This window comes from Drosophila tropicalis, unplaced genomic scaffold (genome assembly GCF_018151085.1).
Source record: "Drosophila tropicalis isolate 14030-0801.00 unplaced genomic scaffold, ASM1815108v1 contig_1024, whole genome shotgun sequence".
Lineage (NCBI taxonomy): Eukaryota > Metazoa > Arthropoda > Insecta > Diptera > Drosophilidae > Drosophila > Drosophila tropicalis.
The window spans coordinates 1-72089 of NW_027172384.1; the positions used below are offsets into that span (position 1 = coordinate 1).

The following is a 72089-nucleotide window of genomic DNA, read 5'->3' on the forward strand; positions in this document are numbered from 1 at the left end:
GAATGGTTGAGATGAAAGTGTTTTTAGATCTACGTTCACAATAGTGTGGTTGTTGGTATCAGCCACCAACAACTGATTTCCATCCGCCAATAAACATATACTAGCGGGTTCTTTAAAAGAAATCGGATTTCCTTCACTATTTCTTATGGATAATGTAGAAATGGTGTTTGTATCAGGATCGATAACCTTAATTTTATGATTATAAGTATCAGCCACATAAACCTTATCATTGACATGATTATAAGCCACACCCAAAGGATGCTGGAGTTTTGCGTTGAACAATTTCTGAAACGAAAAAATATTTTTTATAACAATTTTTTTTTTATTTTATGTGCCCAAAATCAAAAGTAGATACAAAATACATGAGCCATCTATTTGAAATAATAAAAAAAAACTAGCTTCGGCTTGTAAATATACCATTGCAGTCCTATTTCATAATGTTATTGTATAAACTTCGTGTTCATCTGAACTGGCTTCACCAAATATACAAAGCGAAACACAAAAGTAAAACATAAATAAGTCATAAAGATTCATATATCAAGTATTGCTTAAAGACCAAACAGAACATGCATCCACACTCTGTGGAAAAGCACTTAAGATTATAACAACGGCGCAATATCAAGTCGCCAACGCTGAGCATGAAATATAAACATTAGAGTTTATGAGTTCATTTATATACACGACACTTTTGTAAATAAAATCAGTTCATATTTTGAGTTCAACGAATGAAGATCGTGTTTTTAGTTGTGGTACTAGATTCCCCTTCATTTCTGATCCTTCGAGCCGGATAGATCATTTTTGGTCCTTCAAGAAAAAAAAAACAACTGCAGTTTTCCCATACCAGAGGTAAGAGACAGAGTATAAAATAAAAGCAAAATATTATTGCTTAATAAATAAAAAGTGCGTGCGTCCGATTATAAAGGCAGTTTGGCTAGTGGAACAACTGTGGTATTTTTGGCGGAGGGAGTCGAGGGTCGAGCTAAAAAAGACAATCCATGTCCGACGAATGGCCCTGGACCATTGCACTCATGATATTGCGAGTACACCTGCACTAAGAGGACCGATACCGGCGCCCCAACAGACCCTGGACGCAGTGGGACCGGTAGCGCTACAAAGAGCGTCCAACATATAAATTAAAATTGTTCGCAAACAAAAAAAAATTTGTAATATTGTGAAATTAAGCGGAATCCTATCTGCCCGATAGCAGTATAGCATGTAAAGCTATGCAAAATATTAGGTAGAAAGATCACTGCAATGATCGAGTAGGGAAAGAAAAAAAATACTTATATCGATAACCTAATATACGCACAAGACAAAATGTTCACTAATAAGGCTTGAAAGTTTTTAGAGAAGCAGGTAGAGTTATATACCAGGTTAATGCAGTTTGAAGCACTAGATCCTAGAAACATAAACATTTATGTAGGATAGACAATAGAACAGGTAAAATGTAAATGCTTATACAGATGAACTTATTTGTAATGAAACGTTTAAAAAGATCATAAAAGAATTAGAGTTCGACCTTCAGAATAGCTGTGTGGCATTAGAAGAAAAAATAAACGATCAGAAAAATTTGAATGTTGCGATTGTTACCGTGAGAGGCGAACTACTGGTGTTGCCAAAAATACAGGTAGCCACATTTTCTAGAGAACCTCGAGACCTGGGACCTGTTTGTAGAATTATTTGCGGAACCGATTGTTCATTGTGTAGTAAGGGACACCATACCTTACTCCATTTTGAAGAAAACCCGGAGAGTTAATACTTGTGTAACGACACAATCAACACTGATGGCTACAGCTCATATACAAGTAAAAAATGTAAATGGGGATATAAGACTCTAAGAGCCCTTATTAATAGTGGTTCACAGAGCACCATTTTGTCTGAAGAGGCGGCTCAAATATTGAAATTACGAAAATTAAACAATATACAGATATAAGTGCCGTGTCCTCAATAAAGGCCAAAAATCAAAATATAAGGTAAAAATAGATGTGAACACGCGAAATCCATGGAAAGAACTTCTTAAGGTTGGGCAATTGTGTTGCCAAAGTTAATGAAAGCTCTTCCATTAAAAAGGGTAAGCGTGGATATGTAAAAATGGCGATCCTAAGTACTTGCTGATCATACCTTTAATAAACCTGGTATGGTTGATATAATAATGGGGGTAAACGTATATACCCAAATCATAAAAAAAGGAGCTACAAAGATTGATGTCCTACTAGGCAAAATACTCAATTTGGTTGGATCGTCTCGGAATGCAACAAATCAAAAAGTAATAAATCTGTAGTGTCAACAACAATATATGTCACAGGTTTTAAAAAGCGTTGGAAGAAGGAGAAAGGTAAAAGTGAAAATAAATACAATCAAAACAAACCTACCCACAAAACTCGAGAAATAAGTCAGCTTTTGACTCCTCCAGCAGGACCTCACCTTGGAGGTAAAGTAAAAACTGGGGAAGAAAATGTATATATCCCAGAGCCAGTACAAAATGAGAATATTCAGATGGCAATGGTTAAATTAAATAATGATTATCTAAAAAAAAAAGAGTCAATATACATTCCGGTAACAAATTGTCAGAGTCTGTACAAAAAGAGCAGATATTGTAAAATGTTCATAAAAGTGCAACAATTAAACAGAATAAACGCTCAAATTTCAGCTATCAGCGAAATGTCAAAACAGTGAAGCAAAAGTCACATTGGCTTAAGCCGAGAGGTAGAAGTAGTTGGTAATTAAAGTTTCCACCATATAAGAAGCTAGAAGTCAACACAGTAATACACATCAGGAGTGGGTAGATATCCCGAAACAAAAATTGTTAAGCATTGGGCGGTATTAGTAAACCAATTTGGTAAACAATACAACAGAACAGAAGCAACATAACATTTATTTGCTAGGGTTAACTTCTCACATGTAGCTGGTCATACTTCTTTAACAACAGTTATCTTACTAATGACAATATTAATATTAATTTGTATAAGACAACTAACTATAAAAATAAAAAACCAAAACGTCACATTTGGCGACATTTTCCAAACTCTTTTTCTGTAATTCAAATCATCAATGCACAGACAAAACCTTTTAAATATCATTTCCATTTCTTGTTCTTCTTCTTTCCCGCCTTTGTTACATGCATGCTGCAATTGGCATGCAGTTTATGTATCGTAGCTTTCCAAATTGAGACTTGAAGCTGATTTGCACCAACGAACATGTCAATAAAGACACCGATTTTTATGCAGATCAAGAATTTAGTAAGAAAAAAAATATGCTGATCAAGAATATATTAAAATATTCTCAATTATCCAAGTCGGTCTCGTTTTTTACGCTCTCGCTTAACTACTGTTTTTCGCTTTTTTGTGGTGTTATTCTTCAATATTAATAATAAATTAACAAACGCAAATACAGTGTTGGAAGAAATAATAGAAACGGCATAGAATTTATTTTCTTTTGTGTCTGTCTTTGGAAAATTTCTATATTTTTTAAACTGAATGGTTTATTATCAAAGCGCTAAACCAAAGAATAAAAAAAATATGTTTTGTATTTTTAAAAGTAAGTTAAATATAAAAACGAGGGCATTTATTTTCATTCCCTTGGAAGATAAAATAGAAAACGGTAATCGGTAAAAGAACGGTAAAATTTGTGGTTCAAGGCACATATTAATTTTTTTTCAATAAATATATATATATGTAAATATATGACTTAATTAGTCTTTAGTCGTTCCACCCTTATTATTTTTTAACACTTCGCGGCAATGACATCTCATGGAATCAACTAACTTGGTACAGATAGCTGGTTTTGTAGAATACCATTTAACCTAGATCTTTTCCTTATGGTTTTGGTTTAACCTAGATCTTTTCCTTATGGTTTTGGTTTATACCTAGCAGTTCTCTTTAATATTCCCTTAACCATGTGTTTGCCAGCTCGGACTAGTTTTCCTGCTGATAGGCAGTTCTTCTGAGGCATAAGGAAGCATGGTTTTGCTAAAGATATTTACTTTGTTGATGGCGCCCATTTTATCCTTTAGTCAACATAACGAACCGACACTTGAAGAAGAATATAAAAGCAAATATAATGTTTTCACCTTAGTGCCTAACGGTCTTTTATGTCTGTTTTGGATCATAAGCAGTATTTTGTTTGCCGTCTTACAAATACCTTGGCATCAGATCCAAAAAAAATTACCTTTGTTACATCCGAACACAGCATGTTTTTATAATAGGACCGCCGCAAATGTTGGGTAGCACCGTTTTCCTTAGGAAACCATGCTAAGGGTAAATTTTAAAATGACACTTAATTCTTAAACCAATTCAATTTACTCTTTCAGTGTGCTAAAGAATGAAGACTGGAAGACATCGACCGCATTCAAAAATGCCAGGGTACTGCCCTTTTTAAACTAAACGAAGAAGGAACTCACACTCTTCGCCCATCAATCACTTTTATTCCAACAATAACAATAGATGGTTCACGAGGTAGATTTAAATTAATTCTAAAAAATTTGCATTCCGACGTGTGTAAAGCAGGTGGTGGCACTGAGCTAGCTAATAAAATCTCCAAAAATATTGGACTGTAATCTACAAATTGTAAAACATTTTATTTTAAAACTGTAAAATAGATTAGAAAGTCAGTGAAACTATAAGCTTATTTTTGAACGATCAATATTTATATTTATATCGTGTCGAAATTGGGGAGTCTTCTCTGCGGTCTTGGTGCGTTCTTGATTAATAACAATGGAGAACCTTTTCATAAGGCAATACATTGTGTCACATAGATTCAACAGGAACTGAATGACAAATATTGGATTATTATTATCAATTAAAATGTTATCGACAAGCTCGACTTGCAGTTCAACATATCCTTTGTCCAAACATCCACTAGTAGAATTTACCTTGACACCTTTATTCAAGCTTGTTAGCAACCACTTCTGTGGAGACTCAGTTGCATACTTCAGATTTGATGATAACTTTATAATAAAGTTTATAGTACTTTTCTGATAAAACGGAAGGGTTTTGAGTAACATGGACTGATTTTTAATCTCAGTCTGGTTAGAGGTGGTAACTCGGCTAAAGTCCAGTAAGAATGGTTGAGATGAAAGTGTTTTTAGATCTACGTTCACAATAGTGTGGTTGTTGGTATCAGCCACCAACAACTGATTTCCATCCGCCGATAAACATATACTAGCGGGTTCTTTAAAAGAAATCGGATTTCCTTCACTATTTCTTATGGATAATGTAGAAATGGTGTTTGTATCAGGATCGATAACCTTAATTTTATGATTATAAGTATCAGCCACATAAACCTTATCATTGACATGATTATAAGCCACACCCAAAGGATGCTGGAGTTTTGCGTTGAACAATTTTCCGTCAAGATCACCGAATGCAAAAAGATTCTGAAATGACAAAATATTTTTTATAACAATTTTTTTTTTTATTTTATGTGCCCAAAATCAAAAGTACATACAAAATACATGAGCCATCTATGTGCAATAATAAAAAAAAAGCTAGCTTCGGCTTGTATATATACCCTTGCAGTCCTTGGGCATATTGTTATAGTATAAACTTCGTGTTCATCTGAACTGAACTAAACAAATCAGATGCAACAAAGAAATATACAAAACGAAACACAAAAGTAAAACAAATAATATCAAAGAAGTTAAACTTGGCTATGCCGAATTTTATATACCCTTGCAGTCCTTGACAATAATAATTTTACTTGGTCAAAATTTGTTTTCTGCAACTCAATTCATCTATATAAAAACAAAAGAATTTTACTCTTCATACTACAATTTGTTCTTCTTCTTCCCTTATTCCCTAAGCAAAGCAACGCACGCATACACATACAGTTTTTGTAGCGTTGCGTCTGTGGGTGTATGCATGTACTCTGTTGATGACGTAGTAGACAGCAAGCAGCGCTGCCGGCAGAGATGGGAGCAGAGCAGCGATTATTATATTGACTGTAACTTGTGTTATATTTATCCGATCCTAATAATTCTCATACTTGATCTGCTCCAGATATTAAAAAAGCACAGAAAAAACTTTCAGCACGATAGCTCTTAAGATGGCTGAGTTAAACGCATACGCACAGACGGACATGGCTATATCGACTTAGCTTCTCATGTTGACCAAGAATATATATACTTGAGGGTCGTAAATATATGTATAATATATATAATACCCTCTGCAAGGTTATAAAAAACCAAAACGTCACCTTTCGCGGCCCTTTGCAGAATGTTAAGAATAAACATCGTGTCTATTTGAACTGCCAAATTAAATGCACCAAAGAAATATACAGAACGAAACAAAAATGTAAAACAAAAATAAGTCATAAATATTCATATATCAAGTATTGCTTAAAGACCAAACAGATATGCTGATCAAGAATATATTAAAATATTCTCAATTATCCAAGTCGGTCTCGTTTTTTACGCTCTCGCTTAACTACTGTTTTTCGCTTTTTTGTGGTGTTATTCTTTAATATTAATAATAAATTAACAAACGCACATACAGTGTTGGAAGAAATAATAGAAACGGCATAGAATTAGTTTCTTTTTTGTCTGTCTTTGGAAAATTTCTATATTTTTTAAACTGAATGGTTTATTATCAAAACGCTAAACCAAAGAATAAAAATGAAGCAAGTAAGTCGACTTGTCGACTTGGGTATACCATACACCAGGTGAAACCAATATTTCTAATTTCGAAAATCAAATGTATGTCTATTAACTTGTTTTTACATGTCTTATACTATGGGCTATCTCGCTCACTCTACAAACACACGAGCACTCTAGCGCCGCCACTAGCCAACGTCCAATTCTGGCCTTGTGGACCGCGTAGTTATATACTTTCATACGCATATTTTGCATGTTTCTCGTCCGATTTCAATAAAATTTGGTAGTTTGGTAGAAATAGACAAGATTAATTAGTCTGAATTTAAATGCGATAGTCAAAAAACTACAGGAGAAAATCGGTTTTTTCTAAATTATGGAGGCGGAAGTGGGCGTGGCAAAATGTGAAAATATATAAATTCTCCGCGCATACTATGCCAGTATACATACTAAATTTGGTGACTTTAGCTTTGTTAGTTTTTGATAAAATCAGTTCTGTTTAATTTGGGGGGCGGAAGTGGGCGTGGCAAAATGTTTAAATAGCCAATATCTGCGCGTCTATTAAGATAGTCTACATACCAAATTTAATGTCGGTAGCTATCATAGTTTTTAAGGAAATCAGTTTTATGTAAATTCCGGGGGCGGAAGGGGGCGTGGCAAAAAGTTTAAACAATCAGTTTCTGCGCGCTAACTAAACGAGCATATAAACCAAATTTGATGTCTCTAGATATTTTACTTTTTAAGAAAAACTCTTTTGTGTGATTCCTGGGGGCGTAAGGGGGCGTGACAAAAAGTTTGAACAATTAATTTCTGCGCGCTAACTAATCGGGTATACAAACTAAATTTGATGTCTCTAGCTGTCATACTTTTTTAAGAAAAATAGTTTTATGTGATTCCTGGGGGCGTAGGGGGGCGTGGCCGAAATTCCAATTAACTCTGTACATTTGCATAATACACGAGTATACATACCAAATTTGGTGGCTCTAGCTCTTATACTCTCCGAGATCTGCGTGTTCATACGGACGGACGGACGGACAGACGGACAAGGCTAGTCGACTCGGCTGTTCATCCTGATCAAGAATATATATACTTTATAGGGTCGGAGAAGCTTCGTTCTGCCTGTTACATACATTTTAGCGACTTTAATATACCATTTCACCCTATGGGTGTATGGTATAAAAATATGTTTTGTATTTTTTAAAGTAAGTTAAATATAAAAACGAAGGCATTTATTTTCATTCCCTTGGAAGATAAAATAGAAACGGTAATCGATAAAAGAACGGTCAAATTTGTGGTTCAAGGCACATATTAATTTTTTTCAAAAAAACATATATATAAATATTTGACTTACTTAGTCTTTAGTCGTTCCAACCTTATTATTTTTTAACACTTCGCGGCAATGACATCCCATGGAATCAAATAACTTTCTTTAATATTCCCTAAACCAACCTAATATTTTTGCTCAAGCACGGTTCTTTTCGAGTACTATATGAATTTAACAGCTTTGTTATCAATCTTGCCCGGATAGTTATACTACTAATTGATGGATTCAACTTATTTTTTAGTTCCACCGATGAAAGGAATGCGTGTTTTTCGATCCCAGCATATTGATCTCGTCTTATTTTGACGTTGTGACGCGTTTCCGACCTTGATTTTCTTGCTTAAATTCACAATGAAAAGCGGAAAGCATATATACTTTTAAGCAATTCATTAATTTGGCGATCTGTGCAATTGAACTACCAGAGTTTCTTAGAGGGGTGCAAGACACGACCCATACTGAATATAATGTTATTAAATTTATTGGACCTTTAAGGGAGAATATTATATTAAAACCAACAATTGACATCTATGATACTTAAAATTCGTTTGACTGAAACGGTACGAAGCGATTCTATTTTTTTTTTCCAACCGAAAAACGTGATTGTTTTACTTTCAAGCATGTAGAAGAAAAAGTTTTTCGGAAATAGGTGTCGAAATGAATAAATAATATCAAAGAAGCTAACTTCGGCTGCCGAAGTTTTTATACCCTTGCAGTCTTTGGCCATAATAATTTTACTTGTTCCAAATTCTTTTTTGTGTCAATTTACAGATTTTAAAAATTAATTCCCTTTTTTTTCTCCATTCTGCATGCTGCAATTGTATCGTTGTGTCTGGGTGTGTATGCGTGTGTTCAGCTGCTCTGTGGATTTCAATCAATGACGTAGTATTCTGGCTGCAGCGCTGTCGATTTATATTGACTGTGACTTGTTTAATATCCAAGACTATCATATTAGTTAATTTTATAGAGATATTTCAACTTCTTCACCTATGTATGTTTCTATAACTATGTATATGATATAGTGGTCCAATACACTTGATTTTCATACTTTGTCCGGGCTATAAGTAGCTCAAATACCAAGTTTCATCCTAATAGCTTCCAACACGGCTGGGTAAAACGCATACGCGACGACAGACATGGCTATATCGACTCAGCTTCTCATGCTGATAAAGAATATATATACTTTATGGGGTCGGAAACGTCTTCTCTGCGTTACAAACATCTGAACAATTTTAGAGTACCCTCTGCAAAGGAATAAAAACGTCAAATATTCGTGGTCGCCATTGTAGTTACATGTAACAATATTAGACTTAAGTTAAACGAAATAGCAATGAATTAAATCAGATACAAACCTACAACCAACATAAACAGAAGCCCGCTATAATTTATTTTACCAATCAAAAATTGGTCACGTGTTTGTAAGGCAAAGTAGAAGACGTTTCCGACCGCATATTCTTAACCCTTTCGAACCCAGCGTTGCCTGTGAGCAACATCAGCTGTTTAAGAGCGTACCATTTGCTCTTCTTTTGTTTTTGTCTGCTCTTTCGCAGTGATAAAGGTACTTTTAAGTATGTACCCAAAATATGTGAAAAAAATACTTTAAGATCATTTGGCAAAGTTATTTTCAGTAAGATGCACGTGCATCGAAGAGAAATTTCATGTGAAAATTATTAGTTTTTTAAGTAACGGCTTTACATATTTAAAACATATATTATATACAAAGTATATATGCAATATATTTAGGTATAGACTTAAATTAGCGGATCTGAAGTTAGATTTGATAATCATAAATAAATAATTAGGTGAGTAATTTTTAAAGTTTAGTGTTGCTTGTGGGCAACGTTTGGCGCTGTGTTTGATCATATTTCTGCAGTGCTAGAGAAAAATTTGGGAGAAATAGTGGAAAGAGGGGAATCTGTAGACATTGACCTTCTGTTGTTGTGAATAATTGCTTTGAAAAAGTTGACCCTAAGACACTAAAGTGGAGAAACAATCCATTTTTACCTCCAGATATTAGTTGGAAAGACAGTGCTGAGAAAGTCTCCGATTTGATGACGCCAGAAGTATATTTCTCCACATTTTTTAATAGGAAAGTTAGCAATTTGATCGCAAATCAAAAAGATTTGTTTGCTATGTAAGAACACGGCTTAGAGCTTAGGCTTAATGAATTATGATAAACTGTATAAAATACGTCCTTTACTAAACGATCTCAAGGAAAATTTTGTTATGCTACCCCAGCAAGAACATCAAAGCAAATTACATTTTTTATTTCAGGTCGATCGGCATTCAAGCAATACAACCCAGCTGAGCCTCATAAAAAGCGTGCAAGGGGAGCTTTTATGTATGAAATGGTTTGACAACAAGCCACTTTTGCTTCTTACAATAAGGTATGAGAGGAGTAGATTTAGCCGATATGCTAATGGAGCTTTACAAGGTCAACCATCGTTCAAGGAAGTGGTACATAAGAATTTTTTATTCGTTTCTTGGAACATCTGTTACAAACGCGTGGCTATTGTACAGAAAGAATCTTAAATTGGCAAATCCGAGGCAACAGCATTATCCCCGAATTAAATTTTAATTAGAAATTGCTCATGAGATGCTTACAATTAATACTTCGTACGAAAAAAAGAGGGGTCGACCGTCGAGTGTTGACAGGGCTAGCTCTGAAGCAACCCTGAGCTCCACATCAAGTGGCGTGTCTTCCCAACTGTCTAAAAGGATCAAGTCCCAGCCGATCCTTCAATCTCCCAGCGTTATGAAAATGTAGAACATTAGGTAATATTTGGTGAAAAGGGACGTTGCAAATTGTGCAAGACAGCGACACCAATGTCAAAAAGCAGTAATTGTAAAGTCCACCTTTGTTGTAATAACAACTGTATCAACCCCGTATTCCAACTGCAATTAGAAATGTCAAGTTATTTCGATTTTAACAAATTAATTAATACTTTAATCGAGTGTTGTTTGATATGTTTTCTGCTGCGCTTGCCGCCAAGAATCAAAGTAAAAAGGAATAAAGAAACGATGCCAAAGCTTGTACGCGAAAGCTCATTCCGTGGCTTGTGCCGCGGAGCTTTCTGTATGCTAATCGACGGCCACCGAAAGCTCTCTTGGCACGGGTCTCCACATCCCTCCAATGTTTTTCAGCTTCAGCTTCAATCCCTCGTCCTGAGCGCAGGCTTCATTTTCCGGTGCTTGAGACGTTTGTCTAGATGTGCTGGTGCCCTGAACACTATCGGTTGTCGGTGCAGCTTCATGGGTACCTGTCACTGGATTTTTTTTTAAATGTCTCACATCTCTGGTTAGCGTTTCCCCTCCTCCTTGCAGTTGGTCTATATTCCCTTTCCTATTGACTACCACGTACTCGGTTGTATCAAACGTAGGTGTCAGCTTATGTGGACACAAGACATTCTTCAGCACAATTATGTCTTCGGGTTGGATATCCTATGCTTTGGCGCCTCTTCCCTTGTCTGCTTTCTCTTTTCCCTTCTGTTTGTTCCAGCAATCCAAGTCTCTTTCCGAGGATTCGCCGACATCACCCACAACGTCTCGAACATCCGGTATCTTGTCTCTAATGATTCGGTTAAACATCAATTCCGAAGGAACTGCTCCTGTGGTTCCATGTCATGTTAGGTTGTACATCATGACAAAGTTTTGGATCTCTCGTTTATAATCTTTCCCTTTCGACCTCGCAATTTTAAGGCGTTTCACCAAAAACTTGTTCATATTTTCAACTTCGCCATTCGCCTGTGGCCAATATGGTGGTGTCGTTATTTGGGTGTTACCGTTGGTCCGACAAAAATCTTGAATTCGTTACTTACGAATTGGCGACCATTATCGGTTCTCAGCGTTCGTGGTATTCCCAAACGAGAAAATATCTCATCCATTTGCTCGATTAGCACCTTCGACGAAATGGTTTTTATAAACTTCAATTCCATGTATCTGGAAAAATAGTCGATCAACACCAGTACATAGTCGTTGCTCGGTAAAGGTCCTAGTAAGTCAGATGCAACACATTGGTTTACTTGCTAGCGATACGGAGATGCAGTCTCTACAGGCCTTAACAAATCCTTCTACTTCCCGGTCGATCCTTGGCCACCACACCTTTGAACGTAATCTTCGTTTCATAGCCGATTCACCCGGATGGCCCTCGTGAGCCAGTTCGAGCACTTGCGATCGTAGTATTGTTGGTATAACTATTTTCGTTCCGCGTAAGAGTACAGTACGTAACTGTTGATAACTCCCATCGGAACGTATAATATGGACTGGATGAGTTCGCCTCCCATGAGTTGGTGCAAAGATAGGTCATTGGTTCAATTATTTCTTCGTCCTGCATATTTTTTTTCCATGATTTCCGATATGGTTGGAGACTTTGGTACTCCTTTGGCTACAATTTGAAAGATATTTTGCTCATCCTGCCATTCGAAAGCTACCGCTTCTGTAAGTTGACAAAGACGCGACACGGAATCTGCGATGTTTTCCTTTTCTGCTTTATAGATGACTCGGAATCGGTAGGACTGTAGGCGAAGTAACCAACGTTCGATACGTGCCGGTGGTTTCGAAGTTGGTTTGAAAATGGATTCCAATGGCTTATGATCCGTTATCCGATCGAATTCCAGTCCTGCTAGGTATTAGTAAAACTTCTCCACTGACCATACCAATGCCAAGCTTTCTTTTTCCGTTTGCGAATATCTCTTCTCAACATCAGTTAGGTTTTTTTTAGCGAACGATACGATATGATGGTCGTTGTACGGAGATTTTTATTGAAGTATGACAGCTTTGTCACCTCGACGACTTGTTTCTTTAACGTATCGAAGGCTTGCTGTTCTTTGTTGGTCCAATCGAATTTGGTATTCGCCTTTATTAATCTTCTGAGTGGCTCCGTCGTGTTGGCGAGATCGGGTATAAATTTCCCCCAGGCCCAGGAAACTCCTTGTCTCCTCCTTAGTTTTCGGAGCAGGAAAGTCTGTAATCACTTTAACTTTCTCCGGATCCGCTTCGATACCATGGTCCGATAGAATATGGCCAAGAAACTTGAGTTTCGTTGTTTTGTACATACATGTTTGCTTATTTAAAACAACGTTGTGGATATCAATAATTTTCAGAACCGCAGTTAGCGCATTGTCGTGTTCTTCTTCGTTTTTGCCGAAAGCGATGACATCGTCAATTTAGTTCAGGCCATTGGAGCAGCCTGCTAACAATTCCTCAAGCCGCATCTGGAAAATTTCTGGAGCCGAGTTAACTCCGAAAAACAGTCTTTGATATCGAAATAGTCCCTTGTGTGTAATAAATGTGGTAATCTGCCGACTTGACTCATAGAGCTCCAATTGGTGATAAGCATTTTTCAAATCCAGTCTGGAAAAACATCTCGCCTCCCGTAGTTTGGTCATGAACATGTCGAATGTTGGCAGTGGGTAGTTTTTCCTCGAGATAGCCAAATTCGCCCTTCGCATGTCCAGACATAGCCTTATCTCGCTGCTTCCTTTATACGCAATTACAACATGAACTCTGTCCATGGACTGGCTCTATAATGTCTTGCTGCACAGCCTGTCTTATCCTTTCTGCAATTTGGTCTTGTAACGCAGTCGGAAATCTCCGCATTGGCTGCTGCACTGGTCTCACATTGTGGTCTATGGCCAATCTCACAGGAGAAGCTTTCCATTTCGAAAAATGTGCGCACGAATCCACTCTATTTACGCCTAAACCAAATTCTAGGATGTTGAGTTGTACGGCTGTGTCCCGTCCTAGTAACGGTTGTCTACTATTTTCAATTACCTAAAATGTAGCAATCAACTCTGGTCTTTCCTGAATTCTTATCGGAGCTTTAAAACGTTAGTCACCCTCAGCACGTCACCCGAAGCATAGGCTTGAAGATGGGTAGACGAGTTGGTACGAACATTGAACACTGTCGCATGTACCCTATTCAGTTGCAGCCAAATGCCACGGCCTATCAGGTTGTACCGTGATCCGGAGTCAATTATCATTTGCAGCTGGGATCCCCCAACAAGACATGATACGGTTTCTTCTCCTTCTGGTTCACCAGTTATTTTAAAACAGTTCGACCAACTGTTGTCGTTGTGACACTTATCATATGGTGTTCCAAAACGTCTCTTCAATGTGGTCTTACACATCCGAGCATAATGTCTGAACCTGGAACATTTATTACATTTTGAGTTTCTTGCTGGGCTTGCCATACTGCGTTCATCATGGTCTGCTGCTCCACACCGGCCACACACATCATTCGTCCTGTCATTTCTTTTTGTTTGGACGCCAATTTTCTTCACAATTTCGGCATCCGACGGAATCACCATTGCCTCTGACTGCTGATTCACTTGCTCTTCAACTGTGCACGTATTTATTATCTCCTACAGCTTGAACTCCGCTTCTAATAGCTTCTTTTTCAACGCAGAAAAAAAGCGATGCAGATTTCCTCTATTTCGATCTTGGTGGCTCCAAAAAAAACATTTACTGGCTTGTTGTCTTAGCCGCAGGAAGAACTCGGCAAAACACTCACCTTGGCGGGGCACCATGCTGCGAAACATGTGCCTTTCGAATACGGCGTTACGTTGCGGTGAAAAATATTCATTTAATTTGTCCACCAGTGGAGTAAATACATCATTTTCCATTGTCGCATCGTATGGCACTAACGCGCCTGGAAGACTGTACACCACCTGTTGTAGCTGTGGTCCGCCGAGATGCAGTAATTTGTTCCGCTTTTTAATTACCGATGAAATTTCTTCTGTGTCCACATAGATATTGAATACCGAAGCCATTTCTCCCACTCGTTGCGCCACAACGATTTTTCTATGTTGGCGCACAGAAATGGTTTAATTTCAGCCATCCTGCTGATTTGTTTTAGCTTGCACTTTATTTCGTGGTCAGCCTCTGATTCTTTTCAGATGATTTCGCTTGGACAGCCATCCTGTGTACAACTTCTGTTATTTTCCAGATATTTTCAGCTTGCACGGGCGTTAGTTCTGCCTTGCTCAGCTGTTTGCTTTTTTTTTCTCTTGGCTTGTCTTAGAGTCGCCTTTGCACTCTCTCGACTCAGCCTCTGTCAAATGCAGATAATTTATTTATTTTTTGTTTCCCTTACTCTTGTATACTTACATGTACGTATTCATATATCTTTTTTTCTAATTTTTGCTTATGGCCGCGTCTGGCACAACGCGTTGCTTTCGTGTATAACCTCACTTCTCTTTTTTTTCTAGGCCGCGTTTTCCTTCTTCTCTGTGTTTCCTCCTTTTTACCTCGTCGCCAATGTATCAACCCCGTATTCCAGCAATTAGAAATGTCAAGTTATTTCGATTTTTACAAATTAATTAATACTTTATTCAAGTGTTGTTTGATATATTTTCTGCTGCGCTTGCCGCCAAGAATCAAAGTAAAAAGGAATAAAGAAACGATGCCAAAGCTTGTACGCGAAAGCTCATTCCGTGGCTTGTGCCGCGGAGCTTTCTGTATGCTGATCGCCAAACACCAAAGGCTCTCTTGGCACGGGTCTGTACAACAAAAAAAACTGTTTTTTGACTTTTCACACTTAATTATTTGAAATAAATAAAAATCATTTAAAGTTGTTGAAAGAAAAAATTTCTTTTTAAAGATAAGGGGATGAAACTTGGTTTTTAATTTATTGAAATAAATTATGATACTGGTCAGGACTATATCACTTAGTGTTATAACAAAAAAAAGATAAAGAAGTTCTCAATAAACATCATAATTGACCTTTTGTGGACAATATTTAAAACTTCTTTGCCTTAGTTCTGCTCGAAATTATCAGACATAAACTAAAAACATAAACAATATGTGTATGCGTGCTGAAATACACTTGGACCCCGATTATCCGGTCTCCCATTAAATGGACACACCCCTATTATCCGGGATGAATTTGAGTTTGTTACATTGTCACTATTAACCGTGATTACCTCTATTATCCGTGATTTCAAACGAAAACTTTTTCTAAAATAATAAAACGAATTCAGGGCTCCCCCCCGTTTTAGTTAGCAATCAAGACGAACACGCGTGTATGTATGTACATACATATGGCCATCAATAAACGTTTGTAGTACTAAGAAATATTTGTTTGTTGATTGATTTAAAGATACATATGTCGCATAATGGACGTATTTTGGACACTGTACGTGTCTGTCACATTATGAACATAGTTTGACCACTGTGTTGGCCAGACCAAGCTGTGCAATGAGTTTGGGATATTGTGAAATGATTAATAGAATTTGACTACAACGTACGAGTGAGGCGACGGCGTTGTCGCGCTGTCGCCGAGTGTAGTCCAGCTTGGCGTGTAAAAAGAGGGAGGTCGATGCGTGATCAGAGAATGCGAGGTAGTTGCGTTCAGACAATTGTATGCGCCGGTTGGAATTCACTTCACTCTAAAAGTGGCAGACCAGCAAGCAGAAATAAACGGCTCTGCGAAATCAGAAGTGGGATCTGCTTTGCCTACAAATATCACCGATGCATACTTCGCAGCTTTACAAGTGCAAAACAACAACCTTTTGGAGATCATTAAAAATATGCAGACACCAAGGGCTCCGCCAACTGATGAAAAGGAAAAACATAACTCTGCCAAAATTTAATCCTGAGGGAGCTGGAGCAGATGCCACAGCTTGGTGTACGACAGTGGATTTCATATTTGCTGATAAAATGCCCGATGGAAGCATCCTGGTGATAACTTTGAGTAAGGCGCTAGAGGGAAGCGCATCACAATGGCTGTCCCAAATATGCTTTCCTGGCATTACATGAGCACAATTCAAAGAACTCTTCGTGCAACGCTTTGTTGGCATAGAAACGTCTGCGGCTATACTGATACAAATTTTGAACGAGCGACCAAATATGTCCAAATATGTGCGTAGGTTTGTAAAAAAATGCATCACATGTAAAGTATCTAAGCCACTTATGGAAAAAGTGCAATTCGAACTGCATCCTATTCCTAAAGTAGAAATACCATGGCATACGATACATATTGACATTACAGGCAAAATGAGTGGTAAAAATGATTTGACGGAACATGTCATCGTTCTTATAGATGCTTTCACCAAGTTTGTTTATTTTTATCACACACTAAATATAGATTCTGAAAGCTGCATTAAGGCTGTAAAATCAGCCGTATCTTTATTTGGTTTACCCACTCGAATTATAGCAGATCAAGGACGCAGTTTCGCAAGTAAAAGTTTCCGCGAATTTTGCTCATCTCAAAAAATTAATATACATTTACATTTTTCTACTCTGCATTCATCGCAAACAGTCGAGCCTACAGCAAAACCGCAAGCGTAAAGCAAAAATCAAAATCTAAACGAAACTAAAATTAAATCTACTAACAACAAACTACAAACCGCCCGACCGAAACACAGCACCACTCCAAAACCTTTTTTACCGTTGACAAAACAAAACAATTAAAAAACATCTCAGCTGGACCTAAATTTCTCATAATAACAAGAAAAAATAGTAGCGATAGTTTTGCAAATGTTTCACCCTTCTTAATTAACAAATTCATTGACAATATTTGCAATTATGAGATTAGTGAGTGTAAAACCCTACGAAACGGCTCTATCCTTGTCAAAACTAAAATACTTTCACAAGCAATGAATTTGATAACGCTTGGCTCGCTTAATAATTTAATTGAAGTTGAAGTCTCTGAGCATGGAACACTGAACAACATAAAGTCAGCTCGTAATATTTACAACGAACGACATATCGCAAGCAACTCATCCTACGCAGCTATAACAAACAAAATGAAGCAAGTAAGTCGACTCGTCGACTTGGGTATACCAAACACCAGGTGAAACAAATATTTCAAATTTCGAAAACTAAATGTATGTCTATTAAATTGTTTTTACATGTTTCATAGTATGTGCTATCTCGCTCAATCTACGAACACACGGGCACTCTAGCGCCGCTACTAGCCAACGGCCAATTCTGGCCTTGTGGAGCGCTTAGTAAAATACGTTCATACGCATATTTTGCATGTTTCTAGTCCGATTTCAATAAAATTTGGCAGTTTTGTAGAAATAGATAAGATTAATTAGACTGCCGAATTTGATTGCGATAGTCAAAAAACTACAGGAGGAAATCGGTTTTTTCTAAATTATGGAGGCGGAAGTGGGCGTGGCAAAATATGAAAATATATATACTCTGCGCGCATACTAAGCCAGTATACATACTAAATTTGGTGACTTTGGCTTTGTTTGTTTTTGATAAAATCAGTTTTGTTTAATTTGCGGGGGCGGAAGTAGGCGTTGTAAAATTTTTAAATAGCCAGTTTCTGCGTCTATTAAACTAGTCTGCATACTAAATTTGATGTCTCTAGCTGTTATACTTTTTAAGAAAAACAGTTTTATGTGATTCCTGGGGGAGTAAGGGGGCGTGGCCGAAATTCCAATTAACTCTATATATGTACATAATACACGAGTATACATACCAAATTTGGTGGCTCTAGCTCTTATACTCTCCGAGATCTGCGTGTTCATACGGACGGACGGACGGACAGACGGACAAGGCTAGTCGACTCGGCTGTTCATCTTGATCAAGAATATATATACTTTATAGGGTCGCAGAAGCTTCCTTCTGCCTGTTACATACATTTTGGCGACTTTAATATACCATTTCACTCTATGGGTGTATGGTATAAAAACATAAATATTTTTTTCACTAAAAGACTCTTCAACTTGTACAACAATATCCTCATACAACACATACCCCAACAATTTAAAACCAGCAAGAAAATTCCCATTCTAAAACCACAAGGCAACAAGACCAGTCCATTAATTCATATCGACCGATTTCACTTAACCCATGTTTTCCAAAGTGTTAGACAAGATCGTTTCAAACCGGTTGTGGTGGCTTGCTAACAACAACAAGCTAATCGACAATCGCCAACTCGGCTTCCGAAAAGGCAAGTCAATATCTGACTGCCTAGCAGTGTTAGACTATCAAATTTCTTCTTAAAAAAAAAAATCATATGTATGTTAATCATAAGTCCGACTTTGAAAAAGCCTATGATAAAATAGGAATCCACACGGTGATAGATGAACTACACAAATGGAAGGTTGGCCCACAAATTCTGAACTATATAAAAAACTTTCTAACGAACTGGAAAATGAAAGTGCAAGTATACAATTCAACCTCAGAAAGTAAAACCTTACATAATGGAATCCCTCAAGGATCTCCCTTATCAGTCATCCTTTTCTTAATCGCATACAATAGACTTTGCCGTACGGTATCCATCCACAAGGAATTTACCCTTTTTTTTATGCAGACGACTTCACGATCGTAAAAAAGTTAAGAAAAAACTCGGCAACCCCAAACATTAACCCTTTATTCGTAGATATTGAAAAATGGTACAAGTACTCTGGGGCTAAGCTTTCAGTTCCGAAATGCAACCAGCTTCACGTATGCCGAAAAAGAAACTGCACCATCCATCCACATTAAAAACCTCACTACACAGTTGAATACAAGGCTCAACATTATCAAATGGTTATCAAACCAAAGATACAATTGTGACACCAAAACCTTAATTCTCACGATTAAAGCACTTCTTATGTCAAAGATAGATTATTTCCTACCCTTCTACGGAAACAGCCCTCCATCAATCCTAGTCAGACTCAAAACTTGTTACCACGCTGCACTAAGATTCGCCTTAGGAGCGTATCGAACTACTCCCATTAAAAATCTACTATACGAAGCAGAATTGTTGCCAATCGAAATAAGAACTCAATTTATGACAGCAAAAACATTCACTTTAATAGCAAAAGCGTCAAACTTACCAATTTACCCCATACTACAAAAAATCAAAATTTCAAAAACCAAGCCTAAAGTACCCTACTTACTACATAGGATTTTAAACATTTGTTCACTACATAGTATATGCAATTGTCCACCCGATCCCATCTAGGAAACTCAGATAAATACACATAAGTAGATTTAAACAAAAAAAATTAGTCCATTTGTTTGCTTAAGGCCTAGTAGCTATACATATATAGTAAGAAGATTGGCTTTAATTTACAATAAATCTACATTTAATTGCTACGGGTGGCAGTGGAGCAAACGGTCAGGTAGAACGGGTCATGAGTAGCCTGCTATGTTTGCTAAGTAAGACTGCTGTCGAAACTAGTCAGAGATCATGGCAGGATGCGTTGGTTGAAGTGCAGCTAGCAATGAATTGCACGATTAATAGTGTGGCTTAGTTTAGCCCTTTAGAATTATTTATTGAGAAGGAAGCTCGACCTTTTGGCTTGTTGCCAATAAACGAAGATAACAATGGTGAAGTAGACAAAGAAAATTTGAGATGGGAGGCTAAAAAAATATGGAAACTCAAGCAAAATACGACAAAAATAGTTTTGATAAAAATAAAGCAAAAATAGTAAATTTCGATGTGGGTGATCACGTAATGCTCAAAAACGAAGAACGTCATCAAACTGAACTTGGTCCTAAATTTATTGGTCCATTTGAGATAATTGAAGCATTGGATGGAGACAGATATTTACTAAAATCTTTAACATGTAATTGAAAGTATAAGTATTCTCATGAATGTTTAAAAGCAATACCAAATAATCAACTACTCGATGAGTTATGTAAAGACAGAGACAGCACAATGGAAGTTGCAAAAATCGAGTATGCTGTGAAATTTACATATGTGATAATATGAAAGTAAAATTGTTTTGTTTTTATATTGATGAATTGAGTTGCAGAAAACAAATTTTGAACATGTAAAATTATTATTACCAAGGACTGCAGGGGTATACAAACTTCGGCATAGCCGATGTTAGCTTCTTTGTTTTTTCTAGTTCTTTTAGAGCTATATGATATAGTGGTCCGATCCTTATGGTTTTCATACTTTATTTTTGCCGGGTAATAAAAACCCCCGAAAAAAAATTTCAGCCCGATAGCTCCTAAGACGGCTGAGTAAAACGCGTACGCACAGACGGACGGACATGGCTATATCAACTCAGCTTCTCAGGCTGATCAAGAATATATATACTTTATGGGGTCGGAAACATCTCCTTCTGTCCGTTACAAATATCTGATCAATTTTATAATACCCTCTGCAAGAGTATAAAAATGTAACTATGCTATGATAAGAATGAAGTTAAAACTGATTTGAATTATGTTACATAATGAATAAGAATATCAAATAAAAATGTATTGAAATATCCATAGAGCCTTTGAATCCTGAAGCGTTGTCACTTATGTGGTTGAGTTAAGACAACACACGACGACGTGTATTTTGTCAGGAAGGCATAAATTAAATTAAATTAAGAAGACATGGGCAAAAATTGATAGAGGTGCAGAAATTTCTTTGGAGATCCGAAAACTGATCGTTTAACTCTATTTGGAAAAAAATCTTATCGGGAATTGACAGTTTCAGCAAGATAATGACCAAAACATTCGTCTTATTTTGTGCAGGAGTGGCTCATATATCATTGCAAGCCGTTCAAAACACCTCCCCAATCACTGGATTTAAGTCCCATCTAACATGTGTGGCACTTATTGGAACGAAAAATCCGTTCTCCGTTCTCTCTCTCTGTGCACATACTTTTTTGACTCACTGTATGTGCGTACATTTATGGCCAAAGGCTGCAAGGGTAAAAGTTAGGGTGCACTTTTGTTCGCCTTATGTGCAATGGTATATAAGGTATACCCAACATTCCACTTACCAGAGGATTCCGATCTCCCCCAACCACAGGCATCACCTTTCCATCAAGCATTGATGCTTTCCGAATACTGGAACTCTCACTGTCCGCAATAAACAAGAAATCTTCAGCCATGGCAATGCCTGATGGTTGAGCAAATGCCGCGTTTTGTGGATACGAATTGTTGCGATTTTCCTCCAAGCCGTTTCCAATTAACGAAACGCAACATCGTGGCTCAAATTTGCGAAATTTCCACCATATAATTCCTTCGGGAAAATAACCCCAAATCTGGTGTGTACCAGCCATAGAAATTAGGATGATTGTTTTTTCCAACACGTTACGTTCATCGAGATGAAAAGACATATCCATGTCCCGCGTGCGGAAAATTGCGACATCCCAGGGAGACGAAATGGATTGTAGTGGCCCTGTACGTCCACCTGTGCGTTCGCTGCACTGGTGTCCTGTCCCAACTAGTGTTTCAACAAATCCAGCTCGTAAAGAAATTTGTCGCAATGCGTGATTTTTAGTATCGGCTACGATTAGCGTATCTTCATCGAGAAATGTAATTCCCTGAGGATTATTAAACCGCGATGTTGCAAAGTCGCCGTCAATAAAACCGCTCTCAAATCCTCCAATTTTATACTCAACAACACCATTATTTAAAACAACAAGCACACGATTGTTACCAGCATCTGCTATCGCATAGCGATGACCAAGCTGACTTCTAGCTATTTTAGCTGGAAACCGTAAGTTGGATGCTGGTTGCATATCTTCAGACAGCTTTAATGGCAAACTAAAGTTCTCAATATTTTTGTGGCGTCCAAAAAAGGACAGCGCCGCCTCTATAAACTCTTGAAGGAATGATCCATGGCCCTCACCCATCAGTAATAGCATGGGTACACCATTTGGACTTAATAACAGGATTGACGGCCAGCAACGAATGCCTAAAGCGTGCCACAATTCCGAATGTGAGTCGTTGACAATAGGATGTGTGATGCCATACCGCTGAACAGCTGATAAAATATTAGTGGCCATGCGTTCGTTTTCAAACTTGGGACTATGAACACCAACAATGACGAGTCCCTTTTCAATAGGGAATCGATTTTCCAGGGCATACAAATCAGGCAAAACGTGTATGCAGTTAATGCAGCAGTAGGTAAAGAAGTCCAGCAGAACTATTTTTCCGTGCAATTGCCGCAGCGACAACGCTTGACTGACATTAAACCAATCCAAATCTACATGCAAACATTATACTAAGTAATTAAATATATTTTACCATTGGCCCCTGAACTTACCAGCTGCAAAGTCGAATTTAATGGATTTTAGCCTTGCAATGGAAATATCATGTTTAGAATTAGCCCACCTATCAAAAAAATCATCAAATAATTTAGCCTTTTCTTTAGGACTAGAACTTTTTTTATAGTTTTGTTGCAACTCCTCCGTTACATATGTAACTATATCAATTGGAGACAGGTCATGAGTGCAATTCATTCTTTCGAAAGAAACTGATCGACAGGCTGCCTAAGTTGAAATGTATTTCAGTAAACCGAGTTAATTACAACACAGCAACAATGGGTGGTGACGACAACTTCCCGATTTATTGTGAGCACCATCTATTATCGCTTTCATGACTTAATACCCGCTTTACACTCGATACATCTACGGCTAACGGATTGTGTTAGGCCCGATTCCCACTTAACTCATCTCTGGGGAATGCTTGGCACTAACTGTGAATATGAAACATATTCAATAGGTAATTTATGTTTTTTTGAATATTGTCATAATTATTTTATTAGCGGACGTTGACGATACTATGCGCAGTACGTATAAGTGGCCCCTACGACACCAGGACAAAGCCTGTTACGCGTGAGCCCAGGCAGATAGTTGCCCACCTCCCACCCGACCGACCGAGGGGTGCAGCCGTATATCGCATGGCACGAATCGCGTGGACAAATACACAATAGAAAAAACAGACAAACAAATAATACTATAGCTATCTACTAACTAGATAGTATAGATGTTTTAAGTATAATAATAGAAAACTTTGAGTCGATTACAGGGAATAAAAGGTTGTAATCAGAGCAGAGGACCCTAAAAGGTTCATGCATGGCATAATTAGAAAAACAACGACTAAGGGATAAAGGTATCAAAGGATGTCTACTCCGTCTACATGGTACCGACAGATTTACCTGAGCTAATAGCGCAGGCGAGTCGATATCACCAATTAGGAGCTTGTGCATAAAAATAACACCAAGCATAATTCTACGGTTAGTTAGAGAAGGAAGGTTAATTAAGAGAAGTCTACTAGAATACGAAGACAAATTGACATTGCGATCCCAGCTTAAGCCACCAAGAGCAAATAGCAAGAACTGCTTGTGAAGTCTAATCTGGTGCGACTCATATTGAGATGACCAAATGCAAGATCCATACTCTAAAATAGGACGGACAAGCGAAGTAAAAAGAACTTTAGTTGTATAGGGGTCGTCAAATTCTTTTGACCATCTTCTAATGAAACCCAGAACACTCATGGCCTTTGCGACCGTGGTGGAAAAATGGGTTTTTAGATTTAACTTATCGCCCATAAGTACGCCCAAATCATTCATATAATTTAGACGTTCTAAAGGACTATTGTTTAGAAAATAAGTGACCAGTTGAGGAGAGTTACGAAAAAGAGTCATTACCTTACATTTGGTAGTGTTAAGATTTAATAGATTAAACTGGCACCAGGATTGAAAGTTTTTAAAATCAGCTTGTAGCCGACTAAATGAATTTGTATCATTATAAGTAAGACAAAGCTTGACATCGTCAACATACATAAGCACGCGCGAATGAACAATGACTGATGGAAGATCGTTAATGAATAATGTGAAAAGCAGAGGGCCAAGATGACTACCTTGAGGTACACCAGAAGTCACAGGAATGGAATTGGAAAAAGAAGACTTAAAAAGTACCTTCTGTTTTCTATTGGGTTAATATTCTCGAACCCAAGAAAGGAAAAGAGGTGAAAACTCAATGTCGTTCAGCTTAGAAAGCAATAGAGTATGATTAACAGAATCAAAGGCTTTGCTGAAGTCCGTGTATATGACATCAGTTTGTTTAGCATTTTTGAAACCCTTAATAATTATAGAGGTAAATTCTAAAAGGTTACTACATTTCACAAACCCATGTTGGGATGGCGAAATAATAGAGCTGCAAAAATGTTGCAATTGAGAAGTTATCATTTTCTCAAAAGCTTTCGGAATAGCGGACAATTTTGAGATAACCCTGTAGTTAGAGGCTTTGGATAGCTCTCGAGAGAACCAGGGAGGTTTTTTAAGTCGCTCCAGCCTACCAAGAGGCACAGAAATATCAAAGAGTGAATTCAGAGTATCATAAAAAACGAACAGCTGAGTTCATATCTCTACAATTGTACAGATAAGACCAATCGGTAGTAGTAATGTTTTCATTAAGGCTGGCAAAGTCAGTCTTACGAAAGCACCTAGTTAGAGTTAATTCATTTGAACCAAGTAATGGTGAAAGCAAGGGCAGATCAATTTTTATATTTAATGTAGGATGAAATTTGTCATCGGGAAGAACAAATGGTACGATCCTAGAAACACCACAATAAGAAGAATCCAATACAAAAATAAGATTTTCTCACGATTTTCCATTAGAATTCAAGACAGGATTGACTTGGGATAAAGATAAGCCTAAAAGGCCATCAATAAAGTCATGTGACATAGAGGGCAGCAACATGATAGATTTATCTGTTGGTGACCATGCTAAAACTGTAAATTAAAATCACCTACAACTATGAGCATGTCTTGACTGGACAAACTGAATGGCCTCTAAATGATTAAAGTATACCACCATGTCTCACAATGGTATATAGGAACAAGTAATAAAAGCATTAAATGATTTAAAATTTACTTTCACACCGACAAACTGAATCTCCTGGGTACTAGAAAATTGAATCATATCAGATGATAAAGCAGTATCAACAGCTATCAGAACGCCACCGCCTATGCGAGAAATCCGGTCACGTCTGAATATAGAAAAGTTTGTGGAAAAAACCGATGCATCAGCAATATCAGGTTTTAGTCGCGTCTCTGTAAAAGCTAGAATGTTATTTTCAAAAGAAAAACTATCTACATAGAGATTAGGAAGTTTAGACTTCAGTCCTCTAACGTTCTGGTAACCCAGATTAAGGGACGAAGCTAGTTTTTTGACAAACCAGCAGATGCTGATGTGGCAGGAATAGTGTTAGTTGTTGTTGGCAGGCGAATCGGTTGCCGATTTTTCTTTTTACAGTATATTCCTTAACTATTATATGTTTCGGCCAAAAATCTTCTCGACATATAATGTCGAAGATATTGGCAGAAACACTAATTTTAAAGGACGAAATGTTCCGAGAATAAAAAAATTTTAACTTTTCCACCTCAATATTCGAGACGTTAACTTTCTTCCGATTAGGCTATTACATCATCAGATGTGACTGTGATGTGGAATGGGTAATTGCCATGTAGTTATGTCATCCGAAAAATCGTTGTCTTTTAAAATATTTATTATTTCCTTCTTGGTTTATTCATGGTATATTTTGTCTGAAATGTTTAGCACCGGGGGATACAACTCCCCCGTACCCCCGCTGTACCCATTATCATCGTTTTTGGGTGTTTTGAATTAAAATTGTTGAGTCGTCCTGATGCTGTTGGCTTTATATACCATTTTTGTTCTAATTGTCCAGTATTATTAAAAAAAAATCATCCACATATTTCGTCGATAATTTTGGTGGTCTGGTTACTTTATCCATGGTAGTGTCGAAAAGATTTTTCATAATGATGTGTGCATTGACAGGTGAGGCCGGGGATCCTATCGACATTCCTTTTAATTGGATAAATGTTTGGTCCTTATACATAGGTAAAATATCTGTTGTCCTAGATGCAGAACTTTACTTTTTCCATAAATAAACCTTTTGGTATCATTGTGGTGTATTTTAGTCTATTTATTCCCGATTTTGTCCAATGCTAAATCCGTTGGTAATCTCGGAAATAATGATACCACGTCAAACGAAATTAATTTCTCATCGTCACATGTTGTTTATGCGGCGATTAAATTCGGTTGCACTACTTTATAGTAGGAGTCCAATTTTATATTTGTGTAATATATTTGCAATGCAATAAGATTGGGAGCCAATTTATGAACAAATTTGTCTCAATGGTGTCCCTTCTTTGTGTACTTTTGGTAGTCCATATATAAACCTTTTAATCATGAAACTGTCAACTTAAGCATTTTACCCAGATCCGAGGTGAAGGGGTTCACTATATGTCAGCTCTCCGAAGCACTAGTGGACACCCCCAATGCTTGTCGCAAATGTATAAATCCACGGGTGCTGTTCCACAACTGCATGCTCAATCTGTACGCGACGCCTATCCCCTGCCCCAAATACATCATATTCTATAGAAATTAAGGAACCCAAAATATATCTCTACTTTAGATTTAAAGAGTGGGTATGGGCAAATAGCTCTTGAGGTCAAAAGTAGATAGAGCAGAGCTTTTACAGACCCAGACCCGGTTTATTCCATTGGAGAGCCATGCTCTTCGGTGTAAACTTGGCCTCCGTCACTTTCCAAAAGACTTTGGAAAGCGTGATTGGACGACATTATTGTTGTTGTAAAAACCCTCGAAGATAATCTCTCACATCTGGTAACAGTCTTTCGACGTCTAAGAGAAGCTAATTTAAGGATCGACCGAGACCAATGTCGTTTCTTCAAAATCGTATCTAATTCCTAGGTCACGTCGTCAGCGAGAATGGTATTCATACGTAAAAGGTAGCTGCCATACGCAACCTTCTGCCTCCAACCAATGTTCGTGAATTACGTCTATGTCTCGGGATCGTTTCCTGGTATCGCCGCTTCCGGCTTGTACGCAACTTCTCCGATACGGTACAACCTCTCACGAATCTCCTTAAAATGGGATTGAGATGGTGTTGGGATCTGAAACAACAAGCGGTGTTCGATGCACACCTCACTACCGCCCCTGTATTAGCCTGCCCTGATTTTGCTGTAAAGTCCTGCCTACAGACCGATACCAGCGACATTGGCCTCGGCGCCATCTTAACTCAGAATATCGACGGTACAGAAAGAGTCATTGCTTACGTTAGTCGACGTCTTTTGAAGGCAGAGGAAAATTATTCGGCTACTGAGAATTTGATCCGGCAAGCGGATCCGGAGTGTAAATGGTGGTTAAAAATGTGGCAGCAGGTAATTGAATGCCCTGCCGGAAATTTTCTGAGAATACATAACGATTCTAACCTTGAATTATGGTTCCAATTCTGATTGGGCGTGCCAGACCTCCCCTATGTGTACTTCCTTTCCGCATCGGTTTGTTTTGGTTGTTTCGGTGTTGTCCTTGTTGGAATTATTCGACAACTGGTTTGATCCGGCAAGCGGATGGTGTAATGGTGGTTAAAATGCGGCGGGTATTGGCCCTGCCTTTTCTGGAATATATACTCGATAATTTTTGCAAATTATACGTTCCCCGAGAACATCGAGATCAAGAACTCAAAGAATGCCATGATGAGGTCACGACTGGCCACTTAGGAATCAGGAAAACCACCCCACAATACAAGTCACTAAGTCTTTCGATACTGTGTGTACCGCTTTCATTGGGCCTTTACAGCGTTTTAAACAAGGGTCTTGGTGAAGGCGTATCGTGAAAAGAACTGGGCCCGGTTTGAGGATTAAACCGCACCATCATGACTGATAGTGGTACATACATGACATGTATGGCGCTCATGCCAGGCGCTCTATATGACCAAGTAACAGATGGCTCCGGTAACGGACCCTCCAGTCCCGACTAGCGCGTCAAGCGCATGAAAGATGTTGTTAAGTTGGTGCTCGAGAAACATCGCAATACATTCCAGTATCAGAAGAAATACTACGACTCAAGACGACGGGACGGCCCCCCAAGAATCACTTGGTCTTGCTCAGACAACATCTGAAGTCTAATGCCAACGAATAATGGTCCATACAATATACTCAAGTTTCTTTCCAGCAATGATTACAAGAAATCCACTGGCATGACCGACGCACATCAGGTAAAGCTGAACGCCCTCAACGTAGATGACGACTAAGACATCAGTCTCAGGAGCTTTTGTCCCTCTAGCCCACAAGTGGCGACTGCCTAGTGAGATTTCAAGGGGGAAAACTTGATTGGGGGTGTGCCTGGCCAATGCCCCTCCCTTCCAAAGAGAGGATCTTCGCGCCGCTGACCACACAACGGATTGACTCGATACTCCCGACTCTGTTCGTCTCGGACACCCATCCGCGTCCAGCGTACGAACCCCCCAGTTGGGTCCTCACTCCTCCCGAGTGGATCATCGACACACCGGTCCATTTCGTCTGCGCGAAGTAAGGACACCGTGTGACGAGTTACGACCTAGGATATGAGCTGCCATCTCTTCGTGTTTCCCCTTTGTTTCCAAAACAATTTAAGCTACGGCCATGTAGGTCCCCTTTTTGATTTTTAGTTACGCCCATGGAGGGTATATTAAAATAATCCATGAAATTAACTGTAGTTTCTCTCTGACAGACAGTATTCATGATCTACACCTCTCTTAGCCATACCAGCTTAGTATAGTAGCGGCGAAGTGACACGTCCCTGAGAGTTGGCTTCAAAAGGAAAAGCCAAGAACTCGAAAGCTAAAGAGAGAGACGGAGATCGTGACGCGAGGGTGAGCTTTCGGTAGCGAGAATAGTAAGATAATTTAAAGAAAATCACTTAGTAAGTAACCACCCAACAGTGCAGTGATTTTAATCAAAAAAGAGGCAAACTAAAGGAAAACTTACAAAAGGACAGCAAGGATATTTATTAGCGCAGCATCGATAGTCAGGTGAGCTCAATTCTAGGTGCTTAGATTTTCATTTTCGAGTGCGGTAGGAACACCTTATTATACCGGGAAACTATTGGGCAGTATTAAGCTATCATTAAAAATAGTAAATAGAGTTCAAATAACCATGTCCGTGCGTCCGTCCGTTCGTCTGGATCAACGCAAACTCCTCCTAGACCGTAAGAGCTACAGAGCCGAAATTTTGCATGTAAGCTTGTATATACTGCAGGGGTTGTATATCTCGGATTCAGTCGGATCGGACCACTATATCGTATAGCTATTTTTTCTTTGTCATATGAAACCAGTTTTCAATTTGCTGTAGTCGAATTAGTAAAAGTCGAAAATTTTCTGCTATTCATCAAAAGCAGAAGCAAATAACTGAAATAGAAAATTTTGACAGCAGCAGCAAACAGCAAAAATCCGAAAGCAAGAAACCCGACAGCAGCAGCAATAGCAAAAATCCGAAGCAGATTGCTTTGATAGCGACAGCCAACTCATACATTTTCATACTACGAACTATTCCGACTGTTGCTTTTGATTTCGGAAGTCGAAAATTTTCTATTTCGGTTATTTGCTTCTGCTTTTGCTGTCAGATTTTCTGATTTCGGGTTTTTGCTGTTGCTTTTGCTTCGACTGTTCATAGTTTTCGAAGCAGAAGCATCAGAACACAGCAAAACTGGTTGCAATGCGACGCGTCGCATTAAAAACTTCTCGTGTTAGACAAAATGAAGACCTTTTTAAAATGCTGGCAGACTCTTCGGAACCACTTATCGCATCACTGAGACACGTGCGATCACGAAAGGATTTGGAAAATAGCAACTATATTCCCGAAATGTTGAGTTTATTAGATATTGATGTAAGTATTGAAAATTATTTGAAGAAAATCAGCCATCAATAGCAAATTTTTAAAATTAATTCATTTTTTTAATATTCCTTTTTTTTTTTTTTGTATTAATGTTAGAATATCTAATTAAAACATTAATAAATGTTACATAGTCGTTTAAAGCAATGAAAAATTCCATTTGTGATTGAAAAAACCGGATTTCGCTCCATTTTTAAAGGAAAAACATGCTTCGAAATATTTTCTGACTTTGACCTTGAATATTACAGCACCACGAACACCCAGCACTTTTAACAAACATTCATTTTGAAGCTTAACGTATTCTTTATATGCTTGTTAAATTCTTAAAATCGCTTTATTGGTTTGGAATTTATGATTTTCGCAATGAAAATGCCAAAAGGCCCCACTGTGTGACGCTGCTCTTGTCCGTCTCCTTCTTTGCTTCGCTAGTTCAGCTATAGAAAATTGTTGCCCCTTTTTATACGTAGATTTTGTTCATAATTCATAATATATTGAGTTTTATTTCTCCAGTTAAACTAATTCGAGGGCTAAATTAGTTAACTTCATTCTCCAGCTAATACGTCATCAATATATTCGGCTCATAAACAACAAATGTCATATGTTTCGCTCATATGAAGGGCTTCCCCAAGGTTTAACCCCTCTCTTCTTCGGCTTGTGCATACCCCTCTTTGCCCATCGAACTCGATCAACGATATTCTTACTACTTTGCATGCAAGTACTACACCCCGTTCAGCATGCAAAGCCCTCACTTTGGTTCCCAATTCCATCACATCATTTTGGCCTCTAGTGAAACTCGCTCACCCGTGCAACGTCATAGAGCGCGTTCGCATCATCCACCGGTACCGCGCTCACTTGTTCACATGTATATTGTACGTGTGGTGTGATTGTATTGTTTCGTCACTCCATTTAGCATGCATACACACAATTCCATTTCTCGCTCTTCGCCTCTCACGCATCACGAATCCTTGTCTTTGCGTATGTTTCCTGTGTGTTGTCTCTTGTTGACACTTTTTTGTTGTGTGGAACATTATTGTCAAAGTTATGTTCCTCACATTATTTTGGCGTATTAGGGCATTTTTTCTATTTTGTATTCTATCTATGGCCCGCTCTCACCAGCCTTATATTGAAATCGGGCATAGTTCCCTCTCTCCAACCGTACTGTGCCTCTCGCTCTGCCAGCTCGATCATTTCATCCACCTCTTGCCACAGGAGCTTGTCGAGTGCCCCGTGTTCTCGGTTTGCCACCACCGAGTCAGTGGCACTCTTCTCGCTCGTGTAGCCGCTGTCTTCTGACACCCATTCGTCCTCTTCATCATCGTCGTCCGAGGAGATGACGTTGACCAGCTCCAGCAAAACCGGCCCCTCGTCACCGGTCTCCTCCTCGGACCCGTAGCCGTAGCCCTTTGAATCATGAAGAGATTATGCATTGGTGGGCAGATCAACTAATACCATCATAGTGCAGAGAGCAATTCATCTGTGTTGGTATCTCCTTGTTCCCGTTACTTATCATTTCTCGTTCTTTCATCCTTTCCTTTAATTTCTTGCTTGCCGTCTGGATATCGTTTTTTACGATATTGATTTTGGTCGAGACTTTGCTATGTTGCTTGTTGTTAGATACATTGTTGTCTCGATACATTCCCGGCGTTGGACATATGTTGCTTGCTGTTATGAGTCTATATCATCTGTTTGTTGCTTGAGCTGACTAATGTGTGCCTGTCTGCTCTTTCTTGTGTCTTTATGTCATAATTTACATATAACTGGGGATGTGAATCCTATTGCTGCGTTCGATAGATGATGCTCCTTCGCCCATACCGTAGATTCGATCGGATGCCCTCCACTCTCGCCGTCTCAAGTTATAATGACGTGCCTGAACTTGCGCCGCAGTCTCCAGGTTCCTTCTAATAAGCCTGTAATAGTTCTTTCATCTGGTTCGTTTTTGCCTCAGGTGTTACTTGTTCTTTTCATGTGCCTTTTGTGACGCTGTCTTACATGGCTCCCGGAATTCTTGGTTCTCGGCCTTGCACCACATACGCTGGTGTGAATCTAGTCGCTTGCGATTGTTTTTTTCTGGCCAGCTCTCGTTTCAATTCCGCTGGCTATCTCCTGCATATTGGGCAATCATTGTCTTTACTGTTCTGTTTGTTCGTTCAGTCGGGTTTTCCTGAGGCGTATACTACGCAGTTAACTGATGGATGCTTCCCCATTCTTCTAGCATTTTTTTTAAAATCCTGCTCGTGAGTTGGACTCCATTATCCGTTATGACTACTCTTGGTGTCCCGAAACTTGACAAAATCCTTTTTCTGAAGGCCTTTACCAAATTTGCCTTGCGTATGGGTATGATGTCTATCCATTTTGAGAAGCGGTCCACAATTACCAGTAGCATTGAAATTCCATGTTTTAATCTGGGCAATGCCTCAACAAAGTCCGCACATATTGTTGCCCATGGTTCATCAGGCACCTGTGTTAACAATTTTCCTGCAGGCATCCTGTAGGCATGTCATGCATTTCCCCACGAAAGTTCTGATGTCTCTTTGCATTCTTGACCAGTAGTATCTAGAGGGGGTCCTAGCAATTGTTCTCCGGTTGCCCGTATGCCCGGCCGTCTCTGACGTGTGGTTTTCCTCGAGTATTTGGTGTCGTAGAGTCTTTGGCACACACATTTTCCATGCCATTACTTCCTCTTGTCCTGCTCTGTGCGGTATGTTTCTATACAATTGACCATTCTCCACCACATAGTCTGGATATTTCTGTGGCTGTTGCTTGATTTTTTTTATCATATCCTGAGTCCATCAACATGCCTTATTGACTTGTCGTAGCTAGCACCGTTGTCTGTTATGCGATTGCATATTTCCATTGGTTGCCTCGACAGGGCGTCCGCTACTATGTTCAGCTTGCCTTTCCGATATGATATTTCAAACTCGTACTGTTGTAGTTCTAATGCCCATCTTGCTATTCGACCTGTGGGGCTGTCTATACTGTTTAACCATTTTAATGCCATGTGATCGGTGACTACTTTGAAATGGTATCCTTTTAGGTATGGCCTCAGTTTTCGTACAGCCCATACTATCGCCAGACCCTCTTTTTCTGTTGCAGAGTAGTTTTTTTCCGACGATTTTAGCTTTCTAGATAAATATGATAGGACCCTCTCGATATCTTCTGTGTTCTGTATCAGGATAGCTCCTAGTCCCATATTTCTTGCGTCTTTCTGTAGTACAAACAGTTTCGTGAAATCCGAGTGTGCTAATACTGGTCCATTCGTTAGTTTTTCTTTCACTGCATCGAATATTTCCTGATGCTCTTCATTCCAGTGCCACCTTGATTTCTTCTTAAATAGCGTGTTTAGTGGATGCGTTAGAGTTGCAAATCCTGGTACGAATCTTCTGTACCATGATGCTACCCCCAGATATTGGCATAATTCCTTCACACACGTTGGCGGTTTCAGCTGGTCTATTGCCGCTACTTTGTCTGGATCCGTGGCAAAACCATTTTCTGTTACTACGTGTCCTAGAAATTTTAATTCCCTTCTAAAGAACTGGCATTTCTCTGAGTTAATCCCTAGGTTTGTCTTTTTTAGTCTTCTGATACTTCTTGCAGGTGTTTTTTATGGACTCCCAATGTTTTGCTCACGACCACTATATTATCTTGGTATGCAAATGCGTTCGGCATCATCTCTGGGCCAATCACTTGGTCTAGTGCCCGTTGAAAGGTTGCTGAATGCAGACCGAATGGCATTACCTTTCATTGGAATAGTCCTTTCCCTGGGTCGGTAAACGCTGTCATTGGCCTGCTTCTGTCCTCGAGTAGGTCCAAGCTGCTTATGAACCTTGCCTCCCGCAGTTGATTCAATATGTAGTCGATACGCGGCATCGGATACGCATCCTCTTGGAGATCCATTTGCCCGTCTGTTTTTTTTTTTTTTTACCATTACTATGGGTGAACTGTATGGGCTTTGTGATAGTTCTGTGCATCCTAGGTTTATCAACTCATCGACTTTCGCATTGATCTCCCTTACATCTTGGTGTTTTTTTTTTGATAATGTCGTTGTTTTATCGGGATGTCGTCCTTCATCGTGATTCGGTGTATCCCCATTTTTGACGGTCCCTTGATTTTTTCCGATTCCCTCAATTCCTGTTCTAGAAATTTTTGTACTTCCGTTTGCTCTTCCTTCTATGTCACCATGAGGCATATACGTTCGACTATCCTGCCCTATATCCTCTTCACAGTTGTTATTTTTATCCTTTGGCCCCCGCATGACATTTCGGTGTTTATGAGCCTTAAGAATTTCTATCCTAGGATTAGTGAATCGATTCCGTCCGGCATGACAAGAATGTTATGTTCATCCCCTTGTCGCCTTTGTTTCTATTCCTGCTATTTCGATCATCCCGTCTGCCATGTTACCTGCTTGTGAAAGTCCTCCCATTTTCCTTTGTTTTTTAGATTTTCTGCCATCCGCCTGCTTATGAAGCTGCTCGTGACTCCAGAGTCAATTGTCGCCTTTGTTTCTATTCCTGCTATTTCGATCATTTCGTTGCATCAGCGCATCCAGATTTGTAACCTTGTGCGGCCGAACAAATATTCTCAGGTCTTGTGTACAGTTTTCCAGAATGACTTCTAGTTGTTCAAATTCTGGAATTATTAGAGGCCTTATTATTGTCTCCATGTCTACCATGTAGTCCTTAAAGCATTCATTCATTCTGTTTGGGTGCTTTGACTTGATCAGCCAGTTTATTGAAAAATCCCTTCGGTAGAAAATATTTCCTGAAGCATTCCGCAAATTCGTTCCATGACCGCCATTGTTTATTGTTTGCAATGTACCACTTTAGAGCTCTGTCTTTTAGCAGCTCTAGCATCGCCCTTGGTATCATATCCAGTTCAATGCCGTACATGTCAGCTGACCACTCTATTTGTTCTAATAATTCCTGAGGTCTCGAGTTTCCATCGAACCTAAACTTCCACTCTCTTACTTGTTTAGCCACCTTAGCATATTCAGTGGTCCTGTTTGCTATACTTGGAATCATTTTTGTGTGTTCAATTGTTTGTCTTCTTTGGTTGTTGTTCAGAGCTTCTTCACTCCCCCATCTGGTGGTATGAATGGTGGAATTGCTAGCGTGGCCATGTTTATCTTAGGGAACGCCTCGGCCTCGCTGTTCTCGCTTGCTGATTACATTGGAAACGTGATTAATTGTTTTATGTTTCAGATTTCTTGATGATCGTGGAGTTCAAAAGGTTACTCGTAAGGCCTTATAAACTTGATGACTTGCTTGTAGTGGTAATTTGCTAGGCGCCAAATATTCTTAAGGTTACTCGTAAGGCCAAAAGAGATTTGTTGCTTCGCTTTTTGACTCGATGACTTGATCTTGACTCGACGACTTGATGCTTTCATAATATACTGCTGTCCTTATATAAGCATCCTGAGGCCTCTAGAATCACTTGGTGTGATACCGCTATACAGCCAGTAACTTTCGCATCGCTTTCATCCACGCTGTTGCCATGCGTGGTGAAAGTCCCGTTAAAATTCTTGGCGCTGCCGCATCCACTTTTTTGACTGCTGTGCGCCCTCTTGACTCTTGTCCTTGTTGCTCTGATTTGCCCTCATAGCGCCTCTGTTGCTATGCGGGCCTCCGTCTCTTTCTCTCTAGTCCTTGCTTATGCTTATTTGCGCATATCCTCTCCGGTTGCTATGCGACGCTCTTGTCTGTATCCTTCCTTGCTCCGCTATTTCCATCAGTTCTGGGCAATTTTTGCTCTTTTTCCTTTATACATATATATTTAGTTTCATATGTATAATATATTGAGTTTAATGTCTCCCGTTCGAACTAATTCAAGGGCTAAATTAGTTAATTGAATTTTTCTACGTCATCAATATACTCGCCTTACATTTAAAGCTTCCCAAAGACTTAATTCCCCTCTTCTTCGGCTAGGGCATACCCCTCTTTGCCCATCGAACTCGACCAACGATATTTTTACATAGTTTTGTATGCACACAGCCCCACTACCCCCCGTTCAGCATGCATGCACTTTTATCATTCGATGCCCTATTCTGATTGGAGCGTGCCAGCCCTCTGTGCCCTAATGTGCACACTCTCCAGCTGTCAGTGCGGTTCGACCGCACTTGTTGTATCGGATCGTAATGTTGCGTAATGTTTTACTTGCAGCAACATGTTGTTAACGATTACTCTTCGCAACATGTTGCTAGGCCTAGTGAATCCGCGTCTCTGCGTAATTTTTAATGGGTGTTGTTCCTTGTTTAATGCTTGTTTGTTGTGTGGGACATTATTGTCACATTTTATTCCTCACAGGGCTTCATGTTGTGTTAAAGCGGATTGAGCCATCGCACAGTGGGCGATTTGGCTGATCTAGCGTAACGAAATTAATTACTCAAAAAATAAAAACAATTTTACAATAATGGAAATGTTTATATTATTTGGACCCTTCAAGGCACAATATTTAATAACTTTTTGCAACTTAAAAATTTTGGTTATCCTTTTTTTTTTTTATTTACATGTTTTTAACATTTTTATTGTCTGCATTTTTAACTATTATTAACTATTATTTTAACTATTATTATTATTATTAATAATTTTAGTTATCCGATTCCGAATCGGAATTTTCTGAATCTGAAAGGTAATTTAATAGCAGACTTCGAACTTCCTTATCAAACACAATTTCTTTACCTAATTTGTTTTTGCACAAACTTGTTATAAGTGGTTCTGAAGCAACTAATAATGAATTCATTAAATCCTCCATTGTATTTACACGCGAGTTTTTTCGTGTATGCTTGAACCGAAAATTTCGTAAATTTTTGTTATTTGCTTCCAAAGCTTCTTCCGACATCATGCCAATCGAAAGTGGTAATTTCGGCTCCGTGAATTAATATTTTGTGCAATGCGCTGGGCATGTAAAACCAAGAATATTCTTGCACAAATATCTTCGCAGTTTCTATCGTATATTTTCTAAAGCTATCGGCATTTATTGCACAACCTGAAGACATGGAACGCAAAATAACACCAAGTCTTTTTATCAGGTCATGGTTTACTCCAGTTTTGCCAAAGTACGCTGGTTTCCAATTGTAATTGTAGCGGCACTATGCATGTAAAAAACATGTGCTCATCTGCCATCTTAAGCTCCGAATTACTGAAGCTCTGCCGATATGTCGCGTGTCCCGAACTCCCATCGCAACCCCATTTAGAAATGAGGCTCAAAGACTTATATTTATCGCCATTATCCGAGAGTTGGCTAAAAACTTCGGGATGCGCACCAACAATTCTCGTAATGGTGTGGTCCAGCATTTCTTGTAAAGGAACTTCAGCCCAACTTTCTTCCGTTCTGATGCAATCCGGATAGCACATTTTTTTTGCCGATCGCAAACATCATATGTTGGAAAAATATTAGCTTTTCGCGCTTTTGTGCCTGCTTGCAATAGCTTGTATGAGTTTTTCGTGTAATCGCCATCAATATAAAGCAATCAATGCTTCTTCTGGAGAATATTTAATGGGTAATTTTTGTTCTGCACCCAAACTTTTTTATTTTTTTAGATGCGTCGGGATCTGCTTCTACCATTAAAACAATGTCCGATGCACTCCGTTTACCACATTTATACAGGCTTATACGTTGCTCTCATAAGGTTATTGCAAGAATTGTTTTCCACAAGATGTGATAATTTTGTGCACTGACGGTTGGGTTGGCAATTTTCAATATCTTTTGGTTCTCGCCCTGGAGCCAATTTTTTTCAGGACTCAGAAGAACCAAATCATCGTTGAGCCAGGCTGCATTGTTGTTCTCCAATCGATTCTTATCTCTGTTGCTTTTCTTCCACTTTTCAGACAATCTTTTGTGGAAAATTTTTAGTTTATCCATAATTGAATGGTAGTCCTGCTCACTACAGTCTGATTTCTTGAGAACATTAGAAAAAATGTAGTCGACAAGTGCGGAATACTTATTTAAAGCGCATTTTTCCTCATGCCATACTATAAAAAGTTGCCGCTTGCAGACCGACATGGTTTCTGAAAAAAGCTACATTGTTAGAATTGGCAGCTCAGGGCAGCTAATGTTGGTTAATTCACATAGTGGACGAACAATATAATATCACAAAAATAAAATTTTTACCGGCCAATACCCGTCTCAAAATTTTTTATTCTACAGAAGATAAAATTGGTTAACAATAGGGTATTAGAGAGACAGATTGTTAAAGGTACAATTAAACAAGACAACATATAATCACAGGTCACAAAACATTTAGATTCTTACCTTCAATTTGTGAAATACAAAAAAAACTGGATTAAAAATGAATAAAACAACGTTTTTTTCAACAATCTAAGATCTGTGTAAACACGTGGGTAAACTGCAACGAAAAGCTGTGTTTCGATATTTTGTCTTTGTGAGCTCAGGTCTGATTAACGATATACATATTATCGACATAAATGCTATCGATTTGCTAAATGAACATATTACTATCGAAGGGAAATCAAATTTCGCATTATTTTTTAATGTTGAAAATTGGTATTTCGTTACGCTAGATCAGCCAAATCGCCCACTGTGCGTCGGTCCCAACTCAAGAAATAGCAGACGCATTGGCCTAGAAAAACTTTGCGGTTAAGTCTGTTGTTAACATCATCAACAGGAACAAAGTCGCACAGCCGCTCTTTAAAATCGAGCTTCAACCAGATTACCTTCAACGCCACTAAAACTACATCGGAGGTATTTTTCGCCAAGGCTGTTAGATCACCTAACATGCCTGCTACAACCAGTCCTAGTGTATCCTTCGCTAGTGTGCTCCCAAGTGGACAGATAGAGTCCGCAAAAGAGACCCCGTCACTTCACCATCTACAGAATCCGCAACCTAGCGCACCAGAACTTGGCCAGCAAACTCCAACTGGTTTAGAGGCCCTATTGATCTCACTGAATCAAAAGATGACCGCTTTTATGACGTTCATGCAAAACTGTATGCAGGAACTGATGCGGAATCAAAACCTGCTTATCTAGAAGCTTATCAAGAATAAATATAAATCTCCAAGCACAAAAATTAACGGCAATTATTCCTAGACTCCAGTGAGATCGACGTCATGCTGATATTAGAAACAATAAAAAATAATTTTCAAATACGAAAATATACTTTCTACGCAACAAACCATCCAGACGGAAAAGCTCATGGCGGTACTGGTATCCTAATCAAAAACCGTATAAAACACTCGTTCCTCAACAGATTTGCAACACAGCACCTACAAGCAACTGCTATAACCGTCCAAACCAGCTGCGGCAACACTACATTGGCTGCCCTGTACTGTCCACCACGCTCCTCAATCTCTGAAAAGGAATTTACCGCTTTCTTTAACACACTCGGAGATCGCAGCAGGGGACTATAACGCCAAACATACGCACTACAAGCAGTTGTACAACACAATAGTCAACCCACTCAATAAGATGGATTGCGTCTCACCGAGTAGGCCTACTTATTGGCCCACAGATCCACAGAAAGTGCCTGACTTGATTGATTTCGCAATAACCAAGAGGATTCCGCGTAATCGGATCACTGCGGATACACTGCTAAATTTAACCTCCGATCACTCTCCAGTGCTATTTACTCTATTAACAAGACCTCAAGTACTTGATCGCCCATATAGGGTTACAAACAACAAAACAAATTGGCTTAAATTTAAAATGTACATGGAAACTGGATGCTGCAGAGGACATTGACATGTGCGTCTCTGCACTCAATTCTGCGAGCTGCAGCAAGAGTATACAGTTTCACTGATTAGGATTCCAACCGGGAAGAGAGGGCATCGATATTTGCCACACATCTTAAAATGGTTTTGCAGCCAAATACAACATCAAAATCATTTATACTTCTCCCTTCGAGCACATTAACTGACAGTGAGCACTCGGAACTCCAATCGGATGAGATCTGTGCAGTTATTAAAAACTAGCCGAAAAAAGCCTCTCGCCATGACCTAATTACAACGAAAAGGATCGAAAAGGATAGAACTCCCTATCATCGCCATACAATACATCTGCAAACTGTTCAACGCTATAATAAGAATTGGCTACTTCCCCAGAGCGTGGAAAAGATCCACCAAGAGCCGCAAAAAACAGACATGCTCATTGAGCAGATTTCTTTTAGGGCCTTTTGTCAATAGGTCAAGTAAAACAAGGTCCAGGACTTCCAACCCTTCAGAAGACTATCTTCGGATGAGTTGCATCCAAGGCAGTCAATTCGATCTATCAAAACGAAGTCTTATGCTCAATTAACGAGACATTGCAGAAATTTTGGACAATCGAAAATTTGCCTTCCCCCATAAAAATTCTAACTCCAGCGCATCAGCTGTACGAAAAACATTTCGCTGATAATTTAAAAATTTTAGCGTCGGGTCCTTTTCAGGAATAAAGAAACATGTACCTAGAATTTATAGAAGAATGTCTTTCATTGGGACACAAGTCAGAAACTGATAAAAAAATTCCCACTCATCCACACTATTTCCTTCCACATCAGGTAGTTTTAGGGCTTTAAAGTGAAACTTCGTGTTGTATTTGATGCATCATGCAAAACTTTGTCCAAACTTCGTTGAATGACATCTTGATGGTCGGTCCCACCATTCAAGAGGAGCTGTACTCGACTTTGCTTCGATTTCGTTTTCATAAGTATGCCTCAACCGCTGACGTCAAGTAAATGTATCGTCAAGTAATGGTACATGAAGCATATCGAGATTTCAAGCTCATATTAAAGAGAAAATCCAGCTCCGTTTCTGGCAATACGGTGTTTGACAAAGCTGGGTGAGATGATTGAATTGTTCTTTTTTTGTTGATGACATGTTGACTGGTCCTGGTTGCGTTGAGGTCCTTCTGACAATCAAGTGTGATGTGGTATGTCCGATATATTTCATTTGGATTTTTGTAGATGACCAAAACAAGTCTTTTTTTCTTGAGGTGTCTTTATTTAATGATTCTTAGTTCTCTAACAATGGTCAAGTACAGCTAAGACCCCGTCGCTGCGCTGTCAGTGACGCCGGCAGAGGTACGGTTTGCTTATGTATAGATGTATAAATGTATGAATGCATAAAGGTATAAATGTTTACATGAAAGTATGTAGATATGTACATATGCCGCCGCAGCGGAAGTGTGAGGATCTATCATATTGCATATAGGACAGAGTTGTCGCGAGTGCTAGATTTGCCAAATCAGCCATGTTCAGCACCATGCACACATGGGTTACTTAAGAGGCATGGCACTTAAATGTTGTATAGCTATTTTTTAAATTTATTGTAAAAAAAACTTATTTATTATTAATCTTTATTTTTCGATGATATATATGGTCATTTTTTTTATGTATAGTGTCATAAAATATGAAAATTTGGTTTTTATATTTTTTTTCTTAAATTTTTTTTTTTTTTTTTTTAGTTAGAGATTACGACCTATTGAAATTTAAATCGAACTTAGCCGAGGTCAATCTTACAATAGAAGATTATTTCAAAGGCAACACACAAAAAGGTGAGCAGGTTGTCTGTATAGCTATTTCAAGAACTACCAAGTTCTATCATCAGCAGACTTTGCTAAAGAACTCCAGAATTGCAATAGCCATACCATGTCTTCAACGCTAAAACTAGTTGGGAATTACATTGCCAACTAAATGAAGCGAAAAAAGCTGGCGAAGCCTGTAGCCTGTACAATACCGAAGACCACCTTTTGTGCATACCCTTAGTAGCTATGAAATATTAGTGTAAGAGCGTCGCCCTTAGCAAACTAAATTCTCGACCTGTTATTTTATACACGGTATATTGTACCATATAGAAAAAAGGTGAGCAGGTTGTCTGTATAGCTATTTCAAGAACTACCAAGTTCTATCATCAGCAGACTTTGCTAAAGAACTCCAGATTGCAATAGTGTTAGTGTTATCTGTACTCGACTTTGCTTCGATTTGATTGCATAAATATGCCTTGACCGCTGACGTCAAGAAAATTTATCGTCAAGTGATGGTACATGAAGCAGTTTGAGATTACCAGCTCATATTGCGGAGAAAAACCCCAGATGATTCTTTGAAAGTTTTCAGGTTGAATACTGTTACGTATGGGTGAGGTGATTGAATTGTCATATCCAAAAGCTGCTGAAGTTATCAGGGATTGCGTTGAGGACCTTTTGAGACTGTCTGAAGTGTCACAGGCGTTGTTGAAAGCAGGCTTTGAGTTAACCAATTGGTTCTCAAACAGTTCAGCAGTCACCGCTACCCTTACCACAGCAACGCCGATAACAGTTTCAGAATCAGATTCAACTAAGGCACTTGGTGTTGTTTGGTTACCTTTTGAAAAATCTTAATGCAATAACTGTGGCTCAAGGAACTTGAATGGGACAAATCAATTCCAATGAATTTAGAGACAGCATGGAACGAATTAAAATCATCCATAGTAAATTCGATTCGTTCATACAGAACCTCAATCACCGATAGAGATTTATGGATATGCTGATGCCTCAATGAAAGCATATGGATGTTGTATCCACATACGTTCGAGTCAAAACTTCATTGCTAACGTCGAAATCTAAAGTAGCGCCCCTTGTTGGTGTTTAGATTATTTAAAATAATATAACATTAAGACAATTATAATATAGAACAAATGATTATTGATATCGATGGCTCATCAGTCATAAGTAGATCTGATGTGGTCAGAAGTTAACAATTAAGACCTAGTAAATTAAACTGCCATGGTTAGCTATTATCAATAAAGACGTATTTTGCTGACCTAAGACTATATCGAACTATGCACTGGTGCATTATTCTTAGTAAGATCAGATACCAATTTTAGTTACATCGGGTGTGCATCGCTGTGTCTTTGGCCCCCATTTTTACCGACAACTTTGAGTCACTGGTTTATGTGCTAGTGCCTTTTTACATATAAATAAATAAACAATTAATTAATTCAAGAAATACTAAGTTGAAGGAGTAACAGACTTGATGAAACCGTCATCAAGGAGAAGATTTGGTCAACTCAGGCGACCAATCTCGCAACAACAAGGAAACTGGTCAACTAGGCGACTACTTTCTTTGCACGCTTTGGACACAGAACAGTCTTAAGCGAGGGCACAAATTGATGAACATTTCACATCAATCTTTGGTCCCGACTAAAAACATCGCAATTGATTAACTTGGCTATCATTGCGTAGCGACGTTGGCGACTAAAAACAATTTATTGGAAAATAAGGAGTTACCCCGCAACGGGGTAGCAGTGCATACCCATTGAATAAAAATTGATCAACTAGGCGATCACTTTGTCAAAAACACTTAACAACGATTTGTGTCAACAAGGCGACCAAATCATAAAAAGTTATTTTTATATAAAATAAAGTTGTTCAACTCTGTTACACTCCCTTAATAACTTTGTCGTCAGCAATCTCTGACCTAGTGCACTCAGTCAGTAACCCAGGTAGTACGCAGTTTTTAAAAAAAATATAACAAATAAAAGAAACAAAAAAAAAAAAAAAAAAAATGGTTTCACTGTCGTAGCGTTTATCAGTGTAAAAGAACAGTGAAGTGAAGAACAGCCTGAAAAAAAAAATTAATTACAAATCTGTAGTCAACAAATTATGGATGCAAATTAAAGAAATCCATTATGAGATTCATCGGCTAGTAGAATATCCAGCCGAAGCCGGATATAATATAACTAACTTTGTGGCCGCAGAAAATACAATGCTGAAATTCTGAAAATTTAGTGATACAATCACCGCCTGTGTTGCAATCGATACAATTGCCCAAAATTCCAATTCCAAAATTTGAGGGGGATTATCTGAAATGGCAACAATTTCATGACATCTATAAAAAGGTGGTTCACGAGACACCTGGAATTAACAGAAGCCAATTACAACACTGCTTGGTCCGTATTGCAGGAACGATTTAATAATAAACGAGTTCTATTAACAGCCATAACGACAAAGCTGTTTGATCACCCAAATGTGGGAAATGACACAGCTTCTATATAGAACTTTCATGATAATATAACATATTGAATCGTTGCAAACTTTAAAACATGTAGGAGTCAATATGGAATCGTCAGACGCTGTCTTAATGTTTCATATGACAAGAAAATTCGACAGATCCAACAACGCATTATATAAGCAATCTCTTTCCAACACAAGTCGAGGCGCTACTCTTGACCACCCTTGAAAAGCAGACACTGCCCCAGCTGGAACTTTGTGCAGCTGTAATTGAAGCTAGACTCACGGATAGAGTTCGACAGGATCTTCAATTAGAATCAGAAAGTGTTGAATCATTTCTCTGGTCGGACTCTACAGTAGTACTTTGAAATATCTTGGAATGTTTATTGATTAGGTGATATTGAAATTACATATATATATCTATCGCAAGTTTATAACGCGTGTGTTTGCTGCGAACGACCGGCTGAACTGTACTTGCCGTCAAGCCAGCAGAGTTGCCGGATGGCTAACGTATGATAGGGCTGCATACACAACATATGATAGGGCTGCATACACAACACCCCTTAACACCCAGATGATTCATAGAATTGAGTGGGTCGTCTCATGCGAGCAGAACGTCGTAGCATCGGTGAGGCATGCAATGACTGTGGATCATCTTGAACAGGACTCTCTGGCCTAGAGTGGTTACTGGAAGCAGGATCTTCCGTGTTGTCATCAGTTGCTGATGATGCCTGATGTGATATGTTTACATCTGTTTGTTCAACTCGGCTTCGAATTTGGTTATAATGACGCTTTATGATGCGATTGTCTGTCAGACGAACTTTGTAAGACACTGGTCCTGTTTGCTCGGATATGTAGGCTTCTATCCATTTTGGACCCGGTGCATAGTTTCGTACCCAAACGGATTTGCCTGTATCAAAACATTTCGATTGATTAATAAATGGCTCTGCTCCATTAGAAATTTCTTGTGGCTGTAGTTTATCAAAGTAGGACTTTAACTCCCGATTTAACAATAGCTGAGCTGGCGACCGATTTGTCGTTGCATGTGGAGTTATGTGTTGATTAAACAAAAATCGAGCAAGGCTTAGATCAATATTATTGTTCGGAGATAGTTTTTTAAGGTAGTTTTTGGTGGTCTGCACCATGCGCTCTGCTTGGCCGTTTGTTGCTGGGTGAAACGGTGCTGATCTAATGTGTCGAATTAGATTGTTGTGGAGGAATGCTTTGAACTCTTCGGAGGTAAATGCTGTGCCATTGTCTGACACTAACTGATCTGGTAAGCCATGCGTAGCGAACAGTTGCCTGAGAACTTTGATTGTAGCCGCTGTAGAAGTGGAGCTAACAACCGCAACCTCTAGCCATTTTGAGTAAGAATCCACGACCAGAAGAAAGGTTTTTCCTTGAAAAGGTCCTGCAAAGTCGATGTGTAGACGGGACCACGGCCGCTTGGCTGACTCCCAATGATGCACCGGTGCCTCTGAATGATCGTTACGATTCTGCTGGCATGGAATACATTTCTTAACAATAAGCTCAATCTCAGAGTCAATGTTGGGCCACCAAACATAGCTACGCGCTAACGCCTTCATTTTTACAATGCCTGGATGAGCGGCATGTAGAGCAGCTAAAATTGTTGCTCTGGATTTCGGTGGAACTACAGCGCGATTTCCCCAAATCAAAACTCCTTTATTTGTAGAGAGCTGTTCCCGACGGCAATAGTATGGATATGCAATATCTGATTGCTCCAATTTCATGTCAGGCCATCCCCTTAACACCCAGTTTGATACTTTCGCCAATAAGGGGTCCTTCGATGTTTGAACGGCAATCGCCTCAGCACTTATGATTGGCGTTGCTGCTAATTCGATCATAAGCACATCGTCGGTGCTAACAGCGTCCGATGCTGCCGACAGTGGACAACGACTTAGAAAATCCGCATTGCCCATTTTTAATCCGGAGCGGTGTACTAGCTCGAAAGTATATGCTGACAGGAACAAAGATCGACGTAGCATCTGATTTGAAATAATGTTTGGGATTGCTTTCGATGTGGTAAAAATACCCAACAGAGGTCGATGATCGGTGATTAGTGTGAAAGTACGACCGTAGACGTAGTTGTGGAACTTCTTTACTCCTGCTACCAAGGCAATAGCTTCTCGATCAATCTGAGCATAATTTCGCTCAGCTTTGGATAAGGTACGGGAGTAAAAAGCGATGGGTTTCTCCGCTCCATTCGGCATTTTGTGACTTAAAACTGCACCGAGTCCATATGGTGACGCATCACAAGCTAGCACTAGTGGCAATGAACCATCATAATGCACTAGTACGTCGTCTGACCCAATAAGTTCCTTAAGTGTAGAAAAAGCCTTCTCACACTGTTTGTCCCACCTCCAAGTTGCATTTTTATCCAAAAGACGATGTAAGGGTTCTGCCACTGTTGCTTTATGTGGCAAAAATGAGTGATAAAAATTTAGTAGTCCTAAGAAAGCCTGCAACTGCTTTTTATCCTTAGGTGCTGGTGCGTCTTTGATTGCCGAGACTTTATCGGCACATGGTCTTATACCAGTTGAGTCAATTTTGAAACCTAAAAACTCAACGAATGGCACTCCGAATTGGCATTTGTCCTTGCGTAGTCGCAGTCCGGCTTTGTCAAAACGTATAAACAGTTCCTGTAATCTAGTTGCCAATTCCGTTTCCGTTTTTCCACATATTACAATGTCATCAAAATATGGTAAGACTCCGGGAATATTCTGTACCACATTCTCAATACAGCTTTGAAAAATGCCTGGTGCTGATGAAATGCCGAATTGCAATCGAGTAACTTTGAATGCACCCTTATGTGTACTGATTGTTTGCAGCAAAGACGAGTTTTCGTCGACTACTAAGCTTGAGCCAGATCAATTTTGGCAAAAATCGATCCACCTTCAATAGATGCCAGCAAAGTGTTGATCGCCGGTATTTGATGGCAGTGCGGCTTAACCGCTTTGTTTAAAGTTGATTTATAGTCGCCGCAAATACGAATTGAACCGTCCTTCTTGATAACTGGTACAATAGGAGTGGCCCAATCTGAATACTCCACAGGTTTAAGAATCCCTTGCTTGCATTGGCGATCCAGCTCCTCTTCGACTAGTCCCTTTAGAGCATATGGAATTCGGCGTGGAGGTAGTCGCACTGGTGGCACTGTAGCATCAATGTTTAATATGACTGGCGGACCAGTGTAACAACCAAGTTCTGTTGAGAATAAGTGTTCGAACTTATTCAGAATGCCTGCGATCTGTACGTCACTGCCTACTGAATGTATGCCCATGATACTGATGCCTAGTGGGTCGAACCAGTTACAACCCAGAAGGTCGCTACAACCGCTTTTAGTGACGATGACTGGTAGATTATCAATATTACGACCGTTGTAATGAATTGATACATCAAAAACTCCTAGTATCTGGATTGGGTTGTGTTGGTAGTCACTAAACCCCGGATCGTAGTTGTAAACCTTAGGCTTGTTTGTTGGCCAGATACGATCATAAGTCCGCAACGTCATCATAGTTACGTCAGATCCAGAATCCACTTCAAAAGTACACGATTTTCCATTAATCTGTACCGTGATACGTTTCTTCAGGCTCACCAGATTAGATATGAGGTTTACCGATTTCCCACGTGAATTTTTGCCCTTTACTGGATGAACATCGCTCGACGAGTCATTACTCCGGCAGACACGCTTAAGATGGCCCTTCCGGCCACAGCCGTGACATATTGCTTCACGATAAGGGCATTGCTGCCGGCCGTGTGGACCGGCACAACCCGCACATTGTTGTCCTTTTCCTTTATATGGTTGTTGAGGGCGCTGTGATTTGATGCTGTGGATAGTCTCGTTAGGCTGTCTGATAGCCTTTGCACTCGCTGCTGCAGCTTCACTAGTAGTTGCTCTCTCCAAAACTTTCTGCACTGTCAATTCAGTGTCTGCAAGAAAACTTCTCTGTAAGCTTTCATCCCTCATGCCGCATACAAAACGATCACGCAGCATTCTGTCCAACGCTGCTCCGAAATTGCAACCCACTGCCAATGCCCGCAGGGCTGCGAGATAGTTTCCGACGGTCTCATCCGGATGTTGATCACGTTTGTGAAAATGATAAAATGCCGCGATTTCCGATGGACGTGGACAAAGATGATCAGTTAGAATCTTCTCAATTTGGTCTAACGGTAATGTACTGACCTGGTTTGGAAACGCCAATGATGTCAAAAGATCGTAGACTGGTGCTCCGACCAATGTGAGGAAAGATGCTTTTTTGCGACCCTCGTCTTTGACATCATTGGCAAGCAGGAACAATTTAAATCGCTCCAAATATGAGCCCCATTTATTTGGCTGTCCCAAATCAAACGGTTCCAAACTTCCAACTGTCGTCATAATTGGGTTCCGTTGAGTATGTTTAGCACTCGTAGAATCAATTACTTCCTTCTCTTCCTCAAAAACGCCGGCCAAGCTAATCTCACCAAATTCACCAGCAAGCGACTCTGCCATGCAAATGTGTGTGTAAACGTTTGCAAAATTTCACCACAGCATGTATATGTAAACGTATATGTATGCTTTTGTGCGTGACAATTTTTTGATATTTTGCGTCAATAATTCCAAGTTTATTTCGGATGATAATTAGCATCCCATCCTCGTCGCCAGTTTGAAATATCTTGGAATGTTTATTGATTAGGTGATATTGAAATTACATATATATATCTATCGCAAGTTTATAACGCGTGTGTTTGCTGCGAACGACCGGCTGAACTGTACTTGCCGTCAAGCCAGCAGAGTTGCCGGATGGCTAACGTATGATAGGGCTGCATACACAACATATGATAGGGCTGCATACACAACAAGTACTATCTTGGATTATTTCACGGGCATCACATTTCCACACGTTTGTGGCTAATCGATTGACCAAAATACATGCAGTATCACATCCAAGGCAATGCCGTCATGTGTCATCAGCGCTGAACGCAGCTGATGTTCCGTCTCGAGGCATATCAGTAGCCCAGCTTAGCACGCACAAACGACTCAGTTAGAATTGAAAGAGTTGGACCAAGCACGTAGAATGGTGTGAGGAACATTATATAGACAAGAATAATGTCCCCCACAACAAACAAGCTACAACAAACAATCTACAAAAATACAAACACAGCCAAGACACAAACCAAATACACAGTATAAGAATTGGTCATATAAGAGTGAAATCGGGTGTGAATGAGCAAACGTAGCGAGGCCGGCCGAACATGGCCGATCGAACCCCACGCAACCGCTGGCGATTTCGTACAAGCGGGAAGATGCGTGGGAGGCATAACAAAAAACAATTATACATGCACAGGCGACGGGCAGCCAAGTCCAACGTGGCTCGATCGAACCGAATCGAACCCCATGCAACCGTTTGGTGATTTCGTACAAGCGGGAAGATGCGTGGGAAGCATAACAAATATGAGTGGCTGTATAAGAGTAAATGAAGCCGGGCTTGAAGACACAATTGCATGTGAAAAGGGGGCATTGGCCTCATTTGACAAATTAAGAGCATGGAGAGGCAAATAAATGCATGCATTAGCATACATATGGGTCACACGTACACTATGCGTGAGGCGGCGAGAGAGAATACCGGTGGCCAATGGGCCGCGCTATGCATACGTCACGCTCATGAGAGCGAAAGCGGTAAATTGCAAGCGCCAAAAGAATTTCGTGAGCGAGAGAAAACGAAAGTGAGGGCCAAGCAAGCCCGAAAGACGGGTGCGGGGAATGCTTGGTACCGAAATGAAACCAAGTGAGGGCTATGCTTATGAAACGGGGAGTAGGGGGGAGAGCAAAGAAATTGTAAAACGAAAATGGTTTGTGGATTTGTGAGGGGAATATGCAAGCCGAAGGGGGAGGGATGAGCCATGGGGAAGCCCTCTATCTAATAGATACGAGATGCACATGAAAGCGTTTTGCGTGGGGAATTAAACAATGTTATATATTAAAGTAATCAAGCTAATTATGTTTAAACATTAATTTAGTTAATACAATTAGCATATATGTATGTAGATGATAATATTGAGTAAATGTGGGTGAATTTGGGTATGACGAGTGGATCAAAGGGAGCGACGGGCGACGGCAGCGTTGGCAGAGAAAGCAGAGAGAGTCAACGGGATACGGAGGGCGGCCAATAGAAAGGCGACGCCAATGCGAGAAAGTGATGCAAGTCAAGATGTACAAACAAGAAAGACAAGGACAAGGCGTAAATGGGCGCTCAGCCACAAAGAAAGTAGTTATATGCGCCAAGGATTTACGGGACTTTCACCACGCATAGCAACAAATGGATGCGTGGGTGAAAGCAGAGGGCCGATGGAAATGTACCAGCTATATAGCGGTACCACACCAATGTGTTCCTGAGGCCATGGGATCTGCCTATATAAAGGCAACGGCTGTCAATCAAATCATCAAGTCGACAAGTCGTGATCAAGTAATAAGTAATTAAGGCCTTACGAGTAACCTTAAGAAACTTATCAAGGAAACACAAGAAACAACAGCAAAATTAAGAACTATACAGGCCTTACGAGTAACCTGTGCAGCTTCATTCAAGTATAACAAGTCCTTAGACAAGGATACCAAGCACCGTACCCAAGCCAAAGTAAAGTTGAGAGAAACAAAGGAATCTCAACAAATTTAGCGGAAGGGGTGCAGAGGTGTATCGCAAATCAAGCACATTGTACGGATCGAGGCAGTAGCCAGCAACGGCTACAGAAACAAGAGGAAGACACAGACAGGACAACGAGGGACTCAAAGTAACTCACCAACGCTATCCGAGCCCAGCACTACCATCGAGAAACCGTCATATCCAACCAACTCCATTAACGATTTGAATAAACGTACAATTAACATCGGCACTTGAAATCGAGTGTGTTTTAATTTCACCGGGGCACAAAATAAATTTGTTGTGCCGAACCTAGCCCAAGAGATATTGTAGATATCCCGAAGGACGAAAAAGGATCGTTACAACTGGCGCCCAACGTGCTATACTGGTGAAATTTTAACAAAACAAAAGTGTAAAATTGTAAAGAAAACATTCAAAATGGGGAAAGGATGGATTTACCACATGAAGAAGGAGGATCTGTTACAGACAGGCCAAAGGATCGGGATCGAGATGACCGGTACAGTGGAGGAAATGAGGAAACAGCTAGGCGAATGGGTAGAAAGGGTGATAACGGACAATGGAGTTCAATTCACTAGCAGGATATTCAAAAAAATGTTAGAAGAATGGGGATGCCAACACCAACTGACAGCACCGTACATGCCACAAGAAAATCCAACCGAAAGAGCAAATAGAACAGTAAAAACAATGATTGCTCAGTTTACGGGGGAATATCAACGCAACTGGGATGAAAGTTGGCCAGAAATAACTCTAGCAGTGAATACAAGCCAATCAGAGGCAACAGGATTCACGCCAGCGTATGTAATACAGGGGCGAGAACCAAGAATGCCGGGTGCACTATACGATAATGTCACGATAGGCACAGGGAAGCAAACGATACCACCAGACGCGAAGGTAAAACAAATGCAAGAGCTGTTCGAACTAATACGGCGAAATCTGGAAACGGCTGCACAAGAGAATGGAGACCAGTGATCGGAGCAACGGTATGGGCAAAAGAACACCACCTTTCAAATGTTGCAGAAGGATTCGCAGCAAAGCTGGCACCAAAGTTTGGAGGCCCATATGAAGTGATAGGCTTTGCATCTCCGGTCATATGCAAAATACGGCACAAAGAAACGAAAAAAACCAGACAAGCACACATCAGCCAACTGAAGCAACAAATATGCGAAGAAGCGGATGGCACGAAAAGTGATGAGCAATGAGGATGGACGACTCGAATGACATGGCGGCGAGAAAATCTGCACAGACCGGCCGGCTGGACAGAGAACTCAAAACATGACTTAGAGCTGAAAATCTAAAAACGCATCGCATCAGAAACAAATTATAGCAAAGTTGCAAACCGCATCGCAGAGCACAATGAAGATGTGCGAATATCGTAATGACACATATACAAGCATGCGAAAACGAATTTAGAAACTGGTAACGGATACCCGAATATCGTAACGATGCAAACAATATGCAGGCATAATAGAAAAAAAAACCAGAGATAGAACGATTGGGGACAGCACCAATACATATGCGCACACACCGCGAAAAGAGAGGGGAAAACGCACCCACACAGGCGCATGATGTTACGCACCCACAGATACGCACGATATGACGTATGTAGTGGTGAGTCACCGCAATACACATACACATGCGCATGATACTATGCATATAATGGTGGAGCATCTCGGCGTTTAAAAATATGCCAAGAGAACAAGGGCAAGGAGGAGAAATCCTAAATATCGGTAAATATCATGGCGGAGAACGAGTTGGCGGATGAATCAAGTAGCGGCCGAAGCAGCCCAGCTGAGTATGCACCGTGGGAGCAGAACGAGGCATACGAGCCGCCGGCAAGATTGCGAGAGCCAGCGCGGCCACCAACGCCGTTTCACATGGTGGACTTAAGGTCAGAGGCCAGTGAAACGGCTGAGATGGCCGTGGCTGATGAAGGTGCGGCTGATGGAGTAGCCAGCCCACCTCCACTCGAGCCAGAGAGGATAGATGAGGAGTCCGAACATGCCATGATGGAATGCCACCAATGGATGAGTTGGTGGCGCCAGCAGATCCTGCAGCAGCAGGAGGCGGAGAGGGATCTGCTGGCGTGGGAACAGCGGCAACAAGACGAGCTGGAAAGGGCCAGGGAAAGGCTGGCAGAGGCAATGAAGTGGCAACAGCAACAAGCCGAGCTAGGAAGGGCCAGGGAAAGGTTGGCAGAGGCTGTGAACCAGCAACAACAACAGCAGCAGCAACAACAGCAACAACAACTGCAGCAGCAACAACAACAGCAGTAGCAACAACAGCAACAACAACTGCAGCAGCAACAACAACAGCAACAGCAACAGTAGATAGGGAAAGGAGGGTATAATAAGTAGGATAATTAGATGTAAGTAGGAAAAAAAAAAGATGCGGAACGGGCCAAAAAAAAAAAAAAAACAATGAAAAGATGCCCTAATCCGACAACAGTTAAGAAAAGATACTCAGTAATCGCCAACATTCGAAGATGCCAATTGGCCAATAAAAGATGCGAGCTGAGTCCCAAAGAAAAAAGGCACAAAACAAGCAAAAGACAAGGCAAAAACAAAGAAGAACACAAAACAAGCAAAAACACATGCCAAAGCTACAAAGGCAAACATATTAAATGCACAAATACGAGAATGGAAAATATACATACAGAAAACAAACACAAGGTACAAGGGACAGGGGAGGGCAAATCCCTCCCGAAGAAGGGGGGAGTAAGAGGAACATTATATAGACAAGAATAATGTCCCCCACAACAAACAAGCTACAACAAACAATCTACAAAAATACAAACACAGCCAAGACACAAACCAAATACACAGTATAAGAATTGGTCATATAAGAGTGAAATCGGGTGTGAATGAGCAAACGTAGCGAGGCCGGCCGAACATGGCCGATCGAACCCCACGCAACCGCTGGCGATTTCGTACAAGCGGGAAGATGCGTGGGAGGCATAACAAAAAACAATTATACATGCACAGGCGACGGGCAGCCAAGTCCAACGTGGCTCGATCGAACCGAATCGAACCCCATGCAACCGTTTGGTGATTTCGTACAAGCGGGAAGATGCGTGGGAAGCATAACAAATATGAGTGGCTGTATAAGAGTAAATGAAGCCGGGCTTGAAGACACAATTGCATGTGAAAAGGGGGCATTGGCCTCATTTGACAAATTAAGAGCATGGAGAGGCAAATAAATGCATGCATTAGCATACATATGGGTCACACGTACACTATGCGTGAGGCGGCGAGAGAGAATACCGGTGGCCAATGGGCCGCGCTATGCATACGTCACGCTCATGAGAGCGAAAGCGGTAAATTGCAAGCGCCAAAAGAATTTCGTGAGCGAGAGAAAACGAAAGTGAGGGCCAAGCAAGCCCGAAAGACGGGTGCGGGGAATGCTTGGTACCGAAATGAAACCAAGTGAGGGCTATGCTTATGAAACGGGGAGTAGGGGGGAGAGCAAAGAAATTGTAAAACGAAAATGGTTTGTGGATTTGTGAGGGGAATATGCAAGCCGAAGGGGGAGGGATGAGCCATGGGGAAGCCCTCTATCTAATAGATACGAGATGCACATGAAAGCGTTTTGCGTGGGGAATTAAACAATGTTATATATTAAAGTAATCAAGCTAATTATGTTTAAACATTAATTTAGTTAATACAATTAGCATATATGTATGTAGATGATAATATTGAGTAAATGTGGGTGAATTTGGGTATGACGAGTGGATCAAAGGGAGCGACGGGCGACGGCAGCGTTGGCAGAGAAAGCAGAGAGAGTCAACGGGATACGGAGGGCGGCCAATAGAAAGGCGACGCCAATGCGAGAAAGTGATGCAAGTCAAGATGTACAAACAAGAAAGACAAGGACAAGGCGTAAATGGGCGCTCAGCCACAAAGAAAGTAGTTATATGCGCCAAGGATTTACGGGACTTTCACCACGCATAGCAACAAATGGATGCGTGGGTGAAAGCAGAGGGCCGATGGAAATGTACCAGCTATATAGCGGTACCACACCAATGTGTTCCTGAGGCCATGGGATCTGCCTATATAAAGGCAACGGCTGTCAATCAAATCATCAAGTCGACAAGTCGTGATCAAGTAATAAGTAATTAAGGCCTTACGAGTAACCTTAAGAAACTTATCAAGGAAACACAAGAAACAACAGCAAAATTAAGAACTATACAGGCCTTACGAGTAACCTGTGCAGCTTCATTCAAGTATAACAAGTCCTTAGACAAGGATACCAAGCACCGTACCCAAGCCAAAGTAAAGTTGAGAGAAACAAAGGAATCTCAACAAATTTAGCGGAAATTGCAAATTGTACGGATCGAGGCAGTAGCCAGCAACGGCTACAGAAACAAGAGGAAGACACAGACAGGACAACGAGGGACTCAAAGTAACTCACCAACGCTATCCGAGCCCAGCACTACCATCGAGAAACCGTCATATCCAACCAACTCCATTAACGATTTGAATAAACGTACAATTAACATCGGCACTTGAAATCGAGTGTGTTTTAATTTCACCGGGGCACAAAATAAATTTGTTGTGCCGAACCTAGCCCAAGAGATATTGTAGATATCCCGAAGGACGAAAAAGGATCGTTACAATGGTTATCAAGCAAATTCAAGAAACAGGATTTGCATATGAATAACGGCGCTCAAGGAAACGACCCGATTAACCGTTGGATCGCAAAAGCGCGGTGGCAACATTGCTACTAATTCTGGATAAACATTCAATCATACGAGTAGCAACTCGGCTACAACAAGCACCAGTATCAACGGAAACAAGGAATCCATATCTCTTGCCGTATAATGACCCGGTGGTAAAAATTATACTACGGAGACTTCATGAAGAGAATCTTCTTTTTGGACATGAGGCACTACGCGGAATGGCTCGGCAACAGCGCCACATCAATAAGGTGAAACCGATTTTCCGATGGTCGGGCTGCGTAGCCTGCACCAAGTACCGGCCTGAATTTTTTAATCAAGTCATTACTTGTTACCAATTGGCGACTCACCTGGGTAACGGGTGTCTCAGAACAGACCCTTTCTCAACGCCGTAGTAGACTATTGTGGACAATTCTGGATCCACCACAAGATTCCAGGAAAACGTCCTGACAAAGCTAACATTGCAGTATTTGTCTGGTTTGCAACCAAGGAAGTACGACAGGAGTAGGTATTGGAGGTGGAGGTATTGGTATTATTTAAGTTTATACCACCACGGTCTCTATATTATGGGGGATTATGGGAAGCTGCGATCAAATCCGCTAAGCATTCATTGTTGTAAAACTTACCGACAGCAAACTTAACGTTTGAACAACTGTCTACCATCATTGTCAAACTCAGACGATACCAACGCCTTGACAGCTCTAACCACAGGCTATCTATTGATCGGAGAACCATTGGTAGCCAAACAGATGCAGAGCCAATAACACATACATTCTGGACACAATGGTCTCAGGAGTACCTACAGGAACCGCAGGGTACATCCAAATGGAAGAAACCACATAACAACGTCAAAGAATGCATGATAGTAATTCTAAAAAAAAGAGATTGGGCCAATCTTGCAGTGGCCGATAGGACGAATTGTAAAACTATATCTAGGTCTGGATGGATACGTCCGTGAGGTGGACGTTAAAACATTCAAAGCACCTACAAGCGAGGTATTCATAAATTGTCTCCCTTGCTTAGAGAGACGGGGACAAAACGTAAAGTCAAGGCAGATGACACAGTATCCAATTCCCAAAAAGATCCTGGTACCGAGGACACTACAAAACCAAAGACAAAAAGACGTTTCTCGGTCGGTCTGCCACCGTTGGCAATGACTGTCTAATGCTGTTATTACTTCCTATAGCGTTTGCTCAAAGGACCATCAGAACTTGATTCAAGCCCAAACCAGGCATATACCATGAAAGTATTGGCACAGGAAGAATGGCAACGTCTGATTGGACTATCGTGTCAGTTTACGATCATTAACCATATTGGGCCGATCTAAAGACATTTTTAGACGGAGTCGTAAAGGTTGAAGAAATATGCATTTTAATGAAGGTTACGAAGGCAATGCAGATACACTTCGAGCATGTCAACACGGAGCTACGAACAGGAAATGATCTCCTTCACATAGAACGCCAACGACGATCGCCTTTAGATATAATTGGGAACATTGCGAACGACTTATTCGGTGTGCTGGACTCAAAGTATGCAACAGAGATGTTAGTCACCATACGAAAAGTTGAATCGAATGAAGAATAGCCAGCCACAATTAAAAATCAGATGAAACTAATAGAACAGCAGATGAACGACATAACCAAGGTCCAGGACAATGCGGTAAAGGCGTACATTACTTTGGTTGGATTCGGAAATAAACCTACATTGGATACAGTCACACCCATCGACACTGTCTGCGTTCGTTTTGAACAGGGTGGCTCAAATTCAAGAGTGGTCAGAGAACGTAGTTTGGCGTCATGTGCCAACATGACGTCCCTCAGTCCGTCGGCACATTCGTCTCTACCAGTTCCGGCTTTCGACATTGATGTCACCAAATGTACAGCAGCTGATATCGTATAGGAGTCCTGCTTTGGCAGGTGTGGAGTCTCTTCCCATTTCCCCTGGAGACAGTATCCCACCTACTAACACGATATCGGTTGTAGTTTCCGAACCGTCCGGGCAAATATCCGTTTCCAGGAATATTGCCAATAAAGTAGTTACAAGAGGAGCTAGTAAAGTGCTGGCTGCTTCAGCTGCTGCTGCGTCTGCTGTAGCCGCTATTGCTGTGCATAGTATTCCTAGTTCCCTTGTTGTAGTTTCACCCAAAAAGCAAATTTTTATTTCGAGGCTTGATCCCAATACTACTTCTGAAGAAGTCATAGCCTACATCCAGGGCAAAGTTCAAGCACCAAACATTGCTGTGGAAAAGTTCAGTTTTTCATATACTCGGGACATTTCGTCCTTTAAAATAGGTGTCTCCCCAGATCTTTTTGGCCAAATATGTCATAAAGATTTTTGGCCGGAACACCTTGTTGTAAAAGAGTATACAATACAATAAAAAAGAAGAATCGGCCTCCGATTAGCTTGCTACCTGGCTCTGTGAATAACGTTCCTTCCGGCTCGTCTGCACCTGTTGGCGAGTCAAAAAACTAATTTCGTCCCTAAGTCTGGCCTATCAGAACGTACGGGGACTAAAGACTAAACTGTCTAGACTCTATGTAGATAGTATAGCTTTTGACTTTCATATTCTTGCCTTTACTGAGACTTGGCTGAAGCATGATCTTGCCGATGCTTCAATTTTCCCCTCAAAATATTTAATAAATATGATGATCAGACTATCCGTAATGGTGGTGGCGTTTTGATCGCTGTTGACTTGGCGTTCTCGTCTCAAATTGTTCAGTCCTCCAATCAGGAGATTGAATTTGTTTGTGTTAAAATTTCGTTTAATTCTTTTTCTGCCTATATTACTTGTTCGTATATTCCACCACAGTCCGACTTGGCAGTATACACTCACCATTTGGAAGCTATTCAACTTATATCCTCATATCTCTCTGACAAAGACCTGCTCGTTGTTCTGGGAGATTTTAATTTACCTGAGATTACCTGGACCCTCTCATTTGATTCTTTATTACTGTTGCCCTCCTTGTCACATTGTTTCATAGATGGTCTGCTTGAGTTGTCCCTAACTCAAATATCTCCTGTCCGGAATAGTCGTAGCAGATCACTAGATCTGGTATTTGTGTTGGATTCTTCCAACTGTAATATTTCCAGGACAGATCCCTTAGTTATCCCCGAAGATAACTTTCATCCAACTCTGGATATAACCATTGACCTTCCTTTTGGTGTTATGTCTCGGCATAATTGCTCGATGCCTCCAACCCGATGTTTTCACAAGACAAACTTTACTAAACTGTCTTCTATAAAACTCTTGAGTCGTTCTTTGATGTTTGTGTCCCGCGTGTGACTATAGGATGGTCTAATAGACCTCCTTGGTTCTCACGTGAGTTATGTAACTTGAAGAACGTAAAATCGAGATGTTATAAAAGATTTAAAAAATCCGGTAAAGCATCGGCTTTCTCCCTATATGTAGTTGCTCGATCAAATTTTATGGTGCTGAATCCACATTGCTATAAGGATTATCTTCAGCGATGTAAACTCAGGTTTTCTCGCGATCCTAAGCAATTTTATAAATTTGTAAATGTTAAACGTAAGACATCAGTGCACCCGTCTTATTTGTCTTTCGAAATCAATAAAGCTGAGAATGATCAGGCAATTGCCGACATGTTTGCTGATTTTTTCAAAACAACTTATTGCTCTTCGATTTATCAAGCAAATCCTCCTTATCCTCATCACTTGCAATCGTCTAATTGCATTTTAGACCCTGTGTTTGATAAAAGTTCGGTTTTTAGCGTGTTCAGTTCCGTCAAACCAATATATGCACCTGGCCCTGATGGAATACCAGGCTGCGTATTAAGGTTTTGCGCGGAGGCCCTATGTAAGCCAATACTTAAGTTGTTTACACTGTCCGTCACATCTTCCGCCTTCCCGCCTATCTGGAAGGAATCATATATTATTCCTCTTCATAAAAAGGGGAAGAAGTCCGAAGCCTCCAATTATAGGGGTATTTCTAAATTGTCTGCCATACCCAAAGCATTTGAGAAAATAATAACATCTCAATTGCAGCATTTTTGTAGCTCAATCATTTCGTCATCCCAACATGGGTTTAAAAAACGTAGATCGACAACTACTAACCTATTAGAATTTACATCTCACTCAATCAAAGGGTTCAAAACTGCCGTGCAAACTGACGTCATTTATACTGACACTGAATTTACTGATATAAATTAAACGCACTTGGCATCCCCAGCCTTTTGCTAGATTGGATTCATCAATATCTTTCTAAGCGTACACAAATAGTCCTCTTTAAGTCTTCATTTTCTAAGACCATCCAAGTGACCTCTGGAGTATCTCAGGGTAGTCATTAGGGTCCATTGCTATTCACTCTTTTTATAAATGATCTTCCATTGGTAGTGTCACATTCTCGGGTGCTTATGTACGCGGATGATGTCAAGCTTTACCTCAGTTTTAAAGACATATCGTCTTCTTGCCTACTTCAATCGGATCTTAATGATCTTAAGAGTTGGTGTGAAACAAACCTATTAAACCTTAACGGCTCTAAATGTAAAGTTATGTCTTTTTATAAATGCACTCCATACTTAGCAACTTATTATCTTAACGACACTGCCTTAGAGCGGTTAGATATTATCAATGACTTAGGTGTTCTTATGGACCATAAATTAACTTTTAATCCTCATATTTCTGCTACAGTTAGTAAAGCTATGAATGTTCTTGGGTTTGTGAAACGATGGTCAAAAGAGTTTGACGATCCGTACACAACCAAAATTCTGTATACTTCTTTAATCCGTCCTATCTTAAAGTACGGATCTTGCATATGGTCACCTCAATATGAGACGCACCAAAGTAAAATTGAATCTGTTCAAAAGCAATTTCCGGTTTTTGCTCTTCGCGGTCTAAATTGGGATCGCAATGTCAATTTGCCATCATACTCCAGTAGGCTTCTTTTAATCAATCTTCCTTTAATTAATCGTAGAGTAATGCTTGGTGCTACCTTTATTCATAAACTTTTAATAGGTGAAATAGACTCTCCTGAGCTATTGAACCAGTTAAACCTATCTGTACCCCGTAGACCTACTTGAAATTTTATTCCTCTATTCTTAAAACACTGTAGTTCTAACTATTCTTTGCATAAACGTTTTCGAGTCCTATGTTCTGATTACAATCTTCTGTATCCTGTAATCAGATCAGAAGCCTCTCTTTCCCTTGTGAAAACTTCTATTTTAGCACATTTAGCTCGTAATTAGCTGTACGTAATCATATTTTTAATTGTTTGTCCGTTTTATTTGTATTTGTCCACGCGATCGTGCCGTCCGATATGCGGCTGCGCCCCACGGTCGATCGAGCGGGAGGTGGACAGCGCTCTGCTTGGGCTCGCGCGAAACAGGCTATGTCCTGGTGTCGTATGGGCCACTTGAACGTACTTCGCATTGTACGCGTCAACGTCCAGACAATAAAACAAAACCCAGCTGACATAGTATTACGAGAATGTGATGTTGGTGAATTAGTCTCAATCTCAATCTCAATGTGAGTGGCCTACAAACTAGCACATACAACTGCGACAATGCAACAAACTTCGTTGGAGCAAACAACCAATTGAAGGAACTCAGAAAAGGCAGCAGGTACGATCAAGGATATTGGCAACCAAAAAGGAGTCCAATTTAAGTTTATACCACCACGGTCTCCATATTATGGGGGATTATGGGAAGCTGCGATCAAATCCGCTAAGCATTCATTGTTGTAAAACTTACCGACAGCAAACTTAACGTTTGAACAACTGTCTACCATCATTGTCAAACTCAGACGATACCAACGCCTTGACAGCTCTAACCACAGGCCATCTATTGATCGGAGAACCATTGGTAGCCCAAACAGATGCAGAGCCAATAACACATACATTCTGGACACAATGGTCTCCGGAGTACCTACAGGAACCGCAGGGTACATCCAAATGGAAGAAACCACATAACAACGTCAAAGAAGGCATGATAGTAATTCTAAAAAAAAAGAGATTGGGCCAATCTTGCAGTGGCCGATGGGACGAATTGTAAAATTATATCTAGGTCTGGATGGATACGTCCGTGAGGTGGACGTTAAAACATTCAAAGCACCTACAAGCGAGGTATTCATAAATTGTCTCCCTTGCTTAGAGAGACGGGGACAAAACGTAAAGTCAAGGCAGATGACACAGTATCCAATTCCCAAAAAGATCCTGGTACCGAGGACACTACAAAACCAAAGACAAAAAAGACGTTTCTCGGTCGGTCTGCCACCGTTGGCAATGACTGTCTAATGCTAATAGAACAGCAGATTAACGACATAACCAAGGTCCAGGACAATGCGGTAAAGGCATTGCAATGGGATAACTACCCAGATGACAGTTATTTCAGGATATTTGCAACGAATTCAAATCGAAATTTCTAGAGTCTTCACTTTATAGCAGGATGAACCCGTTACTACTATCACCAGGCCAGCTTCAGGGACATCTGAATCAACTTAGGAGACACCTTCCATTTGGTTTGGAGTTGCAATTATATGCCTTAATGAAGGCGAAGGCACAATCGCGAACAATCAAGTGATATTTAAAGTCACGTCTATATTAGGGGCAACACAGGAAGCGCAACTGTATAACCTGGTACCTATTCCAGCAGTTGAAGCTCATGGGATTGTAGTTATGAACATTAAAATTCCCATTATTGCCGTCAACAAAAAACAGAATCAATACATTGGTCTCTCAAGAGCAGATTTGGAACGATGCCATCAGCTCAACAATGAGCAATATATTTGTTTTGATAAACAAACGACGTTTATGGCTAACAGCAGTTGTGAGTTGCCACTTTTCAAAAACACAAAATCATCAACTTGTCAGAAACAACACACAAACAGATCTTTAGTGTGGTACGACATGCATCATAAAAATCAGTGAATTTTTGGCAACACTAGAGCAATTGAACTCGCGGTGACCTGTAACGATAATATATAAGGTGTCACTATCAAGAAGACTGGATTGTTAACGCTAGACCCGAGGTGTATAACGACGTGATACAATGAAACTTTCATTTGTGCGGTTTGGAAACTTCATTATTACCCATAATACCATTGGTTCTTTTCATGGTATGGAATAAGGAAATGCTCCCGAACAGACAACCGTGAGAACCGTCAACTCTATGCAGAGAACCCAGCCCCAAGCAAATTGTACGGTCAACGTTGGATAACGTTGAACAGGTGTTGAACGGCCGGGGAGTATGTTGGTATTTAGATTATGTCAAATAATATAATAGAACAAATAGAAATGTATGTCAATATTAGTAGAACATAGTATGTTACCCGATTATAGATATCGATGGCTCATCAGTCATAAGTAGATCCGATATGGTCAGTAGTTAACAATAAACAACTAGTTAATTAGCTAGCTATGGTTAGCTATTAATAATAAAGACGTATTTTGCTGACCTAACACCATGTCAAACTATGCACTGGGCTCTTTATTTTTACTATAAAAAAAATGCATTATTCTTTGTAAGACCGTGTACGAATTGTAGTTACATCGGGTGTGCATCGTGTGCCTTTGGCCCCCATCTCTACCTTTATATTCTCGCATCCGAAGTCCACGCAATTTATGTGTTAGTTGCGAAATCTATTAGTCACTAGTTCATGTGCTACTGCCTATTTACATATAAATAAATTCAAGAAATACTAACGTCTTTCATTAAACACTCACAAAAAAAAAGGTTGCTGCCAAAGGGGAGGAATATTTAATAATGACTTGAAAGCTAAGGCTTATCGTTTGTATAGTCCAGAAAAGAAAAAGCTGATTGACAGCAGGGTTGTAATCTTCTTGGAGAATGACGTGATTGGATCCAGCAGTGAAGAGTGCGACATTTAATTCATTCAGAAGGGGGTGACCAAGCGCGTAAAAATTTAACGAACTGAATCCAAATGAGCAAAGAAATAACGATGCGAGCGACAACTTTGACAGTGCGGCTGGCGAACAGCTTGAAGTTGATGAAGAAAACGGGATCTGTCGACATCCCCAAGGAGGCGATGACGAAATCAACGAAGAGCCTGAAGAGGACTACGAAACTGAAATTGATGGAAGTCGAGGTCTAAGGCGTCCAAAATTTGTAGGAACGTTTAAGCCAGGTAGACCTTGAATGCAATATAATATGTTGCATATGCTAAAGACAGAAAAGTTTAAAGTTTAATCCTAAGTTAAAGAAGCCATTAAGGGCGAAATGGGCAGAGAATGGATAGCATCAATGCAGAAGGAGATATATGCACTCAAGGGTGATATATGCGCCAGGATTAGCGAAGCCTATCCAAAAAAAGTTTTGAAATTTGGTTTGAAGCAGAGTGGTAGAGAATGGAGTAACAAACTAGATGAAGTGCTTAGAAAGCTAAATTCTAGACCATGTATTAGTGAACACTTTGTGAATAGGGATTCCGGAGGAGAAGAATAACCCAATCTTCACTCTTTGAATTCAAAATATGAACTGATTTTATTAACAAACGTCTTGTGTACATCAAAGAATTCTTAGACTCTAAGAGGCGACAATTGTTCTTAAAAATGCTTACTCTAATGTTTATATTAATGCTTGTTTATATCATGCACAGCATTGGCGACTTGATATTGCGCCGTTGTTAAATCTTAAGTGCTTTTCCACAGAGTGTGGACGCATGTTTGGTTTGGTTTTTGAGCCATGAATCTGTATCAGCTATTTTTGTTTATTTCTTTGTTCAATCTGATTTGGTGAAGCCATTTCAGATGAACGCGATGTTTATTCTTAAACATTCTGCCAAAGGGCCGCCAAATGTGACGTTTTTGATTTAAATAGTTAGTTGTCTTATACAAATTAATTTTAATATTGTCATTAGTAAGATAACTCTTGTTAAAGAAGCATGACGAGCTACATGAGAGAAGTTAACCCTAGCAAATCAATGTTATCCTTCTTATAAACTGACTTCTTATTATTTTGTATGATTTACCAAATTTGTTTACTAATATCGCCCGATGCTTAACAATTTTTGTTTCGGGATATCTACCCACTCCTGATCTGTATTACTGTGTTGACTTCTAGCCTTTTTATACGGTGGAGACGTTGAAGACCAACAACTTCTACCTCTCGGCTTTTGCTCCACCGTTTTGACATTTCGCTGATAGCTGACCTTTGAGCGTTTATTCTGTTTAAATGTTGCCCCTTTATGAACATTTTGCAATATCTGCCTTTTTTGTACTATAGACTCGGACAATTTGTTACCTGAATTTATTATGACACTATTTTTTAAATGATCATTATTTAATTTACCGTTTGCCATCTGAAGATTTTCATTTTGTACTGGCTCTGCGATATATACTTTTTCTTCCCCACATTTTACTTTACCTCCAAAGTGAGGTCCTGCCGGGGGACATAAACTTATTTCTTTTTTACTTTCAAAAATAATTTCTTTTACCTCAGCTTTTATCTTACCTCTAAGGTGAGGTCCTGCCGGGGGAGTCAAATGCGGACTTGTTTCTTGAGTTTTGTGGTTGAGTTTGTTTTGAATTGTCTTGTATTTATCCTCACTATTACCATTCTTCTTCTTTTCCCAACGCTTTTTTAAACCTGTGACATCTATTGTTGTTGCGACTACAGATTTATTACTTTTTGATTTGTTGCATCCCGAGACGATCCAACCAAATAGAGTATTTTGACCTAGTAGGCCATCAATCTTTGTAACTCCTTCTTTTATGATTTGGGTGTATACGTTTACCCCCATTATTATATCAACCTTACCAGGTTTATTAAAGGTAGGATCAGCAAGTACGTAGGATTGCCATTTTGACATATCCACGCTTACCCTTTTTAATGGAAGAGCTTTCATTAACTTTGGCAATACAATTGCCTCAACTTTAAGAAGTTTATCCCGTGGATTCCGCGTCTTTACATCTATTTTTACTTTATATTTTGATTTTGTGGATTTTATTGATGACACGCCACTTATTTCTGTATATTGTTTAATTTTATGTAAATTTAGTATTTGAGCCGCCTTTTCAGACAAAATGGTACTCTGTGAGCCACTATCAATAAGGGCTCTTAGAGTCTTATATCCTCCATTTACATTTTTTACTTGTATTAGAGCTGTAGCCAACAGTGTTGATTGTGCCGTTACACAAGTATTAACTTTCTCCTGTTTTTCTTCAAAATGGAGTAAGGTATGGTGTCCCTTACTACACAATGAACAGACCATTTCATTTGTGCATACTTTATTGCTTGAATGGTTCAAGCATCTTGTGCAAATCTGTACTTTTTGGCCATTTCATACCTTTCCATAGGCGTCAAACCTTTAAATTTATAGCACTTATACGCCTTATGCCCTGCAACTTTGCAAATCGGACAATTATCTTCGAACACCGAATTCGACGTTTTCTGTAACGGTTTTTTCTCTTCTTTGCTCATGGCACTTAGTGAACAATATCTTTGCTCCAAGTATTCCATGACATCAGATAGCAATTGTATCTGCCTAGATTTTCTAATTTGACTCTCATATAATTGTAGAGTATCTCTGTCAAATTTTCGAAGTATATGTTGAGCGAGTATTACGTCAACTTCATCGGACAAATTTGCTTTAATTTTAATTAAGTGTATTGACTCATTAATTATGTCAATCACTCCTTTTACACTTTTTGCGGATTCATTGTTGATCATCGGTAAATCAACGATCCGATTTAACTGCTCGGAAAATACCCTGCGATTATTTTCATACCGCTTGGTTAACAGTTCCCAAGCGGCACCATAATTGTCAGCTGAACCTGACAATAGATGAGCTACCATGCTCTTAGCTTCCCCTTTTAACGCGGATTTTAAATAATTAAACTTAAGCGCAAGACTTAAATCCTCTCTTTTTTTCAATTAATTCTGTAAATAATTCTACAAACAGGTCCCACTCTCTAGATTCTCCAGAAAATGTGGGTACCTGAATCTTTGGCAACACCGGTAGTTCGCCTCTCACGGTAACATTCTCAACTTTCAAACTTTTCTGATCGTTTATTTTTTCTTCTAATGCTACCAAGGTATTCTGAAGGTCGAACTCTAATTCTTCTATGACCTCTTTAAACGTATCATTACCTATAAACTCAACTGTATAAGCCTGACACATCTGTACCTTCCTGAACAAGAATTTTATTTTTTTTTACATACATTTCGCCTGTTCTATTATCTATCGTACGTAAATCTTTGCTCACCATGTCTAAATATTCCTGCAGCTGACGAACCTTTTCTTGCAATTTCTCCTGGCTAACCTTAGCATTCTCATTACTGGAGGTCGCGTTTCCCCGCGACTCTCCGCTGCTGTCTTCAAAATTCTCTAACATCGTTGCATCTGCTTCAATGTTCTCCGAATCAACAGTGCCCTGCCTGATTGCTTCTCCTTTGGCTATTAATCTATTAATCATATTTAAGCCTTCCTCATATTTTCCATCTGTAAAATAGATATGTTCGGTTGCTCCACTCTCTAGCATTTGGTTATTGTAACTAATCCATTGCTTCTGAATGTCTCTTACTTCATTAAGAATCTTGCTAGTAAACTTACTAGCGTCTATTTCTTCTATCTTCTTCACCCTTTTATGCAACTCGTGCTGCTTCGCTAACAATTTTTCAATTTTGGTAGGGAACATTTTTTATATGGTGTCTGTATATGTATGCGACAATATATCTATGTATTTATTTTTGTTAATATGTATTTACTTTAGTATATGGAAAATTTTCACTTTTTTTTTTTTGTATATTTACTTTTTGGTCTTGACTTTTTAACGGGCAACTTTCTTAAAAATGTTGTTATATATATTTTTTTATCACCAATTTTGGGTATTATTTTTTAACTTCCCTACTTTGTCTCTTAGAATATATGAATGTATATTACTTTTTTTTTTTTACATATATCCCTGCCTAGTTTTGCGTGTGGTTTTCAGGCCACACTCTAATTGAACAGCTTTAATGCCGCACAATTGTACATAGTTTGTTTTATAATTTATATAAAAAAAATATGCATCGCAGTGCATTAAAAAAATTATGCGACGCAGCGCACAGTTTTATTATTAATTTTTGTTGGGCGCTCTTTGTAGCGCTATCGGTTCACTTCAATCTCGGTTGCTGCAACTGCTTTTTTTTGTTTTTCCCGCATCAGCTGGTCGTCGCCGTTTGGCACGCTGATGCTCCCTCGAAGGCGTAAAAGACGGCCTGCCTTTCACGCTCGTTGTCAGCTGCTGATGTCCAGGGCCTATGGGCTCAGGCGGTACCGGTGCCGGTCAGTGCACCAGATTTCCTTGTTCTTCAGTAGCCTCTTTGCAACTATCCTGTTGCCTTGCAAATGCGTCGTTCATCTGCTTCTTGTTGCCGACTTGCAACTGCCTCGTTAATCTGCTTCTTGTTGCCAGTCGACTTGTAACCGCCTATAGTGTATATATAGGCGAGGATGTTTTTTTTTTAACTTTCGATATTAGGGCTTCGAATACGCCACACACAAAAACACTCCGCCGCCGAAATTACTACAGTTGCTCCGCTAGCCAAACTGCCTTTAAATTCGAACGCACGCACTTTTAATTTTTTAAGCAATAATATTTTGCTTTTATTTTATACTCTGTCTCTTACCACTGGTGGGGGAAAACAAGAGTTAATTTATTTTGCTACCTTTAGCTGATCTTATCAGAAGAATTCAGACTTTAAGGAGCTGATTCATTCTCTGAGTCTCTTACCACTGGTGGGGGAAAACTACAGAGTTCCTTTTTTCTCGAAGGACCAAAATGAATAGGGATTCCGGAGGAGAAGAATAACCCAATCTTCACTCTTTGAATTCAAAATATGAACTGATTTTATTAACAAACGTCTTGTGTACATCAAAGAATTCTTAGACTCTAAGAGGCGACAATTGTTCTTAAAAATGCTTACTCTAATGTTTATATTAATGCTTGTTTATATCATGCACAGCATTGGCGACTTGATATTGCGCCGTTGTTAAATCTTAAGTGCTTTTCCACAGAGTGTGGACGCATGTTTGGTTTGGTTTTTGAGCCATGAATCTGTATCAGCTATTTTTGTTTATTTCTTTGTTCAATCTGATTTGGTGAAGCCATTTCAGATGAACGCGATGTTTATTCTTAAACACTTTGTTTATGTACGCAATTAGATTATATCATTGCAGCATAAGTCGATGACCTGCTGGTAGCCAGTTCCAGTAAAGACGGCTTAACGGACATCAAACGATCGATTGGGAATAAGTTCGACATGGTAGATGGCGGTCGACTAAATCACTTCTTAGGCATATAAGTCGAAAGCGAGACGAAGACTGGTAAACTTTCTATTGGACATCAATAATAGAATAAAGAAATGTTACGCACGTGGGAAATGTCTGATTGCAAGGCGATGTCTACACCTCAGAAAGCAGCATATGTACGCTGTTCTGGTGGTTTTAAGTAGGACTGAAGCGGAGTACATTGCATTATCCACGGCGGCAAGAGAACTTGAATACGTTTTTGAACAAGATGTGTTTTAACGATGTTCAAACTGTTTTATTGCATACAATAACCCAACTCTGCATAATAGAAGCAACCACATAAAGTATGATCATATCAGAGAGCTTTTTAAGAAAAAAGAAATAAATAGATGTTCAGTATCTTTGTAGTATAGACTAAGAATTTGCAAAAATATAAACACTGAAATAAATTGCCATTAGTACTTAATCATACAAGTAATTTGTTGAGAAGAAGTGTTGATAATTTGGGAATTGTAACTTGAATTTGAAACATAATAGACAAGACCTCACTGTCTGCCCCACAGCTGTTCACGCAGGGTGCTCACTAAAGCTTTTGGGCCAACATGACAATTCGATAAATGGAGATGATAAAAAATTTCGCATCATATGCAATAGTAGCGTTTACAAGTCGCCACCCAACTCTCAACAACGAAAATGAGCAGCACGAGTGTACTCGTGTACAAAGGGAGTCAAACCTTGAAGTTTCTGACCCACTTTGGCGCTCTGACGAACTCTTTCAATATCTTCTCGTAATTCTTTATTTTGCAATTTTTCAATAATTTTATGAAATGCCTCTTGTCGCTCTGATGGTGATGGAATCACATCATCAAATGCGGTCGATTTGTTTTTACATCAACAGATGAAACGGAACACATAACAAAACATCCTCATCAATTTAGCATGTGACGAATAGGACTCGATCTCAACTAGAGGGTTTTCATCAACCCTAAAAGTCAGCATGACAGCTGATTTTTTCACCTCCAAACTGCGCTTTTTGTCCGAGAGCTGTACGTGCTGGTTTGTAGGCCACTCACATTGAGATTGAGATTGAGACTAATTCACCAACATCACAACCTCGTAATACTATGTCAGCTGGATTTTGTTTTGTTGGCACAAGACGCCAAACTACGTTCTCTGACCACTCTTGAATTTGAGCCACCCTGTTCGAAACGAACGCAGACAGTGTCCATGAATGTGACTGTATCCAATGTAGGTTTATTTCCGAATCAGACCATAGTAATGTACTCTGGCACCAATTAAGCGTATATTCCTTTGGTCGGGTTCATAATATTACTGATTCGGTGACAGAGATCTGCGAGAAGGTGAGAGGCACACAGCTCAAGTCGAGGCAATGTTTTTGTTTTAAGGGGTGTTCAATGAAAGACGTTAGTATTTCTTGAATAAATTAATTGTTTATTTATTTATTTGTTTTATTCACAAAAGAAAAATTTGACCTCGAGCCGGCAAAACATACATACATTAAACAATAAAAGGTCGCAAAAAATCAACAATTAACTTGAACGGAAGGCACGCCGAAAGCATATTCCAACACCATGGCTTATGCAGAAATTAAGTCCAACTATAACAAATATAAGACGGAGATTAACAAGTACCAATCAACAACAAAAAAATCAGTAAAACTTAAGTCTAGCATAAAATTTCTCTTAAAATGTAGGAAATCAAAATTAGTCCCAAAATTTATTAGCAATAACTCAAAATACGATAGGATTTTCACAAAAGATACTGACACATATTCGGACATTAACAAAATATTAGAAAGACATACTCATAATTTTAACATGAAGATATTAAGCTTATTAATAAAACATAAACATAACATACTAGCCAGACAAAACAAAGAGAAGGAAAAAGCAACAAAAAAGTTACAAGAACAGCTGGACGAAAATGATTTTAAAACATTCATGAAGAGTGAGAGAACGATAGCCGAAAAATTATCAACAACTTTGAAGAGACATCACGAATCCAAATATGAGAGACTACGAAAACAACGGAACAGCGTTCTCTTGAACAAGAACAACAACAACACAGACGATTGGTTTGTAAATAAGACGAATATAGAATTTCCGACCGACGTAAAAGCGTTACTGGCGAAAGGCCCTAAGTTCGCAATCCCAGTGGAGAAGAGAAAATTCCCTCTCTTTAAATATATAGCAGACGGAGAGGAGCTAGTACAGACTCTAAAAGACAAAGAGAAACAAGAGGAAGCACGCACAAAATTCTCTTTATTAATAAAAGACCACAAAACATCTAACAAAGAAGACGCAGCTGATCGTGCAATACTTGACACAGTGGAACAAACAAGGAAATTTCTTAGACAGAATGACGACATATTAATTTTAACTTCTGATAAAGGGAATAAGACAGTTGCAATGGATAAGACTGAGTATGACAATAAAATAGATAGTATACTTAACGATTTAAATACATATAGAACTTTAAGGAAGGACCCGACCACAAGACTACAGACCAGAAACAACGAATTGGTGGAAAAATTATACAAACAAGAACTTATTTCACGGACCGAACGAAATAAGCTTATAATAAACACATCAATTCCACCAAGAATATATGGATTACCTAAAATTCATAAAGAAGGTACGCCATTGAGACCAATCTGCTCATCAATTGGTTCTCCATCATACGGACTATGTAAATACATAGTCAACATATTAAAAAATATAACAACAGACTCAACATACAACGTAAAGAACGCCTCAGAATTTAAGACAAGGATCAATGACACATATATTTGCGATGATGAACGATTGATATCATTTGACGTAGTCTCCCTTTTTCCAAGTATTCCGATAGAATTGGCACTTGACAATATTAGGGAAAAGTGGATAAAAATAAAAGCGCACACTAACATTCCAAAATCAACATTCATGGAAATAGTACGTTTTTGTATACAAGAGAACAGATATTTTAAATACAAGGACAAAATATACACACAACTAAAAGGAATGCCTATGGGCTCACCAGCATCACCAATAATAGCCGATATAATTATGGAAGAACTCTTAGACAAAATGATGAAAACACTGCAGCGACCACCTAGAGTTATGACGAAATATGTAGATGACCTTTTTGCCATAATTAAAGAAGACGAGATCCAAAACACTCTTGACAACCTAAATTCATTTGACAGAAACATAAAGTTTACAATAGAGTTAGAAAATGACAACAAATTGACATATCTAGACGCATCAATACACAGACGAGGAAACGAGCTAAAATTAAAATGGTACAAAAAGCCAACATCATCAGGACGAATCATCAACTTTAACTCCAAACACCCGAAGTCGATGATA

General features: G+C 39.5%; 1 protein-coding gene across 1 annotated transcript; it reads right to left on the bottom strand.

Annotated features, from left to right (window-relative positions):
* Positions 1 to 4557: 4557 nt before the first annotated feature.
* On the bottom strand, positions 4558 to 23112 carry LOC137571962 (NHL repeat-containing protein 2). Its single transcript, XM_068283736.1, has 3 exons — positions 22843 to 23112; positions 21572 to 22782; positions 4558 to 5374 (listed from the first exon to the last, which is right to left on the bottom strand). The coding sequence occupies exons 1-3, from the start codon at positions 23036 to 23038 to the stop codon at positions 4616 to 4618; spliced, it is 2166 nt and encodes a 721-aa protein (XP_068139837.1). The 5' UTR covers positions 23039 to 23112; the 3' UTR covers positions 4558 to 4615.
* Positions 23113 to 72089: the final 48977 nt, after the last annotated feature.

Coding starts and splice junctions, on each gene's coding strand:
- LOC137571962 (XM_068283736.1), bottom strand. CDS start 23,038: ATGAATTGCACTCATGACCTGTCTCCAATTGATATAGTTACATATGTA. Junction 22,783..22,842: donor TAAATTCGACTTTGCAGCTG/GTAAGTTCAGGG, acceptor GTTTGCATGTAG/ATTTGGATTGGTTTAATGTC. Junction 5,375..21,571: donor GGGGAGATCGGAATCCTCTG/GTAAGTGGAATG, acceptor TTGTCATTTCAG/AATCTTTTTGCATTCGGTGA.